The sequence below is a fragment of the Pseudophryne corroboree genome, chromosome 11 (genome assembly GCF_028390025.1).
Source record: "Pseudophryne corroboree isolate aPseCor3 chromosome 11, aPseCor3.hap2, whole genome shotgun sequence".
In the NCBI taxonomy this organism is placed as follows: Eukaryota; Metazoa; Chordata; class Amphibia; order Anura; family Myobatrachidae; genus Pseudophryne; species Pseudophryne corroboree.
Window position 1 is genome coordinate 346,354,154 of NC_086454.1, and position 72,089 is coordinate 346,426,242.

Genomic DNA, 72,089 nt, shown 5'->3' on the forward strand with positions numbered 1-72,089 from the left:
AGAGCATGCTGGGATGTGTAGTTCCACAACAGCTGGAGGGCCACAGGTTGAAGTCCCATGCACTAGGGGAGGGCTAGGTTTAGAGCTCAACAGTACTGACGTCAGGTCAGCCAGAAGTTGCTGTAAGCTGATCACTGCCAGGCTTGCCAAATCAGGAAAGTCCCCGCTAGACCATCATGAGCGTCGACGTTTCATTAGGGACTACATGATGAATGTTGACAAAAAATAGTGAACCCCTGTGACAGAATGGGAAACAAATCACACTGTATTAACATTTTGCTGCACTGCCGAGTACAAGACATTGCTTTCTGTTATCAGCCAATACAAGCGGTGGAGAAGTGGACACCAAGAAGCCCAACACCGCCGACACACAATCATACTTCTACCACAATACCTGCAGTTCCCATGAGCACCTGGAACTTCTACATACACACTTTCTGTATATCCGTTAATGTGACTGGTTCCTCTTTGATATAATGCAGCTTGTATGCCGAAGTGTTAATCCTTTTACTGTAAACATAACCACGGCAATATGGATGAAAGCTCCGCAGACACTACAAATACCCGGATATTACAAAGTATTACCAGTGTGGGATCTCTTATGCAGGACACCTGGGATAAAACCTTTGCTAGAATACTATAGTTGGGAACAAGCTACACAAAAGTAATCATCGTTCCCCACACTGCCCTACTCATTGGATTGTTCAGAAGAGCGCCTCACAGTGGCTGTGAGAAGAACAACGTACGTATATATAACCTCCTTTTTCCTCCTATCTGTACATTAGATTCTTAGAGAAGAAATTCTATACTTGTACGTATTCAGAACTGGCCTCTAGTTTTAGTTGATCTCTAAGTACCACCACACAGCAGGGTCATAGTCGTAACCCAATGTAAGAGAATTTCAACAGGGGATTTCTTTACCAAAATAGTTATTAAACAGTTGGTGCTAAACAAGGGACATCCCTGGCAGACGCAACATGGCCGACAATTCCACCGGCGCTTAAAGATGTTTCGCAGCACAAGATATGGAAAAGCGAAGAACGCAACTTGTGTCCACACACAAAGCTGAGACGGCGGGGTGTGCGTATACCACACGGCTGGCCCTCACGCACATCTGTTACCATCTACCCATGTAAAGGAGTGATTACACACCCTATATATAGATCTTACTGGCCTGTAAACACTAGACAACGATTGGGGCGTTACGTTTTTTTCCTTTTCTTTAAGAATTAATCGAAATAAATTTCGTAACTGCAAAAAAAAAAAATTAAAAAAAAAATAAGATTTTACTTACCGATAAATCTATTTCTCGGAGTCCGTAGTGGATGCTGGGGTTCCTGAAAGGACCATGGGGAATAGCGGCTCCGCAGGAGACAGGGCACAAAAAGTAAAGCTTTTCCAGATCAGGTGGTGTGCACTGGCTCCTCCCCCTATGACCCTCCTCCAGACTCCAGTTAGGTACTGTGCCCGGACGAGCGTACACAATAAGGGAGGATTTTGAATCCCGGGTAAGACTCATACCAGCCACACCAATCACACCGTACAACTTGTGATCTAAACCCAGTTAACAGTATGATAACAGCGGAGCCTCTGAAAGATGGCTTCCTTCAACAATAACCCGAATTAGTTAACAATAACTATGTACAATTATTGCAGATAATCCGCACTTGGGATGGGCGCCCAGCATCCACTACGGACTCCGAGAAATAGATTTATCGGTAAGTAAAATCTTATTTTCTCTATCGTCCTAGTGGATGCTGGGGTTCCTGAAAGGACCATGGGGATTATACCAAAGCTCCCAAACGGGCGGGAGAGTGCGGATGACTCTGCAGCACCGAATGAGAGAACTCCAGGTCCTCCTTAGCCAGAGTATCAAATTTGTAAAATTTTACAAACGTGTTCTCCCCTGACCACGTAGCTGCTCGGCAAAGTTGTAATGCCGAGACCCCTCGGGCAGCCGCCCAAGATGAGCCCACCTTCCTTGTGGAGTGGGCCTTTACAGATTTAGGCTGTGGCAGGCCTGCCACAGAATGTGCAAGTTGGATTGTGCTACAGATCCAACGAGCAATCGTCTGCTTAGACGCAGGAGCACCCATCTTGTTGGGTGCATACAATATAAACAACGAGTCAGATTTTCTGACTCCAGCTGTCCTTGCAATATATATTTTTAATGCTCTGACAACGTCCAGTAACTTGGAGTCCTCCAAGTCACTTGTAGCCGCAGGCACTACAATAGGCTGGTTCAGATGAAATGCTGACACCACCTTAGGGAGAAAATGCGGACGAGTCCGCAGTTCTGCCCTGTCCGAATGGAAAATCAGATATGGGCTTTTGTAAGATAAAGCTGCCAGTTCTGACACTCTCCTGGCCGAAGCCAGGGCTAGAAGCATGGTCACTTTCCATGTGAGATATTTCAAATCCACCTTTTTTAGTGGTTCAAACCAATGAGATTTTAGAAAGTCCAAAACCACATTGAGATCCCACGGTGCCACTGGAGGCACCACAGGAGGCTGTATATGTAGCACTCCCTTAACAAAGGTCTGGACTTCAGGGACTGAAGCCAATTCTTTTTGAAAGAAAATCGACAGGGCCGAAATTTGAACCTTAATAGATCCCAATTTGAGACCCATAGACAATCCTGATTGCAGGAAATGTAGGAATCGACCCAGTTGAAATTCCTCCGTCGGAGCACTCCGATCTTCGCACCACGCAACATATTTTCGCCAAATTCGGTGATAATGTTGCACGGTTACTTCCTTCCTTGCTTTAATCAAAGTAGGAATGACTTCTTCCGGCATGCCTTTTTCCTTTAGGATCCGGCGTTCAACCGCCATGCCGTCAAACGCAGCCGCGGTAAGTCTTGAAACAGACAGGGACCCTGCTGAAGCAAGTCCCTCCTTAGAGGTAGAGGCCACGGATCTTCCGTGATCATCTCTTGAAGTTCCGGGTACCAAGTCCTTCTTGGCCAATCCGGAACCACTAGTATCGTTCTTACGCCTCCTTGCCGTATAATTCTCAATACTTTTGGTATGAGAGGCAGAGGAGGAAACACATACACCGACTGGTACACCCAAGGCGTTACCAGCGCGTCCACAGCTATTGCCTGCGGATCTCTTGACCTGGCGCAATACCTGTCCAGTTTTTTGTTGAGGCGAGACGCCATCATGTCCACCATTGGTCTTTCCCAACGGGTTACCAGCATGTGGAAGACTTCTGGATGAAGTCCCCACTCTCCCGGGTGAAGATCGTGTCTGCTGAGGAAGTCTGCTTCCCAGTTGTCCACTCCCGGGATGAACACTGCTGACAGTGCTATCACATGATTCTCTGCCCAGCGAAGAATCCTTGCAGCTTCTGCCATTGCACTCCTGCTTCTTGTGCCGCCCTGTCTGTTCACATGGGCGACTGCCGTGATGTTGTCCGACTGGATCAACACCGGTTTTCCCTGAAGCAGAGGTTCTGCCTGGCTTAGAGCATTGTATATTGCTCTTAGTTCCAGAATGTTTATGTGAAGAGACGTTTCCAGGCTCGTCCATACTCCCTGGAAGTTTCTTCCTTGTGTGACTGCTCCCCAGCCTCTCAGGCTGGCGTCCGTGGTCACCAGGATCCAATCCTGTATGCCGAATCTGCGGCCCTCCAATAGATGAGCACTCTGCAACCACCACCACAGAAGAGACACCCTTGTCCTTGGAGACAGGGTTATCCGCAGGTGCATCTGAAGATGCGACCCTGACCATTTGTCCAACAGATCCCTTTGGAAAATTCTTGCGTGGAATCTGCCGAATGGAATTGCTTCGTAAGAAGCCACCATTTTTCCCAGGACTCTTGTGCATTGATGTACAGACACCTTTCCTGGTTTTAGGAGGTTCCTGACAAGCTCGGATAACTCCTTGGCTTTTTCCTCCGGGAGAAAAACCTTTTTCTGAACCGTGTCCAGAATCATCCCTAGGAACAGCAGACGAGTTGTCGGCATTAACTGTGATTTTGGAATATTCAGAATCCACCCGTGCTGTTTTAGCACTTCTTGAGACAGTGCTAATCCCATCTCTAGCTGTTCTCTGGACTTTGCCCTTATTAGGAGATCGTCCAAGTATGGGATAATTAATATGCCTTTTCTTCGAAGAAGAATCATCATCTCGGCCATTACCTTTGTAAAGACCCGAGGTGCCGTGGACAATCCGAACGGCAGCGTCTGAAACTGATAGTGACAGTTTTGTACAACGAACCTGAGGTACCCCTGGTGTGAGGGGTAAATTGGAACGTGGAGATACGCATCCTTGATGTCCAAGGATACCATAAAGTCCCCTTCTTCCAGGTTCGCTATCACTGCTCTGAGTGACTCCATCTTGAACTTGAACTTCTTTATGTACAGGTTCAAGGACTTCAGATTTAGAATAGGCCTTACCGAGCCATCCGGCTTCGGTACCACAAAGAGTGGAATAATACCCCTTCCCTTGTTGTAGAAGAGGTACCTTGACTATCACCTGCTGAGAGTACAGCTTGTGAATGGCTTCCAAAATCGTCTCCCTTTCGGAGGGGGACGTTGGTAAAGCAGACTTCAGGAAACGGCGAGGTGGATCTGTCTCTAATTCCAACCTGTACCCCTGAGATATTATCTGCAGGATCCAGGGATCTACCTGCGAGTGAGCCCACTGCGCGCTGTAATTTTTGAGACGACCGCCCACCGTCCCCGAGTCCGCTTGAGAAGCCCCAGCGTCATGCTGAGGCTTTTGTAGAAGCCGGGGAGGGCTTCTGTTCCTGGGAAGGAGCTGCCTGTTGCTGTCTCTTCCCTCGACCTCTGCGTCGTGGCAGATATGAATAGCCCTTTGCTCTCTTATTTTTAAAGGAACGAAAGGGCTGCGGTTGAAAAGTCGGTGTCTTTTTCTGTTGGGGAGTGACTTGAGGTAGAAAGGTGGATTTCCCGGCTGTAGCCGTGGCCACCAAATCTGATAGACCGACTCCAAATAACTCCTCCCCTTTATACGGCAAAACTTCCATATGCCGTTTTGAATCCGCATCGCCTGTCCACTGTCGCGTCCATAAAGCTCTTCTGGCCGAAATGGACATAGCACTTACCCGTGATGACAGTGTGCAGATATCCCTCTGTGCATCACGCATATAAAGAAATGCATCCTTCTAACGACAGTAAAATATTGTCCCTGTCCAGGGTATCAATATTTTCAATCAGGGACTCTGACCAAACTACCCCAGCACTGCACATCCAGGCAGTCGCTATAGCTGGTCGTAGTATAACACCTGCATGTGTGTATATACTTTTTTGGATATTTTCCATCCTCCTATCTGATGGATCTTTAAGTGCGGCCGTCTCAGGAGAGGGTAACGCCACTTGTTTAGATAAGCGTGTTAGCGCCTTGTCCACCCTAGGAGGTGTTTCCCAGCGCTCCCTAACCTCTGGCGGGAAAGGGTATAATGCCAATAATTTCTTTGAAATTATCAGCTTTTTATCAGGGGCAACCCACGCTTCATTACACACGTCATTTAGTTCTTCTGATTCAGGAAAAACTATAGGTAGTTTTTTCACACCCCACATAATACCCTGTTTAGTGGTACCTGTAGTATCAGCTAAATGTAACGCCTCCTTCATTGCCAAAATCATATAACGTGACCAACGTGATCATATAATAAAAAACCTAAGCTAAACTTTCTCTAAGCAGCTCTTTAGGAGAGCCACCTAGATTGCACCCTTCTCGGCCGGGCACAAAAATCTAACTGGAGTCTGGAGGAGGGTCATAGGGGGAGGAGCCAGTGCACACCACCTGATCGGAAAGCTTTACTTTTTGTGCCCTGTCTCCTGCGGAGCCGCTATTCCCCATGGTCCTTTCAGGAACCCCAGCATCCACAAGGACGATAGAGAAATACGGTTGATTCGTCACCGTCACCACTGGAGTCAGTGCCTGTGTCTGGGTCTGTGTCGACCGACTGAGGCAAAGGGCGTTTCACAGCCCCTGACGGTGTTTGAGTCGCCTGGACAGGCACTAATTGATTGTCCGGCCGTCTCATGTCGTCAAACGACTGCTTTAGCGTGTTGACACTATCCCGTAGTTCCATAAATAAAGGCATCCATTCTGGTGTCGACTCCCTAGGGGGTGACATCCTCATATTTGGCAATTGCTCCGCCTCCACACCAATATCGTCCTCATACATGTCGACACACACGTACCGACACACAGCAGACACACAGGGAATGCTCCTAACGAAGACAGGACCCACTAGCCCTTTGGGGAGACAGAGGGAGAGTTTGCCAGCACACACCAAAAGCGCTATATATAACAGGGATAGCCTTATAATAAGTGCTCCCTTATAGCTGCTTTATATATATCAAAATATCGCCATAAATTTGCCCCCCCTCTCTGTTTTACCCTGTTTCTGTAGTGCAGTGCAGGGGAGAGACCTGGGAGCCGTCCTGACCAGCGGAGCTGTGAGAGGACATGGCGCCGTGTGCTGAGGAGATAGGCCCCGCCCCCCGCTATTTAGTGAATCCAGGCAGGGGTTAAATATCTCCATATAGCCTCTGGGGGCTATATGTGAGGTATTTTTAGCCTTTATATAGGTTACATTTGCCTCCCAGGGCGCCCCCCCCCCCCAGCGCCCTGCACCCTCAGTGACTGCGTGTGAAGTGTGCTGAGAGGAAAATGGCGCACAGCTGCAGTGCTGTGCGCTACCTTTAGAAGACTGCAGGAGTCTTCAGCCGCCGATTCTGGACCTCTTCTGACTTCAGCATCTGCAAGGGGGCCGGCGGCGCGGCTCCGGTGACCATCCAGGCTGTACCTGTGATCGTCCCTCTGGAGCTGATGTCCAGTAGCCAAGAAGCCAATCCATCCTGCACGCAGGTGAGTTCACTTCTTCTCCCCTCAGTCCCTCGTTGCAGTGATCCTGTTGCCAACAGGACTCACTGTAAAATAAAAAACCTAAGCTAAACTTTTTCTAAGCAGCTCTTTAGGAGAGCCACCTAGATTGCACCCTTCTCGGCCGGGCACAAAAATCTAACTGGAGTCTGGAGGAGGGTCATAGGGGGAGGAGCCAGTGCACACCACCTGATCTGGAAAAGCTTTACTTTTTGTGCCCTGTCTCCTGCGGAGCCGCTATTCCCCATGGTCCTTTCAGGAACCCCAGCATCCACTAGGACGATAGAGAAATAAGATTTATATATAAATTATCTGAATAACGAAATTACGGTTGCTATAGAGCGGACCAGTAAAGACGGATTCCAAGAGGAAACACAAAGGTTGTGTTCGGTTTTGCGCATCCTAAGACAAATAAATGAAAAAGTAATGATATAAGGGGTAAAATACATAGTGGAACATTTCTGAATGCGATGAACACATAACCATACCAACAAGTGCTGTTACCCGTAGCAACCAGACAGTCAATTTCTCCAAGCCACTAGATCAATAGGAGCTAGTGACATCACAGCGGCACGAGGCACCATCGTCTGTCGCCTCTTTAGAAACTAGCGTCTCTCTCCACCACGCCTCGGCAACTGATGCACATCACCATCTTGCTGGTGCTTTACTTTGTAACGCACAAATCATTGACAGTACATCTTTTACAATACAATAAATGAAAAAGAATAAAAAAGAAAAAAACGTTGTTAAAATAAATTCCTTTGTTTTATAAAAAAAAAGTTCTCAGTCGTCGGCAACGTGACAGCCGCTCAGTCCTGCGGTTTTATGAAGGTTCTCTTTACTTTACTGCTCTTTACGTTGCTATTTTCAGCTTCTCCCTGTAAGACCTTGCGATCTCGCTTTTTAGCAAACTTCCTTTTGATGGTGCCCACTAATGACTCGTATCTGCAAAGAAGAAAAGAAGGAACTTCAGTCGCATTATATTCCACTCTACGGGGACAGGCGCAGCCAAAGTGTCCCCTGCAGGCTGGAAAAGGTACTACACCCTATAAAACACACTGCACACGGCAGGTCAAATGAAGGAGTTACTATCCAAGATGTTTGCACCATGCAGATTATAACCTTCTTTTCACTGAATGGGCTTCAGGGTGGCATAGTGGTTAGCATTGCTGCCTCACAGAGCTGGGCTCAATTCTGACCAGGGACCTACACGTGTGGAGTATGTAAATTGTCATGTGTACATTAGATTAATTTAGGTGATCAAAGCAGATTATCCTAATTAGCTACCATATGCGGTTCCCCTCCCTACGCACATACGGTACTAGTCTCCTGACAGTGCCCTGCTGCGTTTCATTGCCGTGTTAATGGATTCATCAGAGTACATTCTGAATATAATAATGACACGTAACAATTCGCTGATCACAGAGCAATACGATAAATCTCACCTGCGGACCATTTCCTCATCGGACACGTCTACGTCCATTCTCTCCTCCTCAACTTCCTCCTCTTCCTTTGACTTGGAGTTCATCTGGACCATCAACTTCTGAGAAAAAGGATTGAAGAAATAAATTGCAGCACCTTATTTCAGAATGATGACCCCCCTAGGCCATTAGTAATCCACCTGTCTAGCACTGGGGAGACTCCGCAGAGTCCATTCGGGCCAGAGCCGGCAAGATGGGGGATTATGAAAGAGGTCAGGTCTCAGGTGATTATGAAAGAGGCCAGGTCTCATGGAGACTCCGCAGAGTCCATTCGGCCACAGCCAGCAAGATGGGGGAATATGAAAGAGGCCGGGCCTCAGGTGTACAACCTCTGAGGGATGAAGACGTAACGCAGAAGCCTCAGCACGGATCAATACTTGCTCATGTTTGATACAAAAAAACTGCTAAAAGGATATCAAAACTTAAAGATTGCCCTCACCTATAGTAATATCACAAACCTATGAGCTAGTTCATTTACTTTTATCAGCAATACTAAATGATAAATGAATACATAAGTGCAGTACCGTAATCCAGTATAAACTAGTTTATTTAAGAATGCGTGGTCAGAGAAGGAGGAAGATATATGGTAGGTAGCCACTGTACCTAAACCTAACCTCTTCCCTGGCTCCTTCCCCAGGATCTTAGAAGATCCTACTGGCTACTAAAACTAACAGACTGGCACGTCCTATAAAAGGGTCCCATAAGGGGCGGAGAATTGGGCTGGCGTTCCTTTATTTTTGGGTTTCACATTGGTCACTGAAGAGCATCTCTACCAAAGGCACGCCATATCTATATACCAAACTAATTATTGTCCACCACGCTCAAACACAAACGCAGAGCTTCGTATTATAACTATACTGGTCCACATGGGTGATGTATTCGGAATCCCAGCGCACAACATTGATAAATTAACCTCAAGCATTGAACGGGTGACAAAGTACTGTACCAGAATATGCTAATATGCCTTCATCAGGGTTCTGGTCATGTTTTAATGATTTGGGGGCATGCTTTCCGTCCACAAATATAATCATTTCAGGATTTGCCCCCTTACAAAGGGATCCACGCTTAGTTCTGCAGGTTGTGAGATGTGCACAAAAAGGTTCAAGGCAGAATCAGTGGAAAACGAAAACGAGGAGTCAGATCACAGTGCAGCTTTGGTTCGTCTTTGTTACACGTGACACTTATGGGCCCCACACACTGGGCGATAATTCTCAAAGATATGAACGATCTTGTTCATTAATGAACGAGAGAACGTTCATATCTTTGCCTGTGGAGGCACCAGCGATGAACGATGCGCGGCCCCGAGCTCGTTCATCGCTGGTGCCCCGTCGGCTGTGCATGCAGGCCAATATGGACGATCTCGTCCATATTTGCCTGCACTTCTATGGAGCCGTATGACGGGGGGAGTGAAGAAACTTTAACTCTCCCCGTCACTGACCCCCCCGCCGCCGGGACGCCCGTCGGCCGTATCCGCCGTCGGGCAGCTCGGCGGCGGATCGTTAAATGTGTAGGGCCCTTTACTCTTAATTACAATGATTAAGCTGAAATGTATCGGGACAAGACCCCAGTTCTGGGACCTTGAAGGTGGTGAATAATTCAGAAAACATCTGTCAGCTCCTCTGCAATCTCAGTCTTATTTAAATAACACTGCTTGGCAAACTTAAAACAAGTGACGAAGTGAGAACTTGTCGGATACGCACACGGTATTCCGAACAGTGACACGGACCCCTCTAGAAGTCATTACCTCGACCTCCGGGTTAAAGCCTTTAAAGGACATTCTGCCATAGAGGAAATCTTCACACGGCAGAAAACTTCTTTCTTCAATAATAAAACTCCTGCAAATGCGGAGAGAAAAAAAAACACACATCAACATTTCACATAATAGGCTGGAGTGTTTTATTTACCTCCTATTAGGTCATATTCCGGGAAGAGCTTTTAGGGTAGGAGAAAATATTGCGACACGTCGCTCATCTGCACAGAAGCTGCTCAGACAGGGCTGTAAAGTCTTTTCAGACCTGGGTGAAGATTATTCATAGATGTTTTTTTCCTTCTCCTCTGAAGTAAAGTAATACATTTAGAATACTTATATTCATGAGGCTGTGTTATGAATGTTTACATATAATGGGCCACGAATGCAATCTTTAAAAAAGGAAAACTTTCTGGAATATTTTGCATTTGGCAAAGAATGAAGCCGCTCTAATAGCTCGCCAATCTCTAATAAATATGTATGTGCAGGTTACCTGGGAGCACATGATGCACATAATTAATTATTTATTATTAGCAATCTTCTGTTTGCAGAGGGGTAAGCCGCACTTTTATTTCTGGCGATTATTTCCTGTCCTGTAAAGGATGACGGCTACACTGGATGTCCTGTTAAACTCTATGCTAAGAGATTATGGGCCTAATACAGAGTTGATCGCAGCAGCAAATTTGTTAGCAGTTGGGCAAAACCATGATGGTCATTCTGAGTTGATCACTCGCTAGCAGTTTTTAGCAGCCGTGCACACGCTATGCCGCCACCCACTGGGAGTGTATTTTAGCTTAGCAGAAGTGCGAATGAAAGGATCGCAGAGCGGCAACGTTTTTTTGTGCAGTTTTAGAGTAGCTCAAGACCTACTCAGCGCTTGCGATCACTTCAGACTGTCCAGTTCCTGTTTTGACGTCACAAACACGCCCTGAGTTCACCCAGTCACGCCTGCGTTTTTCCGAGCACTCCCTGAAAACGGTCAGTTGACACCCAGAAACACCCACTTCCTGTCAATCACTCGGCGGTCAGCAGTGCGACTAAAAAGCTTCACTAGACCCTGTGCAAAACTACATCGTTCTTTGTGCCTGTACGACGCGCGTGCGTATTGCGCAGCACTGACGTTTCTTAGCCTGATCACTGAGCTGCGAACAAATGCAGCTAGCGATCAACTCAGAAATGACCCCCCATGTGCACTGCAGGTGGGGCAGATGTAACATGTGCAGAGAGAGTTAGATGTGGGTGGGGTGTGTTCAAACTGAAATCTAAATTGCAGTGTAAAAATAAAGCAGCCAGTATTTACCCTGCACAGAAACAATATAACCAACCCAAATCTAACTCTGCACATGTTACATCTGCCCCACCTGCACTGTTACATGGGGGGTCATTCAGAGTTGATCGCACGTAGCAACTTTTTGCTGATCGTGCGATCAACCAGACGCCGCCTATGGGGGAGTGTATTTCTTCATAGCAGGGCTGCGATCGCTTGTGCAGCCCTGCTATGCTAAAAAAGTTTCACGTAAAACAAGACCAGCCCTAGACCTACTTACCCTGTGCGACGGATCCAGCGATGCAGGTCCCGGATTTGACGTCAGACATCCGCCATCCAAACGCCTGGACACGCCTGCGTTCGCTGGACTACTCCCGGAAAACGCAGTGCAGATCCGACCTGATCGCATCGCTGCGAAGAAAAGCAGCGTGCGATCGGGTCGGAATGACCCCCATGGTTTTGCCCAACTGCTAACATATTTGCTGCTGCGATCAGATCTGAAATCCCCCCTATATACTTGTATAGCGCTGTGTGGTATATTTTGGTATAATCTAAGCCTAAATACAGTGTTGTCTCCCTCCCCCATTTAGGCACTTTGAGGGAGATTTATCAAACAGTGAACAAGAGGAAAAGCTGCAAAAGATCTGTTTAGTTGCCAATCATCTGGTACATGTTGTAAATAGGATAGCGAGAACTTGATTGGATGCTAAAATCATTAGGCTGGGTACTACATCTAATGGAAGTGTGACGCCCTACACACTTAGCGATGTTGGCGGGCGATATGAACGATCTCGTTCAGAAATGAACCATATAACGTTTAGTGTGGAGGCACAGACGATGAATGAAGCACGTCTTCGCGGTCGTTCATCGTTGGGTTTTGCATCGTTTTTTAAATGCAAGTCAATTTGGACGATAATGATCATCATTCAGATCGATCATCGTCCAAATTGCTGACATCACTAAAAGTACATCTGCCTGAAACGGTCTGTTAAGAACTCAGAAACACATTTACTGTCACGCAGGTTGTGGAGTACAAACCTTCTGTAACAATGGAAACACACTATGGGCTGTGGTTGCAAAGGTGGTTAAGGAGAGAGTTCTTTACAAGCTGTCAGCCAATCGGAAGAAACTGAATATATGAGTTTTCAGCAGCCAATTTCTTGCGGTAAGCATTTAAGTAGCAAAGCACAGACAAAAAACAAACAAAAACAAAGCTGGATTGTAGCAGAGTGTAGAAATTCAAGGACTTGACACAAAATAATAATCGTTAAGTATCAATGGATTACGGGTAACAAACCAAGTCTGCAGAAAGGGGCAGGAGCAAGATGTATACAACTCTGCAAACAGGTGAATAAATGCATTTGTTTATGTGCAGGTGAAAGCCTCTGCAGCTTAGCTGTGCAACTCCTCCAATCATTAAAGTGCTCGTAGCCGGTACACAATCTGATTGGCCCGACTCCCCTTTCGTTTATTACAGTGCTAGAGCGCAATACCTGGGGCTTACAGGTGTAAGATGAGAATCCTTTACCTGCTCTGCAGTGACTGGAACGGATTGAACTACCATGCAAGAGAGATTCAATAATATCTTTATCTCAGTGGCACTGCACCATTAAACGGGTGCAAGGGCAATCAGATTACAATGGATGGATGTATTTAATGAATTCCAAAACCTGTCAAGTGTTCCAGTGTCTAAAATAACAAGGCAGAAAGAAAAACCCTCACAGGCTGCAGCTCGCCAGGCAGACTGTAAATTAGATGTGGAAAAGCTTCTAGCAGTAGACAGGAGAGCGCAGAGATTATTACAGGTTGCAGCAGACTGCATTTAAAAACCCATTTCTAATACAAACCCAATAAACAGCCTAGCACATGTTCCAACTGTACCCCGACGCAGGCGGGGCGGCCTCACGGTGCGTACTGTAGCCGGGCGCAGGCGGGGCGCCCTCACAGTGCGTTCTGTACCCAGACGCGGGCGGGGTGGCCTCACGGTGCGTGCTGTACCCAGACGCAGGCGAGGCGGCCTCACGGTGCGTACTATAGCCAGGCGCAAGCGGGGCGGCCTCACGGTGCGTACTATAGCCGGGCGCAAGCGGGGCGGCCTCACAGGGTGTACTGTACCCAGACGCTGGCGGGGCGGCCTCACAGTGCGTACTGTACCCAGACGCAGTCGGAGCGGCCTCACAGTGCGTACTGTAGCCAGACGCAGGGGGGGGGGGGGAGGCTCACAGTGGGGGGGGGGGGTTTGGCTCACAGTGCGTCCTGTAGCCAGACGCAGGCGGGGCGGCCTCACGTATCAACGTATGCAGTATATAGTAAATGCAATAAAACAAAAGCTACCCAACGGGGAGATCTATCAAATATTGGAGAGATAAAGTATCAAGCAAGCAGTGTCGGTCATGTTACAGGCTGTGCTAGAAAAAGGATGGAAGCAGACTGAATAGTACTTCATCTCTCTCCAAGATATAATAAATCTCCCCCACAGTGTGTTAGACTATATTTATAAATTTTTCTTTAATTCCTTCTTTTATCCCCTCCCCGACACACTGCCGGTAACCATAGTAACGGCACGTGATTTATTTCTAAGATTAATGCGCGAGTAAGTATTCTGTAAGTGTGCTCCGGCTATATGCGGAACATCTATACCGTACCGAAGCTTAGTAACACAGCGCTCCATCCATAGATATATCTATATCTCTATCTATGTATCTCTATCACTATCTATATCCTTTTACAAAACACATGTGAAATGTGCCAAACACTGCACGCAGTATGCTCTCCAGCAGCGGCAGAGGAAGTGTAGCGCTATAAGCCGCCGCTCATCACCACGCAGGACGGCTGAGCCTTGCCTCGCTGCATAAGGCGCCATGCCCAGCCACAGCCCCCTTACTCTTTCTCCTTCAGCTCGGACAGCTCCAGACACCAATGCTCGTCGCTGATAATCTTCTTCTCCTCCTCTTCAAGCTGTTTCTTGGTCAGAGGGTCGAGGCTCCGGTGCATGAACTGCCAGAGGAGAGAGAGAGAGAGAGGTTTGTTTCAGCCATAGTCCACCCGAGATACACTGTACCCCGGCTTTCACGTATCGCACACCGGAGACATCATTACACTCTGGGGCCACTGAATGCGTTTGGGAGTGGAACAAAGCCCCTGCCATACATTGCTTACAAGAATCGGACAATACACAAAAATCGCTAAATTAAAAATAAAAACAGTGCAAAGTAAATATTTAGCAAAAGAGACTACAGTAAAATTTGCCTGGCGTTGCATATTTACATGTTAAAGAGCTACAGTATCAAGTGCGCCACGTAAAATTGCTACAAAACCATTCATAAACAGAGATGTAACATGCCAGGAGCTCGTCGGACATACTGCCATACGTAAAGTAACTCATTTTAGATACAACTGGAGAAAAAAAAAAAAACATCACCCCTCTGTGACAGGCCAATTACTCGCAGAAACTCCGGGATCGTGCCAAGATCACTATAAAAATCAATTGTTGAACAGAGTGGCTGGTGACCCGCTCTCCCGGCCGTCAATTCAAATAACACCCGTCACTGTCACAGGACAGACACAGCAGTGGCCAGGTTTACTGCACTAGATCTGTTTAACCCTTTCCCTGCCGAGGATCTTCTCACCCGAGCCGAGGCCATTTTTCAATGTTAGTCCATGTCATATTCCAACATCAATAATCGCTGATTTATTATTAGTATTATTTTTTTATGCAGAGCACACAAAAATAAACCTCTCTCCCCCCCCCCCCCCCCAGAAGACAACTTTCAGAAAATAAGATTTTACTCACCGGTAATTCTATTTCTCGTAGTCCGTAGTGGATGCTGGGGACTCCGTAAGGACCATGGGGAATAGACGGGCTCCGCAGGAGACTGGGCACTCTATAAGAAAGATTTGGTACTATCTGGTGTGCACTGGCTCCTCCCTCTATGCCCCTCCTCCAGACCTCAGTTAGGATACTGTGCCCGGAAGAGCTGACACAATAAGGAAGGATTTTGAATCCCGGGTAAGACTCATACCAGCCACACCAATCACACCGTATAACTCGTGATAATATACCCAGTTAACAGTATGAAATATAACTGAGCCTCTCAACAGATGGCTCAACAATAACCCTTTAGTTAGGCAATAACTATATACAAGTATTGCAGACAATCCGCACTTGGGATGGGCGCCCAGCATCCACTACGGACTACGAGAAATAGATTTACCGGTGAGTAAAATCTTATTTTCTCTGACGTCCTAGTGGATGCTGGGGACTCCGTAAGGACCATGGGGATTATACCAAAGCTCCCAAACGGGCGGGAGAGTGCGGATGACTCTGCAGCACCGAATGAGAGAACTCCAGGTCCTCCTCAGCCAGGGAATCCAATTTGTAGAATTTAGCAAACGTGTTTGCCCCTGACCAAGTAGCTGCTCGGCAAAGTTGTAAAGCCGAGACCCCTCGGGCAGCCGCCCAAGATGAGCCCACTTTCCTCGTGGAATGGGCTTTCACTGATTTAGGATGCGGCAATCCAGCCGCAGAATGCGCCAGCTGAATTGTGCTACAAATCCAGCGAGCAATAGTCTGCTTAGAAGCAGGAGCACCTATCTTGTTGGGTGCATACAGGACAAAAAGCGAGTCAGTCTTCCTGACTCCAGCCGTCCTGGAAACATAAAGTTTCAAGGCCCTGACTACATCCAGTAACTTGGAATCTTCCAAGTCCCTAGTAGCCGCAGGCACCACAATAGGTTGGTTCAAGTGAAAAGCAGATACCACCTTAGGGAGAAACTGGGGACGAGTCCTCAATTCTGCCCTATCCATATGAAAAATCAGATAAGGGCTTTTACAAGACAAAGCCGCCAATTCTGACACACGCCTGGCCGAAGCCAAGGCCAATAACATGACCACTTTCCACGTGAGATATTTCAGATCCACAGTTTTAAGTGGTTCAAACCAATGTGATTTTAGGAAACTCAACACCACATTGAGATCCCAAGGTGCCACGGGAGGCACAAAAGGGGGCTGAATATGAAGCACTCCCTTTACAAAAGTCTGAACTTCAGGCAGTGAAGCCAGTTCTTTCTGGAAGAAAATCGACAGGGCCGAAATCTGGACCTTAATGGAACCCAATTTTAGGCCCATAGTCACTCCCGACTGTAGGAAGTGCAGAAACCGACCCAGCTGAAATTCCTCTGTTGGGGCCTTCCTGGCCTCACACCACGCAACATATTTTCGCCAAATACGGTGATAATGGTTAGCGGTTACTTCTTTCCTGGCTTTTATCAGCGTAGGAATGACTTCCTCCGGAATGCCCTTTTCCTTTAGGATCCGGAATTCAACCGCCATGCCGTCAAACGCAGCCGCGGTAAGTCTTGGAACAGACAGGGCCCCTGCTGTAGCAGATCCTGTCTGAGCGGTAGAGGCCATGGGTCCTCTGATATCATTTCTTGAAGTTCTGGGTACCAAGCCCTTCTTGGCCAATCCGGAACCACGAGTATCGTTCTTACTCCTCGCCTTCTTATTATTCTCAGTACCTTTGGTATGAGAGGCAGAGGAGGGAACACATAAACCGACTGGTACACCCACGGTGTCACTAGAGCGTCCACAGCTATCGCCTGAGGGTCCCTTGACCTGGCGCAATATCTCTTTAGCTTTTTGTTGAGGCGGGACGCCATCATGTCCACCTGTGGCCTTTCCCAACGGTTTACCAACAGTAGGAAGACTTCTGGATGAAGTCCCCACTCTCCCGGGTGTAGGTCGTGTCTGCTGAGGAAGTCTGCTTCCCAGTTGTCCACTCCCGGAATGAACACTGCTGACAGTGCTAGTACGTGATTTTCCGCCCATCGGAGAATCCTTGTGGCTTCTGCCATCGCCATCCTGCTTCTTGTGCCGCCCTGTCGGTTCACATGGGCGACTGCCGTGATGTTGTCTGACTGGATCAGTACCGGCTGGTTTTGAAGCAGGGGTTTTGCCTGACTTAGGGCATTGTAAATGGCCCTCAGTTCCAGAATATTTATGTGTAGGGAAGTCTCCTGACTTGACCATAGTCCTTGGAAGTTTCTTCCCTGTGTGACTGCTCCCCAGCCTCGAAGGCTGGCATCCGTGGTCACCAGGACCCAGTCCTGTATGCCGAATCTGCGGCCCTCTAGAAGATGAGCACTCTGCAGCCACCACAGTAGAGACACCCTGGTCCTTGGAGACAGGGTTATCAGTTGATGCATCTGAAGATGCGATCCCGACCACTTGTCCAAGAGGTCCCACTGGAAGGTCCTCGCATGGAACCTGCTGAATGGAATTGCTTCGTATGAAGCCACCATTTTTCCCAGGACTCGTGTGCAGTGATGCACCGATACCCGTTTCGGTTTTAGGAGGTCTCTGACTAGAGATGACAGCTCCTTGGCTTTCTCCTGCGGGAGAAACACTTTTTTCAGTTCTGTGTCCAAAATCATCCCCAGGAACAGTAAGCGAGTGGAAGGAACCAGTTGTGACTTTGGAATGTTTAGAATCCAGCCATGCTGTTGTAGCACTTCCCGAGATAGTGCTACTCCGACCAGTAACTGCTCCCTGGACCTCGCCTTTATAAGGAGATCGTCCAAGTACGGGATAATTAAAACTCCCTTTTTTCGAAGGAGTATTATCATTTCTGCCATTACTTTGGTAAACACCCTCGGTGCCGTGGACAGTCCAAACGGTAGTGTTTGGAATTGGTAATGGCAATCCTGTACCACAAATCTGAGGTACTCCTGGTGAGGAAGGTAAATGGGGACATGCAGGTAAGCATCCTTGATGTCCAGGGATACCATGTAATCCCCCTCGTCCAGGCTTGCAATAACCGCCCTGAGCGATTCCATCTTGAACTTGAATTTTGTTATGCAAGTGTTCAAGGATTTCAAATTTAAAATGGGTCTCACCGAACCGTCTGGTTTCGGTACCACAAACAGTGTGGATTAGTAGCCCCGGCCTTGTTGAAGTAGGGGTACCTTGACTATCACCTGCTGGGAATACAGCTTGTGAATGGCCTCTAGCACAGCCTCCCTGCCCGAGGGAGTCGTCGGTAAGGCCGATTTGAGGAAACGGCGGGGGGGGGGGGCGCCTCGAATTCCAGCTTGTACCCCTGAGATACTACTTGAAGGATCCAGGGATCCACCCGTGAGCGAGCCCACTGATCGCTGAAATTCTTGAGGCGGCCCCCCACCGTACCTGGCTCCGCCTGTGGAGCCCCACCGTCATGCGGCGGATTTGGAAGAAGCGGAGGAGGACTTTTGGTCCTGGGAACCTGCTGTGTGTTGCAGCTTTTTCCCCCTTCCTCTGCCTCTAGACAGAAAGGACCCGCCTTTTCCCCGCCTGTTTTTCTGGGGTCGAAAGGACTGTACTTGGTAATACGGTGCTTTCTTAGGCTGTGAGGGGACATGGGGCAAAAATGCAGACTTCCCAGCTGTTCCTGTGGAAACAAGGTCTGAGAGACCGTCCCCGAATAACTCCTCACCCTTATAAGGCAACACTTCCATGTGCCTTTTGGAATCTGCATCTCCTGTCCACTGCCGAGTCCATAAGCCTCTCCTAGCAGAAATGGACAATGCACTTATTCTAGATGCCAGCCGGCAGATCTCCCTCTGTGCATCTCTCATGTATAAGACTGAGTCTTTTATATGCTCTATGGTTAGCAATATAGTGTCTCTGTCTAGGGTGTCAATATTTTCCGACAGGGAATCTGACCAAGCAGCAGCAGCACTGCACATCCAGGCTGAAGCAATAGCTGGTCTCAGTATAACACCAGTGTGTGTGTGTATATAGATTTTAGGATAGCCTCCTGCTTTCTATCAGCAGGTTCCTTTAGGGCGGCCGTATCCGGAGACGGTAGTGCCACCTTTTTAGACAAACGTGTGAGCGCTTTATCCACCCTAGGGGGAGTTTCCCAACGTGACCTATCCTCTGGCGAGAAAGGGAACGCCATTAGTAATTTTTTTGAAATCACCAATTTTTTATCGGGGAAAGCCCACGCTTCTTCACACACATCATTCAATTCCTCAGATGGGGGAAAAATAAGAATTTACTTACCGATAATTCTATTTCTCGTAGTCCGTAGTGGATGCTGGGAACTCCGTAAGGACCATGGGGAATAGCGGCTCCGCAGGAGACTGGGCACAAAAGTAAAAGCTTTAGGACTACCTGGTGTGCACTGGCTCCTCCCCCCATGACCCTCCTCCAAGCCTCAGTTAGGATACTGTGCCCGGACGAGCGTACACAATAAGGAAGGATTTTGAATCCCGGGTAAGACTCATACCAGCCACACCAATCACACCGTACAACCTGTGATCTGAACCCAGTTAACAGCATGATAACAGAGGAGCCTCTGAAAAGATGGCTCACAACAATAATAACCCGATTTTTGTAACAATAACTATGTACAAGTATTGCAGACAATCCGCACTTGGGATGGGCGCCCAGCATCCACTACGGACTACGAAAAATAGAATTATCGGTAAGTAAATTCTTATTTTCTCTGACGTCCTAGTGGATGCTGGGAACTCCGTAAGGACCATGGGGATTATACCAAAGCTCCCAAACGGGCGGGAGAGTGCGGATGACTCTGCAGCACCGAATGAGAGAACTCCAGGTCCTCCTCAGCCAGGGTATCAAATTTGTAGAATTTAGCAAAGGTGTTTGCCCCTGACCAAGTAGCTGCTCGGCAAAGTTGTAAAGCCGAGACCCCTCGGGCAACCGCCCAAGATGAGCCCACCTTCCTTGAGGAATGGGCTTTTACAGATTTTGGCTGTGGCAGGCCTGCCACAGAATGTGCAAGCTGAATTGTACTACGGATCCAACGAGCAATAGTCTGCTTAGAAGCAGGAGCACCCAGCTTGTTGGGTGGATACAGGATAAACAGCGAGTCAGATTTTCTGACTCCAGCCGTCCTGGAAACATATATTTTCAGGGCCCTGACTACGGCTAGCAACTTGGAGTCCTCCAAGTCCCTAGTAGCCGCAGGTACCATAATAGGCTGGTTCAAGTGAAACGCTGAAACCACCTTAGGGAGAAATTGAGGACGAGTCCTCAATTCCGCCCTGTCTGAATGGAAGATCAGATAAGGGCTTTTACAGGATAAAGCCCGCCAATTCTGACACGCGCCTGGCCGAGGCCAGGGCCAACAACATGACCACTTTCCATGTGAGATATTTTAACTCCACAGATTCAAGTGGTTCAAACCAATGTGACTTTTGGAACCCCAAAACTACATTGAGATCCCAAGGTGCCACTGGAGGCACAAAAGGAGGCTGTATATGCAGTACCCCTTTTACAAACGTCTGAACTTCAGGAACTGAAGCTAGTTCTTTCTGGAAGAAAATTGACAGGGCCGAAATTTGAATCTTAATGGACCCCAATTTTAGGCCCATAGACACTCCTGTTTACAGGAAATGCAGGAATCGACCTAGTTGAAAATTCCTCCATCGGGGCCTTACTGGCCTCGCACCCCGCAACATATTGTCGCCAAATGCGGTGATAATGCTTTGCGGTTACATCCTTCCTGGCTTGATCAGGGTAGGGATGACTTCATCCGGAATGCCTTTTTCCTTCAGGATCCGGCGTTCAACCGCCCTGCCGTCAAACGCAGCCGCGGTAATCTTGGAATAGACAGGGTCCTTGCTGGAGCAGGTCCCTTCTTAGAGGTAGAGGCCACGGGTCCTCCGTGAGCATCTCTTGAAGTTCCGGGTACCCAGTCCTTCTTGGCCAATCCGGAGCCATGAGTATAGTTCTTACTCCCCTCCGTCTTATAATTCTCAGTACTTTTGGTATGAGAGGAAGAGGAGGGAACACATACACTAACTGGTACACCCACGGTGTTACCAGAGCGTCCACAGCTATTGCCTGAGGGTCCCTTGACCTGGCGCAATACCTGTCCAATTTTTTGTTTAGGCGGGACGCCATCATGTCCACCTTTGGTTTTTCCCAATGGTTTACAATCATGTGGAAGACTTCTGGGTGAAGTCCCCACTCTCCCGGGTGGAGGTCGTGCCTGCTGAGGAAGTCTGCTTCCCAGTTGTCCACTCCCGGAATGAACACTGCTGACAGTGCTATCACATGATTTTCCGCCCAGCGAAAAATCCTTGCAGCTTCTGCCATTGCCCTCCTGCTTCTTGTGCCGCCCTGTCTGTTTACGTGGGCGACTGCCGTGATGTTGTCCGACTGGATCAGCACTGGCTGACCTTGAAGCAGAGGTCTTGCTTGGCTTAGGGCATTGTAAATGGCCCTTAGCTCCAAAATATTTATGTGAAGTGATGTCTCCAGGCTTGACCACAAGTCCTGGAAATTTCTTCCCTGTGTGACTGCTCTCCAGCCTCGCAGGCTGGCATCCGTGGTCACCAGGACACAGTCCTGAATGCCGAATCTGCGGCCCTCTAGAAGATGAGCACTCTGCAACCACCACAGGAGAGACACCCTTGTCTTTGGTGACAGGGTTATCCGCTGATGCATCTGAAGATGCGATCCGGACCATTCGTCCAGCAGGTCCCATTGGAAAGTTCTTGCGTGGAATCTGCCGAATGGAATTGCTTCGTAGGAAGCCACCATTTTTCCCAGGACCCTTGTGCACTGATACTTGGCCTGGTTTTAGGAGGTTTCTGACTAGTTCTGATAACTCCCTGGCTTTCTCCTCCGGGAGAAAACACCTTTTTCTGGACTGTGTCCAGGATCATCCCTAGGAATAGAAGGCGTGTCGTCAGGATCAGCTGCGATTTTGGAATATTGAGAATCCAACCGTGCTACCGCAGCACTATCTGAGATAGTGCTACCCCGACTTCCAACTGTTCCCTGGATCTTGCCCTTATCAGGAGATCGTCCAAGTAAGGGATAACTAAAAACTCCCTTCTTTCGAAGGAGTATCATCATTTCGGCCATTACCTTGGTAAAGACCCGTGGTGCCGTGGACAATCCAACGGCAGCGTCTGAAACTGATAGTGACAGTTCTGTACCACAAACCTGAGGTACCCTTGGAGAAGGGTAAATTGGGACATGTAGGTAAGCATCTTTGATGTCCAGAGAGACCATATAGTCCCCTTCTTCCAGGTTTGCAATCACTGCTCTGAGTGACTCCATCTTGAATTTGAACCTTTGTATGTAAGTGTTCAAGGATTTTAGATTTAAAATTGGTCTCACCGAGCCGTCCGGCTTCGGTACCACCAATAGTGTGGAATAGTACCCCTTTCCCTGTTGCAGGAGGGGTACCTTGATTATCACCTGCTGGGAATACAGCCTGTGAATGGCTTGCAATACTGTCTCCCTGTCTGAGGGAGACGTAGGTAAAGCAGACTTTATGAAACGGCGAGGGGAAGACGTCTCGAATTTCTTGAGACGGGCCCCCACCGTGCCTGAGACCGCTTGTAAGGCCCCAGCGTCATGCTGAGGACTTTGCGGAGGCGGGAGAGGGCTTTTGTGGGAATTGGCTGTTTGCTGCAGCCTTTTTCCTCACCCTCTGCCACGGGGCAGAAATGAGGCGCCTTTTGCCCGCTTTATGGGGCCGAAAGGACTGCGCCTGATAATACGGCGTCTTCTTAGGTTGAGAAGCTACCTGGGGTAAAAATGTGGATTTTCCAGCCGTTGCCGTGGCCACCAGGTCTGTTAGACCTACCCCAAATAACTCTTCCCTTTTATAAGGCGATACTTCCATATGCCTTTTGGGATCAGCATCACCTGACCACTGTCTTGTCCATAACCCTCTTCTGGCAGATATGGACAGCGCACTTACTCTTGATGCCAGTCGGCAAATATCCCTCTGTGCATCACGCATATATAGAAATGCATCTTTTAAATGCTCTATAGTTAGTAATATACTGTCCCTATCTAGGGTATCAATATTGTCAGTCAGGGAATCCAACCAAGCCACCCCAGCACTACACATCCAGGCTGAGGCGATTGCTGGTCGCAGTATCACACCCGTGTGAGTGTATATACATTTTAGGATATTTTACTGCTTTCTGTCAGTAGGTACCTTAAGGGCGGCCGTATCCGGGGACGGTAGTGCCACCTGTTTAGACAAGCGTGTGAGCGCTTTATTCACCCTAAGGGTGTTTCCCAACGTGCCCTATCCTCTGGCGGGAAGGGGTATGATGCCAATAACTTTTTTATCGGGGGAAACCCACGCATCATCACACACTTCATTTAATTCCTCAGATGCAGGAAAAACTACAGGCAGTTTTTTCTCACCCAACATAATACCCTTTTTAGTGGTACTGGTATTATCAGAAATGTGTAAAAACATTTTCCATAGCCTCAATCATGTAACGTGTGGCCCTACTGGAAGTCACATTCGTCTCTTAATCGTCGACACTGGAGTCAGTATCCGTGTCGGCGTCTGTATCTGCCATCTGCGGTAACGGGCGTTTTAGAGCCCCAGATGGCTTTTGAGACACCTGGACAGGCACAGACTGAGTCGCCGGCCGTCTCATGTCATCAATCTTTTGTAAAGAGCTGACACTGTCACATAATTCCTTCCATAAGCTCATCCACTCAGGTGTCGACTCCCTAGGGGGTGACATCTCTGTTACAGGCAATTGCTCCGCCTCCACCTCATTTTCCTCCTCATACATGTCGACACAACGTACCGACACACAGCACACACACAGGGAATGCTCTGATAGAGGACAGGACCCCACTAGCCCTTTGGGGAGACAGAGGGAGAGTATGCCAGCACACACCAGAGCGCTATATATATATATATATATATATATATATATATACAGGGATAACCTTATATAAGTGTTTTTCCTCTTATAGCTGCTGTATTGTTATACTGCGCCTAATTAGTGCCCCCCTCTCTTTTTTAACCCCTTTCTGTAGTGTAGTAACTGCAGGGGAGAGCCAGGGAGCTTCCCTCCAACGGAGCTGTGAGAGAAAATGGCGCCAGTGTGCTGAGATAGGCTCCGCCCCCTTCTCGGCTGCCTTTTCTCCCGTTTTTCTGTGGAATCTGGCAGGGGTTAAAATACACCCATATAGCCCTGGGGGTTATATGTGGTGTATTTATGCCAGCCAAGGTGTTTTACATTGCTGCTCAGGGCGCCCCCCCCTAGCGCCCTGCACCCTCAGTGACCGGAGTGTGAAGTGTGCCTGAGTAACAATGGCGCACAGCTGCAGTGCTGTGCGCTACCTTGTTGAAGACTGATGTCTTCTGCCGCCGATTTTACCGGACCTTTTCTTGCTTCTGGCTCTGTAAGGGGGCCGGCGGCGCGGCTCCGGGACCGAGCTCCGAGGCTGGGCCTGTGTTCGGTCCCTCTGGAGCTAATGGTGTCCAGTAGCCTAAGAAGCCCAATCCACTCTGCACGCAGGTGAGTTCGCTTCTTCTCCCCTTAGTCCCTCGATGCAGTGAGCCTGTTGCCAGCAGGTCTCACTGAAAATAAAAAACCTAGAACTAAACTTTTCACTAAGAAGCTCAGGAGAGCCCCTAGTGTGCACCCTTCTCGGCCGGGCACAAAAATCTAACTGAGGCTTGGAGGAGGGTCATGGGGGGGAGGAGCCAGTGCCCTCCAGGTAGTCCTAAAGCTTTTACTTTTGTGCCCAGTCTCCTGCGGAGCCGCTATTCCCCATGGTCCTTACGGAGTTCCCAGCATCCACTAGGACGTCAGAGAAACTATTGGTAGTTTTTTCTCCCCAAACATAATACCCTTTTTTGAGGTACCTGGGTTTATATCAGAAAGGTGTAATACCTCTTTCATTGCCTCAATCATGCCACAAATGGCCCTAGTGGACATTAAATTTGACTCGTCGTCGACACTTGCATCAGTATCCGTGTCGACATCTGTGTCTGCCATCTGAGGTAGTGGTCGTTTCAGGGCCCCTGACGGCCTTTGAATCGTCTGGGCAGGCACGAGCTGAGAAGCCGGCTGTCCCGCATTTGGCATGTCGTCAAATTTTTTATGTAAGGAGTCGACACTTGCACGTAATTCCTTCCATAAGTCCATCCACTCAGGTGTCTGCCCCGCAGGGGGTGACAACACATTTATAGGCATCTGCTCCGCCTCCACATAAGTCTCCTCATCAAACATGTCGACACAGCCGTACCGACACACCGCACACACACAGGGAATGCTCTTATAGGAGACAGGACCCCACAAAAGCCCTTTGGGGAGACAGAGAGAGAGTATGCCAGCACCACACCAGAGCGCTATAATAATACAGGGACTAACTGAATTATGACCCTTTATAGCTGCTTATTGTATTAAACTGCGCCCCAATTTTAGTGCCCCCCTCTCTTTTTTACCCTTTCTGTAGTGTAGACTGCAGGGGAGAGTCAGGGAGCTTCCTTCCAGCGGAACTGTGAGGGAATAATGGCGCCAGTGTGCTGAGGGAGATGGCTCCTCCCCTTTTTCGGCGGCCCTTTCTCCCGCTTTTTTCTGTATTCTGGCAGGGGTAATTACCACATATATAGCCTCTGGGGCTATATATTGTGGTTATTTTGCCAGCCAAGGGGATATTATTGCTGCTCAGGGCGCCCCCCCCCCCAGCGCCCTGCACCCTCAGTGACCGGAGTGTGAAGTGTGTATGAGGAGCAATGGCGCACAGCTGCAGTGCTGTGCGCTACCTTGGTGAAGACTGATGTCTTCTGCCGCCGATTTTCCGGACCATCTTCATGCTTCTGGCTCTGTAAGGGGGACGGCGGCGCGGCTCCGGGAACGAACACCAAGGACGGGTCCTGCGGTCGATCCCTCTGGAGCTAATGGTGTCCAGTAGCCTAAGAAGCCCAAGCTAGCTGCAAGCAGGTAGGTTCGCTTCTTCTCCCCTTAGTCCCTCGATGCAGTGAGCCTGTTGCCAGCAGGTCTCACTGTAAAATAAAAAACCTAATTTAAACTTTCTTTCTAGGAGCTCAGGAGAGCTCCTAGTGTGCAACCAGCTCGGGCCGGGCACATAAATCTAACTGAGGTCTGGAGGAGGGGCATAGAGGGAGGAGCCAGTGCACACCAGATAGTACCAAATCTTTCTTATAGAGTGCCCAGTCTCCTGCGGAGCCCGTCTATTCCCCATGGTCCTTACGGAGTCCCCAGCATCCACTAGGACGTCAGAGAAAATACCATTAGCCTATTTGCTTATTTTAACGCGTCAAATAAAACTGAACCAAAGTGGCCAAAGAAAGTGACTTTTTTTTTTTTTTAAATTGAAATAAAAAACAAAAACACAATTCTGTTTTGAGAAACACCTGAAACACTTGGCAATTCTTGCTTCGGCATTTTTCTAAATGAGCAAAATGCAGGAATCTACATATAGAGAAACAAAAAAGTGAACCCCCCTCCTCCTTTCTAAAATGGGTGCCCCTTAATTATCGGCAGCCATGCTTGGACTACATTATTTTTGGGTAGTGCAGGAGGTAATGTCTGGTGATCACCAGACATGAACTTTTATGGGTGCCCAGCGTCTGAAAAATTTAACTTACCTCCTTCAAATACAGGTACCCCCATGTTTCCAGCTGCTATGGTGGGGGAAATAGAGGGACGTAAAGTCTCTACCCTCACCATTCTCATTCGTTATTTTCCTTCCTTTGTAACAGTGTACTCCTGCAGGGCGCACACATGCACCGGTGTTACCTCTGGGACACCGGCGGATGCTGCAGGGAGCTCCTAGTGGCAGGATGGACCATTACACCTGCTGCTGTGGAGAACTAGCGGGACTTGTCCTCCACAGCCTGGACTGAGCCCCAGTCATCCTCTGCAGCGGAGGTGTCACTTTAATGTAGCACTGTCAAAGTAATTCAGTAATCAACCTGCAATTACTAATCAGAAAAAAAAAAAAAAACAACACCCAGAAAAGACTGAAGCAACTTTTTCCTGTTTAAACAATGTAAAAGAACCTCACTCAGCTACAGCCAAAGATAAATCACACAGGACTTTAAAGTCTTGTGTATGGGGCAATTCCAACCAAAAGTGGACATAGGTCATAAAAAAAAAAAAAAAAAGTTGGAATATTCAAAAAATTAATTTCCCAGTGCATCAGTCATAGTCTACAGTAGTTAAGAAATGGGTTGGTAACAGCGTGTCACATGACATGCTGCCATTTTGTTTTATTTCAGTAATGGCTACCAGTCATCAGGCAAGGCACCGATTGTGACCACAATTATCTATTGCCGTTTTCTGAAAACAGAAAGGTAAGAAACTTGGATTATTGTAGTTTATACAGTTTAAAAGTTGAGGACATGTACTGTCAAATTCTAAGCCGATAATCAGTGTTTCATGTGGTTTTATGTTAGTGAAAGAGTTAAAACAAAGATGGCGAGATATGGTACCCATCTGAAAACATGGGGGGTCATTCCGAATTGATCGCTCGCAACTTTTTGCAGCGCTGCGATCAGGTTAAATCTCGGCAAAATTGCGCATGCACCGCAATGCGCAGGCGCGTCGTACGGGTACAAAAAGAGGATCGGTGCTGGGCGATGGATTTAACGAAGAATACTTTCGCACAGCCGATCGCAAGGTGATTGACAGAAAGAGGGCCTTTGTGGGTGTCAACTGACCGTTTTCTGGGAGTGTTTGCAAAAACGCAGGCGTGTCCAGGCGTTTGCAGGGCGGGGTGTCTGACGTCAATTCCGTGACCAAAAAGACTGAAGTGATCGCAGTGGCTGAGTAAGTCCAGAGCTACTCAGGAACTGCAAAACACTTTTTTGTGCCGTCGGCTGCACAGGCGTTCGCACACTTGCAAAGCGAAAATACACTCCCACATAGGCGGCGACTATCTGATCGCAGCGCTACAAAAAGTTGCTAGCGAGCGATCAACTCGGAATGACCCCCATTGTTAGAGAGGTAAATGACTGTACCAGTTAATGCAAGGGGACTTTTTCCATTTCCTGATTAACGTATTTGATGGTTACGCCCGTTACACATACATTCCATTAAATATTGTCAAGGTAATTAGAATGACTTTCCTGAAAATTGTACTAAAAACAATCCGTGTGGTTTATGCTTTATTGTAAAAAAAAAAGAAAAAAAAAAAAAGTATGGAATAAATAAATATCTGTTGTAGTCTCAGAAAGCAGACGTATTTTATGTCAGAAATTACCATGTCCTCTCCCGGGTTACCTCTACAATGTATGTATTTACAGCAGACAACAATGGCGAGGCTTGTCCACACTTCAAAATTTTTATTCACCAGTGGTAGACACAATTGTGGTAACATTTGCTTCTTTATGTGCATTTTAAAATTTTAAGCAATCCTTATGTTTATCACAAACATTGTATCGGAGAGTGAAGGTGTGTACACGCGGTGAGATTCGGGCTAACCCCGATTCTCACTGTGCGATAGGGACTAGGTCGGCATCGCAAGCATATAATGACAGCGCTTGCGATACTGACTGTGTGTGATTTTGGCTAAGTGTCAATTTTGACTATCTTTTCTACGAGATCAAAATTGACTTGTCTGCACAGTCTATCTAGGCTTGCGATGCCGACCGCGCATCGGCATCGCAAGGTGACTTTCACCTTGCGATCTACACTAACTTTCCTTACGATTTTGACTATATAGTCAAAAAATCGTAAGAAAATATGTCACCCTGTGTACACACCATTACATCCGTTACTTTGGAATTGCCCATATATGTAAAAGTTTATACTTCACAAATATAGGGGGGGGTTTCAATTACTGCGGGCTAATTTATCCGGGGGAAAAGTGATCATTTAAATCTCTACCCAGTTCCCAAGTACACAACCATATACATCTAGGTTATTTTCACTCTACTGTAAAATATTTAGCAAAACAAAATGTGATCTCTATGTATTGACAGCCGCTGACACAACACTTGTAGGTTATAAGGGCATCTGCAGCCTACACCACACTTCTGCTCTGCTGGAACCTCCGGGAGACTCCGGAATTTCAGCGAGTTCTCCTGGAAGAGTCGGACCCCATCTCAGGTCCCGCCCACCACCCTAGCATAGTCAGAGGGGCCTCTATGGCTCATTTTGCCTGGAAGCCTGTCACCATGGCCCCGTCTACTGCTGTTCGACGACGCAACCCCCTTTAAAAAAAAAAAAAAAGTAATTTATGAACCATTAAAGTGCAAAACTGCGGCAGACGTGCATTTTAGCGCTAAAAGCGGACTAGACGTATAAACAAGCCAAGGTTTCATTTTCCATTGATGGATTTCAGATGGTTTAGAGATTGGTCTTGTCCTATACCTTTAACCCAGTGGTCAGGGAACAGGGGTAAATTACCCCAAATGGGGTAAAAATGAAATTCCTGGGAGTAATGGATGGTCGCGCTGCCGAGACACAGCCCCGTCCAGCACCGGCCGGCTCGTGATGTGACGTGCTTACATCACACCGCGCTCTGTCCTGCCCGCCCTGCGCTCCTGGCCGCCCTGTGCTGTGTTCCTGGCCGCGGTGTGACGTGCTGACGTCACACCGCGCTCCCTCATGCCCGCCCATCCTGCGCTGTCCTGTTCTCCCGCCCGCAGCCCACCAACCCACACAGAACAGTGGGAAATTCCCACTGACATTACTGAGGTGAGGATGTGACCATCTGTCTCCTAAAACTCTGTTTTTGGTGTCGTTTTCTTCGTAAAGTGACGGGGAACCCCAATAAGTGCACCGTGTCCGCTCGCCATGCTTCGGGCAAGGTGCCTCGCTCCTCTACCGCTGCGCTTGGCACAGGTTACCGTTCCCAATTGTAGTCCACGTGGATTGTAAAGTATGAAAAACTTCAAAAATGGAAAAAAAAAAAGTGAAAAACTCCCGTCGACCTGTTTCCATGTCAAGCTAATACACGTCGACCGATTAACCATGTCAGCATAATGCATGTCGACCTAATGACCGTATCCCGTCTGGCACATGCAACATTCCCAGTCTATACATATGTTACAGTGGGAATAAACTTCAGCACCACAGCGCCCCCAGTGGCCAAATAAGAACACACAAGGCCTTACTAGCCTGACCTCAATGCAGTATTTGAACAACTCTGTAAAACAAGGGTAACTACGCTGTTTGGTAGGTAATAAAAAAACCTGTATTAAAACAGATTTAAAAATAACTAGTTCTTAACACTAAATGCCCAGCACATTACAGGGGCATTTACAGACGCATTAGTATAAGCAATTGCCCCTAATAGGTGTTGTATAGTGATAAATGTATTAAAGCTGTAATGGCTACTGTAGAAGTCTCTGCACAATTTACATTTTCCATCCATTAGCATCTATCCAAGCCTGGGAACGCAGCACATCCGGAGAAGCCACGCTCCCTACAATTACACCGGCTCACAACGGGAGGCAGCAAAGTCATTTAACCAAATGGTCACATAAGTGTTACTCAATAGTGGTAATAAGTAAGGCTATTCATTCTGCAAGACTCCGGCATCCTTACCTCGCTGCACACGTTCTGGTGCGCGGTATGAAGCAGGGCCCTCCCTCCGGTTATTAGCGTTCCATTAGATGTACTTTGCAGGCCTTGCTTGCATTAGAAAAGAAAATGTTTTAGTGCATGACCAGAGATTGCAGCGTCTCGCCTGGTGGGGCTGTAATGTGGGTCAGCAGCTTCTAAGGCTCATTATTCTGTTTGTGTTCAGTATATCCAGTGAGTATTCCAGGCACTTAGCAGGTAATGGGGCTCCCCGCTGCTTTTAATGTGACGGTATAAAAGGGGGGCACTCCGCCTTCATCGCAAGCACCTGTTACTGCTGAATAATGCACACGGAGGTGCAATGCAATTCCCTTAGAGAAATAGCTATCCCTGCCAGCCGCAGCACAGAGCACGCCCTGTATCTAATCTACTGAGGGCACGAGGACCGATCTCACTGCAACGCTGCTCAGCCCGGTTACAGAGTGCAGCAATAGTGCTCGTGTCCCGGCATGTCACATGACTGCGGTTATATATGAATGCGGGAGGAAACTGGGCTGTAATAAGAGCTGGAAATGCACCGAGGTGACAGACCGTAATTGCCAGGACTAGAAGCTGCTGGTTTCCAGCCCGCCACTTGCCCCGAAAGACCAACGTCCGACTTTGAAACATGTGCCCTATGCGTGTCTACATCCCTGGAAAGAGGATCCGTGATAGCGTGGCATGAACCAGGTAGGTATTAATGCTGCCTGTAATGTACAAACCTACATAAGGACAGTGGTTTCTAAACTGGGTCCTCAAAGCTCCCCAACTGTCCAGGTTTTCTGGATATCCATGCTTGAGCGCAGCTAACTTAATCCGTTCCACTGTGCTCAAGCATGGATATCCTGAAAACCTGGACTGTTAGTGTGCCGTGAGGACAGAGTTTGGGAAGCACTGCATAAGTAGATTAATAAGAAAAGCCCGTCCTCGGTCATGGAATAGGCCTTCCTTTCCTGGTCCCCTTAAGAAGAACACGGTCCAGATTCACTCCATCACATCCACTATGCATCTGCGCTCCCCGCAAGACCGGCTACACTCCCATAACACCCACAAACCAGTGCATGTCCGAGCGTCTGTATCGCCACCATCCAGTCACCACCCACAAACGCCCAATACATTTGTTACCATGCGTCTCAGTAACAGCGGCGCCTCTGTGAGTGCACGCAGTGGAACGCATGAGCCACACGATCGTTTAGGGATATGCGCACATACACTGCAGCAAAAACAAAACAAAAGGCTCAGCTCCATGAACACTGGTATCAGAATCAGGGTAATAATGTCATTTACCACCACAAAGGAGAATGTCTTATACGCATCGTGGCCAGACGCTCCAAACAAACTTGGGACACAGGGAAACGCCATCATCAACAGCTGCATCCCTACAGTCCAGACCCGCACGGATCCCAGTAAGTACTTAAACCCTACCCCTAACCCATCCCTCCCAGCCTAGCCCTAAACACCCCCCTCCCCCCATGCCAAACCCCAGTACTTCCCGGCAGGATTCTGCTCATCCGGATCCTGACTGCATCACATCTGAGAGTAATAACCCAATGTAGGGGCTCACAATGCAAAGACTGGCCCCAAAGTTTCCCTTCCTAGAACACAGTACTACATACCCCGGACAGAGTCCCATATTCGTCTTTCATGCACCTACCTCACTCCTGTACCCCCATTCTCTAGCAGTTACACACCATTGTGTTTTCTGTTGCTTCATTACCATACTTGTCACTGGAGTACAAACACCAAGAGGACTACAGAGCCACTAAGGGAACCTGGTCCCCACATACTGTACAGAGGCCAATTACATCTATGTACATAGATACGGTCTTACACTATGACCCAAGTCTTTTCCACTAATATATATGTATAGAAATTGTATCATATTATATATATTATTATTATTATTATTATTTGCCAGCTATAATGCAGGAATTGCTGTTTGCAGAATGGGATGCAATAAAAATAGGATTTTAATTACCTACCAGGAAATCCTTTTCTCGTAGTCCGTAGGGGATACTGGGAATCCAGTTAGTACCGTGGAGTATAGACGGGTCCACTAGAAGCCTTGGGCACTTTAAGAATTTGATAGTGTGCGCTGGCTCCTCCCTCTATATCCCTCCTACCAGTCTCAGTCCCGAGGAGACAGACATACTTTGAGAGAAGGACAGATGAGAACAGTGGTGAGATTACGAACCAGCACACACAGAACAAGAGGAAAGCCATGTTAACCAAACTTGAAACAGCAACAGCTGAACCAAACAACAATACTTAACCAAGTAACAGTACAGGAAGAACGAAGCACCGGACGGGCGCCCAGTATCCCCTACGGACTACGAGAAAAGGATTTACCGGTAGGTAATTAAAATCCTATTTTCTCTTACGTCCTAGAGGATACTGGGAATCCATTTAGTACCATGGGGATGTACCAAAGCTCCCAAACCGGGTGGGAGAGTGCTGAGGTTCCTGCTGAACTGATTGGCCTCTGAGGACCTTCAGTTTGGTCAAAGTATCAAACTTCTAGAACTTTGCAAACGTGTTCGAACCAGAGCAAGTAGCTGCTCGGCAGAGCTGTAAAGCTGAGACCCCCCTGTACAGCCACCCAAGAAGAACTCACCAACCTAGTAGAGTGGGCCTGTACAGAATTCGGAACTGGCAATTCTGCCGTGGAATAAACATGCTGCATAGTGAGCCTGATCCAGCGCAGCAATAGACTGCTTTAAAGCAGGACACCCAATTTTCTTGGGATCATAGAGAACGAACAGCGAGTCGGATTTTCTGTGACGAGCTGTTCTCTTTACATACACCTTCAAAGCCCTCACAACATCCAAAGACTTTGAAGTAGCAGAAGAAGTGTCTGTCACAGCCGGAACCACAATCGGTTGGTTGATGTGAAAAGCGGACACCACCTTACGAAGAAATTGCAGACGAGTTCCGAGTTTAGCTTTGTCCTCATGGAAAATTAAGTAGGGACTCTTGTGAGACAATGCCCCCAGTTCCGACACACGTCTTGCTGAGGCCAAGGCCAATAGTGCGACGGTCTTCCACATAAGATATTTTACGTCAACCTCCTGTAACGGTTCAAACCAGTCCGATTGGAGGAACTGCAGCACCAAATTGAGATACAAGGTGCCGTGGGAGGCTGGATGTGCAGAACACCTTTCAAGAAAGTCTGGACCTCAGGGAGAGAAGCCAATTGTTTCTGAAAGAAAATAGACAAGTCCGAAATCTGGACTTTATGGGAACCTAGGCGTAGGCTCACATCCACTCCCGACTGAAAAGGCAAGAGACGTCCCAGATGAAATTCCACCGCAGAATATTGTCTGCTCTCACACCAAGAGACATACTTCTTCCATATACGGTGGTAATGTTTAGACGTTACCCCTTTCCTGCCTTGGATCATAGTCAGGATAACTTGTCAGGAATCCCTCTCCTGGCTAGAATCAGCCATTCAATCTCCATGCCGTTAAACGTAGCTGCGGTAAGTCTTGATAGATGAACGGGCCCTGTTGCAGAAGATCCTCGCGAAGAGGTAGAGGCCACGGATCTTCGAGGAGCATCTCCAGAAGGTCCGCGTACCAGGCCCTTCATGGCCAGTCCGGAGCAATGAGAATTGCTTGAACCTTTTCCCTTCTTATTCTTTTTAGAAATCTTGGGATCAGAGAAAGTGGAGGAAACACATACACCATCTGGTAGACCCATGAAGTCTTCAGAGCGTCTACCGCCACTGCCTGTGGGTCTCTCGACCTGGAACAATATCGCTTGAGCTTCTTGTTGAGACAAGAGGCCATCATGTTGATTTGTGGATATCCCCACCAACGTGTCAAGCACCTGAACACTTCCGGGTGAAGGCCCCACTCCCCCGGGTACAGGTCGTGTCCGCTGAGGAAGTCTGCTTCCCGGTTGTCTACTCCCGGAATGAAGACCGCCGACAATGCTAAGTCGTGTTTTTCCGCCCAGAGGAGAAGCTTGACACCTCTGACATTGCTGCTCTGCTTTTCGTTACGCCCTGTCGGTTTATGTACGTTACCGCCGTTACATTGTCCGACTGGACTTGAATGGCCTGATTCCGAAGTAGAGATGAGGCCTGGAGAATGGCGTTGTAGATTGCCCTGAGTTCCAAGATGTTTATTGGAAGGACAACCTCCTGACTTGACCATCTTCCTTGAAACTGCACCCCCTTGGTGACTGCTCACCAACCTCTGAGGCTTGCGTCTGTGGTTAGCAGAATCCAATTCTGAATCCCGAACCTCCGACCCTCGATGAGGCGAGAAGTCTGTAGCCACCACAGAAGGGAGATTCTGGCTTTTGGTGACAGACAGATCTATTTGTGCATGTGAAGATGCGATCCGGACCACTTGTCCAATAGATCCAGCTGGAATGGCCTCGCATGAAACCTTCCGTACTGAAGTGCCTCGTAAGAGGCCACCATTTTCCCCAGAAGGGAAGCCTCAGCGTCGGTTCCAGGTGAGATTTTTGCAAGTTCAGAATCCACCCGTGATCCAGGAGTAGTCTGGTTGATAGGCAAATGCTGTCCAACAACCGCTCCCTGGACGGCGCCTTTATCAGAAGATCGTCCAGGTATGGAATTATGTTCACTCCCTGTCTGAGGAGTAGAAACATCATCTCTGCCATCACCTTGGTGAACACTCTCGGTGCTGTGGAGAGACCAAATGGCAGGGCCTGGAACGGATAGTAGCAGTCCTGCAGTGCAAACTGTAGATAAGCCTGATGAGGCGGCAAGATCGGAATGTGAAGGTAAGCATCCTTGATATCCAGAGACACTAGGAATTCCCCCTCCTCCAGACCTGAGACTCCATCTTGAATTTGAACACTCATAAGTACGGTATCAACGATTTGAGGTTCAAAATCGGTCTTACCAAACCGTTCGGTTTCGGTACTACAAATAGGTTGGCATAATAGCCCTTGTTTTGCAGATGAGGTGGAACTGGAACAATGACCTGAGTCTGTACCAGTTTTTGAATGGCGTTCTGTAAGGTTATACTTGCTTCCTGTTAAACTGTCTTAGGTGGGAGCTCCTGAATCTCCAGTCTGTAGCCCTGGGAAATAAGATCTATGACCCAGGGATCCTGGCATGATGTTGTCCAGATGTGACTGAAAATTTTTAGTCGGGCTCCACCGTCATGATGAAGGTTTTGAGGAAGCAGAGCTTGAGCCCTGTTCCTGTGAACCGGCAGTTGCTGGTATGCGTAGTTTACCTCTAGCGGCTGTAGAAGAACTTCTGGTTTTGCCCTTAAATTTGGCAGTCCAAAAGGACTGTAGATTAGGTCCTGAGTAGGCTTTCCTGGCTGGGGGAGCTGCAGAAGGAAGATATGTGGACTTACCCAAAGTAGCTTTGGAGATCCATTTGTCTAGTTCATCTCCAAATAAGGCCTCTCCTGTGAAAGGTAGGCCTTCCACGCCTTTCCTGGAGTCCGTGTCAGCAGTCCACTGGCGTAGACATAAGCCTCTACGTGCTGACACTACCATAGCAGTGGTGCATGCATTAAGCAAGCCTATTTCTTTTATGGCCTCCACAATAAAATTTGCAGAGTCCTGTATATCAATATAGACAGGACATATAAATAGTGCGCAATAAACAAATAAAGCAGCCCGTAGTAATGTTAACAAAGGTCTCTCAAATGGTAACCTTCAAATACAATGTAAAAATAGAATTGTAACAAAATACAGTGGCGCTAAATCTGAACCTTAAAAAACAAAATAGATATTCACCCTTATAATAATCCTCAATGTGGGTCAATTCCTAAATAAGGGGTGATGATCCATATGATGTTCAATTTCTTCTTTTAGTAAAATCTAATAAAACAAGAAGAAACTGTGCCCACTCAGCGTCAAAACTCAGTTTGAGGCAAAGTGCATTTAACGGCACAGAAGACAAATGATCGTGCAATACCGCCAATATGAGAAGGATTATTTTATTAATAGACCATTACACTCACAATAACGAAGTGTATAAAAGCATATCATCAATCCATCCTCAGCTGATTTCCCAGATCCAGGTCATCAATTTAGGGATGTTTCCCTGGTTTTCACAAAAACCTAATAAGACAAAAACCTGTGTCCACTGCTTTAAAGCAATATGTAGTGCACAGGTTCTCAAACTCGGTCCTCAGGACCCCACACAGCGCATGTTTTGCAGGTCTCCTCACAGAATCACAAGTGAAATAATTTGCTCCAGCTGTGGGCCTTTTAAAATGTGTCAGTGAGTAATTAATACACCTGTGCACCTGCTGGGTTACCTGCAAAACATGCACTGTGTGGGGTCCTGAGGACCGAGTTTGAGAACCCCTGATGTAGTGGATGCACAGAGGAAGGATCCGAAACGCGTTAAGCACAGTGTGGTTCGTGAGTCCAGGACGGTTTTGCTGTGGAGATCTCCGGTGGCTGACACTTTTACCCGGGCTGTGTCAATTCCCTTTTTCCATCGTGGGAGCCCTGGAGATTCTCCCTTCAGACCAGATAGGACTCTGTGTGGAGTGATGCATTACATGCTTTTGTTCATTTTTTATATTGTAAGTGCGGTATTGTAAATAAAAAGATCCTTTTATATAAAAGGTATTGCACTATTACTTTTCCTCTGTGCATCCACTACATATTGCTTTAAAGCAGTGGACACAGGTTTTTGTCTTATTAGGTTTTTGTGAAAACCAGGGAAACATCCCTAAATTGATGATCTGGATCTGGGAAATCAGCTGAGGATGGATTGATGATATGCTTTTATACACTTCGTTATTGTGAGTGTAATGGTCTATTAATAAAATAATTGGCGGCATTGCACGATCATTTGTCTTCTGTGCCGTTAAATGCACTTTGCCACAAACGGAGTTTTGACGCCGAGTGGGCACAGTTTTCTTCTTGTTTTATTAGATTTTACTAAAAGAAGAAATTGAACATCGTATGGATCATCACCCCTTATTTAGGAATTGACCCACATTGAGGATTATTATAAGGGTGATTATCTATTTTGTTTTTTTATGGTTCAGATTTAGCGCCACTGTATTTTGTTACAAGAGTCCTGTATATGTTGCAGGAGTAAAATAATCTCCCCCTTAGACAAGGTACCTAACCCCTCAATTAGGTTACTGACTATTTTGCGATGGCCTTAGTAATCCGCCCACATGCTATAGTGGCTCTCTGGGCCACCCCAGAAGCTGTATACAAAGATTTGAGTGAATTCTTAATTTTACAATCAGCTGCGTCTTTTAGGGAGGCTGCACCAGGGACAGGCAATACAATTTTCCGTGACAGCCTAGATACTGATGCATCCACTATCGGTGGAATTTCCCATTTTTTCCTATCCTCAGGAGGAAGGGAAGAGAGGATATCAATCTTTTAGGGATTAGAAATTTCCTATCAGGATTAACCCACTGTTCTTCAAACAGGGCATGTAGTTCCACTGACACAGGAAAAGTGACTGAGGATTTCTTTTTTATATGAAAATAAGTTTCCTCAATCTCCTCTGGTACCTTATCAGGGATATGTAGAACCTCTCCGATAGCCTCTATTCCCTGTGACAGAGTATCCTCCACCACCTCCGAGTCCACCTCACCCTCCTCCATGTCTCACCCGTTAGACTGCAGGATATAGGCAAAGAAAGTTTTTGCGGACAAATAGTAGGGGACTGAGACGCTGGCTTGGGTACTGAGTCTCTGTTCATAAACTCAGTCATCGATTGTCTTAAGTATTGCGTCTCTTTCTTATTGCAGGATAATTTAGTAGAAATATTGGAAATAATTCCCCTAATGGAACCCAGCCAAGCTGACTCTGCCCCCTAGCCTGGGAGGGTGTACTGCACTGAGTACACTGTAGTGAACCCCCTGGAGAAGAGGAACACTGTGCCTTAATGAAACACTCTTTGTCTGACATACTGTGACAGTACACACACAGGAACAGGTTAAATGCACAATTAACCCACAAAGTGCTCTTCCAGGGAGACACAGATAGTCTGGAGCCAGCACACGGCGCCCTTATCGCTAATGCCAAGCTTAGCCGGGTCGCAGACTAAGTACCCAGATTAAGGACTTAGTACACTAGTAAACACTCTCCCCCCCCCCCCCCCCCCCCTACTATGACCCCCTGCTACCGCTGAGATAATCTGGAGTCTCACCGGAGGAGCTGCGCGTCCCTGTCAGTCAGCGTCTGTGTCCACTGCAGAGGGAATATGGCGCTGGCGAGCTGCTGGATCTGCCCATAGTGAAGCCCCACCCCTTCAATGGCGCACGGTCTTCCCGCTATTTTTATACTGGCTGAGGTGATTTATTGCTTAAAATGGAGTCAGAAGCTTTTTAAGTCTGTAATGCCAGTCTGGGTACTGTGTACACCCGTAGTGTACTAAAGGCCCATACACACTTGCCGATAAAATGAGTGACGTCGCTCATTTTTCCCCTCCCTGAGCGACGTCACTCATTTTATCGGCAAGTGTGTATGCCGCCATCGACGACCGATGCGCGCCCCGCGGGTCGGCAACGATCGTCGCTGTCGGCAGTGCATGCATGCAGGATCTGGACTGTCGTCCAGGACCTGCATGCAGGGCTGGCGGAGGGGTGACGTCACTTAGCGATATGAGCAGTCACATCGCTCAGTGTACACAGTCGGCCGCCGACTGGCCGGCCCGGGAGGGCAAACATTAGACGTCGCTCACAGAGCGACGTCGTCTAATGTGTACGGACCTTTAGACTCGGTTCGCTCCACCAGAAGCGGTGCGTCCGCACTGTGTACCGAGTCTGGAGACTCAGCCGCCCCACGTAGAAGCCGCGCGTCTCCGTACCCACATGCCGCCATAACAGCCGGCGCCCCGCTAACCGGGACGCAGGAGGCTTAGTACTCACCACTCTTCTGGCTCTGTTAGGGGTGGCGGCGTGCTGCGGGAATGTACGCTCGCCATGGTGGGGTTTGCGAATAGTTCCCTCAGGAGCTCAGTGTCCTGTCAGCGGGGAACGGGACCATTAACCCTTCAAGAGGTTGGGCCATTCCCCCCCCTTAGTCCCACGAAGCAGGCAGGCTGCTGCCATCCAGTCCTGCCTGAAAATAACAAACATATAAAATAAATGCAGAAAACTCTTCAGGAGCTTCCAGTGACGTGACCGGCTCCTCCGGGCACATTTTCTAAACTGAGTCTGGTAGGAGGGGCATAGAGGGAGGAGCCAGCCCACACTGTCAAATGCTTAAAGTGCCCATGGCTCCTAGTGGACCCATCTATACCCCACGGTACTAAACGGAATCCCAGTATCCTCTAGAACGTAAGAGAAAATAAATCTGTAAACAATCCTTTTGGAAGTCATTAATACAGTAACATGTGCTGCCACATTGTAATCTAGAGGTCTATCAGGGGTAAGTTGCATTTACACTGTAATAATTAGATGTATTTTGTAGTTTCCAGGCTGGAGAGGGGAGTGGGGGGTGGCGGGAGGCAATATATGTCAGAGAGATTATAACTATTTCCAACAGAGAAGTGGTTCTGTGCTGTAATAAGTGCTGCAGCCGCTGCAGTGTTTTATCTGCCCACTTCCACGGGTCAAGAAACTTGAGGACAGGACGCCGTTTGGAGACTTGATTGCTCTGTAACCTTCCACAGCCGCGAGCATTTCACTTCCAGCATTTGATCACGTCTGTAAACAGAAGTTCAGACAGTCAATTGCTCCAGGAAGAAGCAGAATCACAATGCGCCTACTTAGCCCAATCACACATGTAACGCAGCTGGAGGAGGATTATACAGAGACTCGTCAGGGCCTCAGCAATTAGAATTTGGCGAAGTCTGACACCGGAGAATTCACCAAAGCCAATAACTTAAGCTAAAGTGCAAGCTCTGGGGGCCCTATTAACCTCGGTGACGGACATGAATATGAAACGCTTCACAGGAAGTATTCTTGGGCTTGATCGTCACCTGAATGGGCGATAATCAATGGCGCCTTTTGTGCTTACTAGGCCAGGCTCTGTGGGGAGACCCTTTCAGTCTGATCCCCTAATCATCAAGTGTACGGGAATAATTATATATATATATATATATATATATATATATATATATATATATATATATATATATATATATATATATTAGCATATAAAAGACACACAGACGGAGATATACAGAGATAGATATCAGCTGTCAGCGAGCCACACGTCTGCACAGTCTCAGCGCACACACAGATATACAGGAGGACAAGTCCCTGGAGTGTAACGCTGGGAACACACTGATGCGATGTCGGGCCGATATGTCGGTGACATATCAGTGTGTATTGGCAATTTGTGGGTGCCCACGGTCACTATCCTGCACCTCTGCAGTACGCAGTGACACACTCCAGTGCTAAAACACCCTGCACCTCTGCAATACGCAGTGACACACTCCAGTGCTAAAACACCCTGCACTTCTGCAACACGCAGTGACACACTCCAGTGCTAAGACACCCTGCACCTCTGCAATACGCAGTGACATACTCCAGTGCTAAGACACCCTGCACTTCTGCAACACGCAGTGACACACTCCAGTGCTAAGACACCCTGCACCTCTGCAATACGCAGTGACATACTCCAGTGCTAAGACACCCTGCACCTATGCAGTACGCAGTGACACACTCCAGTGCTAAGACACCCTGCACCTCTGCAATACGCAGTGACATACTCCAGTGCTAAGACACCCTGCACTTCTGCAACACGCAGTGACACACTCCAGTGCTAAGACACCCTGCACTTCTGCAACACGCAGTGACACACTCCAGTGCTAAGACACCCTGCACCTCTGCAATACACAGCGACACACTCCAGTGCTAAGACACCCTGCACCTATGCAGTACGCAGTGACACACTCCAGTGCTAAGACACCCTGCACGTCTGCAATACGCAGTGACACACTCCAGTGCTAAGACACCCTGCACCTCTGCAATACACAGCGACACACTCCAGTGCTAAGACACCCTGCACCTATGCAGTACGCAGTGACACACTCCAATGCTAAGACACCCTGCACGTCTGCAATACACAGCGACACACTCCAGTGCTAAGACCTCCTGCACCTCTGCAATACGCAGTGACACACTCCAGTGCTAAGACACCCTGCACGTCTGCAATACGCAGTGACACACTCCAGTGCTAAGACCTCCTGCACCTCTGCAATACGCAGTGACACACTCCAGTGCTAAGACACCCTGCACCTCCGCAATACGCAGTGACATACTCCAGGGCTAAGACACCCTGCACCTCTGCAATACGCAGCGACACACTCCAGTGCTAAGACACCCTGCACCTATGCAGTACGCAGTGACACACTCCAATGCTAAGACCTCCTGCACCTCTGCAATACGCAGTGACGCTCCAGTGCTAAGACACCCTGCACTTCTGCAACACGCAGTGACACACTCCAGTGCTAAGACACCCTGCACCTCTGCAATACGCAGTGACACACTCTAGTGCTAAGACACCCTGCACCTCCGCAATACGCAGTGACACACTCCAGTGCTAAGACACCCTGCACCTCTGCAATACACAGCGACACACTACAGTGCGAGCACAACCTGCACCTCTGCAATACGCAGTGACACACTCCAGTGCTAAGACACCCTGCACCTCTGCAATACACAGCGACACACTCCAGTGCTAAGACACCCTGCACCTCTGCAATTCGCAGCGACACACTCCAGTGCTAAGACACCCTGCACCTCTGCAATACGCAGTGACACACAACAGTGCGAGCACAACCTGCACCTCTGCAATACGCAGTGACACACTCCAGTGCTAAGACACCCTGCACCTCTGCAATACACAGCGACACACTCCAGTGCTAAGACACCCTGCACCTCTGCAGTACGCAGTGACACACTCCAGTGCTAAGACACCCTGCACCTCTGCAATTTGCAGTGACACACTCCAGTGCTAAGACACCCTGCACCTCTGCAATTTGCAGTGACACACTCCAGTGCTAAGACACCCTGCACCTCTGCAATACACAGCGACACACTCCAGTGCTAAGACACCCTGCACCTCTGCAGTACGCAGTGACACACTCCAGTGCTAAGACACCCTGCACCTCTGCAGTACGCAGTGACACACTCCAGTGCTAAGACACCCTGGACCTCTGCAATTTGCAGTGACACACTCCAGTGCTAAGACACCCTGCACCTCTGCAATACGCAGTGACACACTCCAGTGCGAGCACAACCTGCACCTCTGCAATACGCAGTGACACACTCCAGTGCTAAGACACCCTGCACCTCTGCAATATACAGCGACACACTCCAGTGCTAAGACACCCTGCACCTCTGCAATACACAGCGACACACTCCAGTGCTAAGACACCCTGCACGTCTGCAATACGCAGTGACACACTCCAGTGATAATACACCCTGCACCTCTGCAATACGCAGTGACACACTCCAGTGCTAAGACACCCTGCACCTCTGCAATACGCAGTGACACACTCCAGTGCGAGCACAACCTGCACCTCTGCAATACGCAGTGACACACTCCAGTGCTAAGACACCCTGCACCTCTGCAATACACAGCGACACACTCCAGTGCTAAGACACCCCGCACCTCTGCAATACGCAGTGACACACTCCAGTGCTAATACACCCTGCACCTCTGCAATACGCAGTGACACACTCCATTGCTAAGACACCCTGCACGTCTGCAATACGCAGTGACACACTCCAGTGCTAAGACACCCTGCACGTCTGCAATACGCAGTGACACACTCCAGTGCTAAGACACCCTGCACCTCTGCAATACGCAGTGACACACTCCAGTGCTAAGACACCCTGGACCTCTGCAATACGCAGTGACACACTCCAGTGCAAACAAATCCTGCACCTCTGCAATACGCAGTGACACTCTCCAGTGCTAACACACCCTGCACCTTTGCAATACGCAGTGACACACTCCAGTGCTAAGACACCCTGCACCTCTGCAATACGCAGTGACACTCCAGTGCTAAGACACCCTGCACGTCTGCAATACGCAGTGACACACTCCAGTGCGAGCACAACCTGCACCTCTGCAATACGCAGTGACACACTCCAGTGCTAAGACACCCTGCACCTCTGCAATACACAGCGACACACTCCAGTGCTAAGACACCCTGCACGTCTGCAATACGCAGTGACACACTCCAGTGCTAAGACACCCTGCACGTCTGCAATACGCAGTGACACACTCCAGTACTAAGACATCCTGCACCTCTGCAATACGCAGTGACACACTCCAGTGCTAAGACACCCTGCACGTCTGCAATACGCAGTGACACACTCCAGTGCTAAGACACCCTGCACGTCTGCAATACGCAGTGACACACTCCAGTGCTAAGACACCCTGGACCTCTGCAATACGCAGTGACACACTCCAGTGCAAACAAATCCTGCACCTCTGCAATACGCAGTGACACTCTCCAGTGCTAACACACCCTGCACCTCTGCAATACGCAGTGACACACTCCAGTGCTAAGACACCCTGCACCTCTGCAATACGCAGTGACACTCCAGTGCTAAGACACCCTGCACGTCTGCAATACGCAGTGACACACTCCAGTGCGAGCACAACCTGCACCTCTGCAATACGCAGTGACACACTCCAGTGCTAAGACACCCTGCACCTCTGCAATACACAGCGACACACTCCAGTGCTAAGACACCCTGCACGTCTGCAATACGCAGTGACACACTCCAGTACTAAGACACCCTGCACCTCTGCAATACGCAGTGACACACTCCAGTGCTAAGACACCCTGCACGTCTGCAATACGCAGTGACACACTCCAGTGCTAAGACACCCTGCACGTCTGCAATACGCAGTGACACACTCCAGTGCTAAGACACCCTGCACCTCCGCAATACGCAGTGACACACTCCAGTGCTAAGACACCCTGCACCTCCGCAATACGCAGTGACACAGTCCAGTGCTAAGACACCCTGCACCTCTGCAATACGCAGTGACACACTCCAGTGCTAAGACATCCTGCACCTCTGCAATACGCAGCGACACACTCCAGTGCTAGCACATCCTGCACCTCTGCAATACACAGCGACACACTCCAGTGCTAAGACCTCCTGCAGCTCTGCAATACACAGCGACACACTCCAGTGTTAACACCTCCTGCACCTCTGCAATACGCAGTGACACACTCCAGTGCTAAGACATCCTGCACCTCTGCAATACGCAGTGACACACTCCAGTGCTAGCACATCCTGCACCTCTGCAATACGCAGTGACACACTCCAGTGCTAAGACATCCTGCACCTCTGCAATACGCAGTGACACACTCCAGTGCTAACACCTCCTGCACCTCTGCAATACGCAGTGACACACTCCAGTGCTAAGACCTCCTGCACCTCTGCAATACACAGCGACACACTCCAGTGCTAACACCTCCTGCACCTCTGCAATACGCAGTGACACACTCCAGTGCTAAGACCTCCTGCACCTCTGCAATACACAGCGACACACTCCAGTGCTAACACCTCCTGCACCTCTGCAATACGCAGTGACACACTCCAGTGCAAACAAATCCTGCACCTTTGCAATACGCAGTGACACTCTCCAGTGCTAACACACCCTGCACCTCTGCAATACACAGTGACACACTCCAGTGCTAAGACATCCTGCACCTCTGCAATACGCAGTGACACACTCCAGTGCTAAGACATCCTGCACCTCTGCAATACACAGCGACACACTCCAGTGCAAACAAATCCTGCACCTTTGCAATACGCAGTGAGACTCCAGTACTCATAAATCCTGCACCTCTGAAAGGGCGGCAGTATTTCGGACACAGCGCAGTCTGTGGCCTGTTCGCGTGCTGCTGCGGTGAAGGTGTATCGTGACTGGACAAATGGCATCACTGCGAATAACCAACGTGAAAACTGCAGAGCACCACGTGCCATTGATGTCGGCTATGAAGGTGCGTGAGGGCAACCGACGCGCTGCAGTGGAACGGCTCGCCGTCATAATGAACCTGGAGGCTACCAGACGTGTCCCAAAAAAACAGTGCAGCGAACATCTAGCGTTCACGCTAGGCTGTTTTAGCAGGGCGCTGCGCCCTGCCTGATTTTTTAAGGGCAAAATCCACCCTGCCCTTTCTGCGGCGCCCTGCTAAAACAGCCGCCCACTTCCTGCCCTCCCAGCATTCACGCTGTGGCAGAGAGCTTGGGGGAAGCCGGGCATCTCCGTAGGTGCTGGCCACGCCCCAACAGTGATGCCGCCGGCCACCCACGCCCCCTGTAATGAAGTCTGCGGGCCGCCCTGCCCACTTAAAAATAAGAATTTACTTACCGATAATTCTATTTCTCATAGTCCGTAGTGGATGCTGGGGACTCCGAAAGGACCATGGGGAATAGCGGCTCCGCAGGAGACTGGGCACAAAAGTAAAAGCTTTAGGACTACCTGGTGTGCACTGGCTCCTCCCCCTATGACCCTCCTCCAAGCCTCAGTTAGGATACTGTGCCCGGACGAGCGTACACAATAAGGAAGGATTTTGAATCCCGGGTAAGACTCATACCAGCCACACCAATCACACCGTACAACTTGTGATCTGAACCCAGTTAACAGCATGATAACAGAGGAGCCTCTGAAAAGATGGCTCACAACAATAATAACCCGATTTTTGTAACAATAACTATGTACAAGTATTGCAGACAATCCGCACTTGGGATGGGCGCCCAGCATCCACTACGGACTATGAGAAATAGAATTATCGGTAAGTAAATTCTTATTTTCTCTGACGTCCTAGTGGATGCTGGGGACTCCGAAAGGACCATGGGGATTATACCAAAGCTCCCAAACGGGCGGGAGAGTGCGGATGACTCTGCAGCACCGAATGAGAGAACTCCAGGTCCTCCTCAGCCAGGGTATCAAATTTGTAGAATTTAGCAAACGTGTTTGCCCCTGACCAAGTAGCTGTTCGGCAAAGTTGTAAAGCCGAGACCCCTCGGGCAGCCGCCCAAGATGAGCCCACTTTCCGTGTGGAATGGGCTTTTACAGATTTTGGCTGTGGCAGGCCTGCCACAGAATGTGCAAGCTGAATTGTACTACAAATCCAACGAGCAATAGTCTGCTTAGAAGCAGGAGCACCCAGCTTGTTGGGTGCATACAGGATAAACAGCGAGTCAGATTTTCTGACTCCAGCCGTCCTGGAAACATATATTTTCAGGGCCCTGACTACGTCCAGCAACTTGGAATCCTCCAAGTCCCTAGTAGCCGCAGGTACCACAATAGGCTGGTTTAAGTGAAACGCTGAAACCACCTTAGGGAGAAATTGAGGACGAGTCCTCAATTCTGCCCTGTCCGTATGAAAAATTAGGTAAGGGCTTTTATAGGATAAAGCCGACAATTCTGAGACACGCCTGGCTGAAGCCAGGGCTAACAGCATTACCACTTTCCATGTGAGATATTTTAAGTCCACAGTGGTGAGTGGTTCAAACCAATGTGATTTTAGGAACCCCAAAACTACATTGAGATCCCAAGGTGCCACTGGAGGCACAAAAAGAGGCTGTATATGCAGTACCCCCTTGACAAACGTCTGAACTTCAGGAACTGAAGCTAGTTCTTTTTGGAAGAATATCGACAGGGCCGAAATTTGAACCTTAATGGACCCTAATTTTAGGCCCATAGACAGTCCTGTTTGCAGGAAATGCAGGAAACGACCAAGTTGAAATTCCTCTGTAGGGGCCTTCCTGGCCTCACACCACGCAACATATTTACGCCAAATACGGTGATAATGTTGCACAGTTACATCCTTCCTGGCTTTGATCAGGGTAGGGATGACTTCATCCGGAATGCCTTTTTCCTTCAGGATCCGGCGTTCAACCGCCATGCCGTCAAACGTAGCCGCGGTAAGTCTTGGAACAGACAGGGTCCCTGCTGGAGCAGGTCCTTTCTTAGAGGTAGAGGCCATGGGTCTTCCGTGAGCATCTCTTGAAGTTCCGGGTACCAAGTCCTTCTTGGCCAATCCGGAACCACGAGTATAGTCCTTACTCCTCTCCTTCTTATGATTCTCAGTACCTTGGGTATGAGAGGCAGAGGAGGGAACACATACACTGACTGGTACACCCACGGTGTTACCAGAGCGTCCACAGCTATTGCCTGAGGGTCCCTTGACCTGGCGCAATATCGGTCCAGTTTTTTGTTGAGGCGGGACGCCATCATGTCCACCTTTGGTTTTTCCCAACGGTTCACAATCATGTGGAAGACTTCTGGGTGAAGTCCCCACTCCCCCGGGTGGAGGTCGTGTCTGCTGAGGAAGTCTGCTTCCCAGTTGTCCACTCCCGGAATGAACACTGCTGACAGTGCTATCACATGATTTTCCGCCCAGCGAAGAATCCTTGCAACTTCCGTCATTGCCCTCCTGCTTCTTGTGCCGCCCTGTCTGTTTACGTGGGCGACTGCCGTGATGTTGTCCGACTGGATCAACACCGGCTGACCCTGAAGCAGAGGCCTTGCCTGACTTAGGGCATTGTAAATGGCCCTTAGTTCCAGGATATTTATGTGAAGTGACGTTTCCATGCTTGACCACAAGCCCTGGAAATTTTTTCCCTGTGTGACTGCTCCCCAACCTCTCAGGCTGGCATCCGTGGTCACCAGGACCCAGTCCTGAATGCCGAATCTGCGGCCCTCTAGAAGATGAGCACTCTGTAACCACCACAGGAGAGACACCCTTGTCCTTGGAGACAGGGTTATCCGCTGATGCATTTGAAGATGCGATCCGGACCATTTGTCCAGCAGATCCCACTGAAAAGTTCTTGCGTGGAATCTGCCGAATGGAATCGCTTCGTAAGAAGCCACCATTTTTCCCAGGACCCTTGTGCATTGATGCACTGACACTTGGCCTGGTTTTAGGAGGTTCCTGACTAGGTCGGATAACTCCCTGGCTCTCTCCTCCGGGAGAAACACCTTTTTCTGGACTGTGTCCAGAATCATCCCTAGGAACAGCAGACGTGTCGTCGGAATCAGCTGCGATTTTGGAATATTTAGAATCCACCCGTGCTGTCGTAGTACTACTTGAGATAGTGCTACTCCAGCCTCTAACTGTTCTCTGGACCTTGCCCTTATCAGGAGATCGTCCAAGTAAGGGATAATTCAGACGCCTTTTCTTCGAAGAAGAATCATCATTTCGGCCATTACCTTGGTAAAGACCCGGGGTGCCGTGGACAATCCAAACGGCAGCGTCTGAAACCGATAGTGACAGTTCTGTACCACAAACCTGAGGTACCCTTGGTGAGAAGGGCAAATTGGGACATGGAGGTAAGCATCCTTGATGTCCAGAGACACCATATAGTCCCCTTCTTCCAGGTTCGCTATCACTGCTCTGAGTGACTCCATCTTGAATTTGAACCTTTGTATGTAAGTGTTCAAGGATTTCAGATTTAAAATAGGTCTCACCGAGCCGTCCGGCTTCGGTACCACAAACAGCGTGGAATAATACCCCTTTCCCTGTTGTAGGAGGGGTACCTTGATTATCACCTGCTGGGAATACAGCTTGTGAATGGCTTCCAATACCGCCTCCCTGTCGGAGGGAGACGTTGGTAAAGCAGACTTCAGGAACCGGCGAGGGGGAGACGTCTCTAATTCCAATTTGTACCCCTGAGATACTACCTGCAGGATCCAGGGGTCCACTTGCGAGTGAGCCCACTGCGTGCTGAAAATCTTGAGACTGGCCCCCACCGTGCCTGAGTCCGCTTGTAAGGCCCCAGCGTCATGCTGAGGACTTGGCAGAAGCGGGGGAGGGCTTCTGTTCCTGGGAAGAGGCTGCCTGCTGCAGTCTTTTTCCCCTTCCTCTGCCCCGGGGCAGATATGAGTGGCCTTTTGCCCGCTTGCCCTTATGGGGACGATAGGACTGAGCCTGAAAAGACGGTGTCTTTTTCTGCTGAGGTGACCTGGGGTAAAAAGGTGGATTTCCCAGCCGTTGCCGTGGCCACCAGGTCCGATAGACCGACCCCAAATAACTCCTCCCCTTTATACGGCAATACTTCCATATGCCGTTTGGAATCCGCATCACCTGACCACTGTCGCGTCCATAACCCTCTTCTGGCCGAAATGGACAGCGCACTTACTCTTGATGCCAGAGTGCAAATATCCCTCTGTGCATCTCGCATATATAGAAATGCATCCTTTAAATGCTCTATAGTCAATAATATACTGTCCCTGTCCAGGGTATCAATATTTTCAGTCAGGGAATCCGACCAAGCCACCCCAGCACTGCACATCCAGGCTGAGGCGATTGCTGGTCGCAGTATAATACCAGTACGTGTGTATATACTTTTTAGGATATTTTCCAGCTTCCTATCAGCTGGTTCCTTGAGGGCGGCCGTATCAGGAGACGGTAACGCCACTTGTTTTGATAAGCGTGTGAGCGCCTTATCTACCCTAGGGGGTGTTTCCCAACGCGCCCTAACCTCTGGCGGGAAAGGGTATAATGCCAATAATTTTTTAGAAATTAGCAGTTTTTTTATCGGGGGAAACCCACGCTTCCTCACACACCTCATTTAATTCATCTGATTCAGGAAAAACTACGGGTAGTTTTTTCACACCCCACATAATACCCTTTTTTGTGGTACTTGTAGTATCAGAAATGTTCAAAACCTCCTTCATTGCCGTGATCATGTAACGTGTGGCCCTACTGGAAAATACGTTTGTTTCCTCACCGTCGACACTGGAGTCAGTGTCCGTGTCTGGGTCGACCATCTGAGGTAACGGGCGCTTTAGAGCCCCTGACGGTGTTTGAGACGCCTGTACAGGTATTAACTGATTTGCCGGCTGTCTCATGTCGTCAACAGTCTTTTGTAAAGTGCTGACACTATCACGTAATTCCTTCCATAAGACCATCCAGTCAGGTGTCGACTCCCTAGGGGGTGACATCACTATTACAGGCAATTGCTCCGCCTCCATACCATTTTCCTCCTCATACATGTCGACACAACGTACCGACACACAGCACACACACAGGGAATGCTCTGATAGAGGACAGGACCCCAATAGCCCTTTGGGGAGACAGAGGGAGAGTTTGCCAGCACACACCAGAGCGCTATATATATACAGGGATAACCTTATATAAGTGTTTTTCCCTTATATAGCTGCTGTATAGATTTATCTGCCAAATTAGTGCCCCCCCTCTCTTGTTTTACCCTGTTTCTGTAGTGCAGGACTGCAGGGGAGAGTCAGGGAGCTTCCCTCCAACGGAGCTGTGAGGAAAAATGGCGCCAGTGTGCTGAGGAGATAGGCTCCGCCCCCTTCTCGGCGGCCTTTCTCCCGCTTTTTTAAGGAAAAATAGGCAGGGGTTAAATGCATCCATATAGCCCAGGAGCTATATGTGATGTATTTTTTGCCATATAAGGTGTTTTTATTGCGTCTCAGGGCGCCCCCCCCAGCGCCCTGCACCCTCAGTGACCGGAGTGTGAAGTGTGCTGAGAGCAATGGCGCACAGCTGCGGTGCTGTGCGCTACCTTATTGAAGACAGGACGTCTTCTGCCGCCGATTTTCTGGACCTCTTCAGTCTTCTGGCTCTGTAAGGGGGCCGGCGGCGCGGCTCTGGGACCCATCCATGGCTGGGCCTGTGATCGTCCCTCTGGAGCTAATGTCCAGTAGCCTAAGAAGCCCAATCCACTCTGCACGCAGGTGAGTTCGCTTCTTCTCCCCTTAGTCCCTCGGTGCAGTGAACCTGTTGCCAGCAGGATTCACTGAAAATAAAAAACCTATACTTAAACTTTTTACTAAGCAGCTCAGGAGAGCCACCTAGTGAGCACCCTTCTCGTTCGGGCACAAAAATCTAACTGAGGCTTGGAGGAGGGTCATAGGGGGAGGAGCCAGTGTACACCAGGTAGTCCTAAAGCTTTTACTTTTGTGCCCAGTCTCCTGCGGAGCCGCTATTCCCCATGGTCCTTTCTGAGTCCCCAGCATCCACTAGGACGTCAGAGAAATGTCATTTCATGGCCACACCCCCTGATCTGCATGGACACACCCCTTTTTTTGGATGCACGCACTGTCCGGCGTCCTGCCCTCTACATTTTCTAGCGGGAACACTAAACATCTATCTGCTGTCCGTGCTGCACTTGGCGGTTACTCTCGCTATTAGCTGGTGCTCATGGTAATGTGACCTTGTGTGTGTACCAGGTATGTATATAGCGCACACATATTCTGCAGCGCTTTACAGAGAATTGGCCATTCACATTAGTCCCTGCCCCAGCAGAGCTTACACTCTATATTCCCTATCACATGTATACACACACATTCACATTAGGGTTCATTTTGATCTGAGCCAATTAACCTACCAGTATATTTTTGGATTGTGGGAGGAGACCGGAGTACCTGGAGGAAACCCACGCAAGCACTGGGAGAATATACAAACTCCACACAGTTAAGGTCCTTGGTGGGAATCATGATCTTAGAGCTGTGAGGCCGCAATGCTAACCATGTATGTGTTCCAAACCTGTTCTTTGGGGGGGTGCAATCAAGAATTAAAAAAAAGCATTGGGAGGAAGATGCACATTACTGCGTCACATCTAAACAGCTTACATTCGTTTTCTAAGCAGTAACGGAGTTCAGAGAGTTTGTTTTTCCACTCTCAGAAAAAGCAGCGCGGATAATAGGTCAGATTTCATTATAATAAAAATGCATTTATTGGGATTCTTCTATCCGCCCGCTAAATGACTAACATTTTACTTTGTACAGCGCTAGAAGGGAAGTAGCAGCACTTACGAAATGGATCCTTTATGGCAATGTAATTGCATACGCTGTAAATGGCTATGTCCGTTCTCTGTGTAACGGAAGCGGCTCGTTATGTAGAATAGGCGCTTCTAGCAATCATTCATGTGTCATTATTGCAAGCGAATCTACGTTTGGTGCCTATTTCAGCTGCGGTTTATTTTGTACGTAGTTATTAACATGTGAAAAGCGTGGGTCAAAATTTCAAGTAAAAGGTTTAATTACAAGTTGCTGCCAATTACAATTGTAACTACAAATAATTTTTATACAGAGCTGTTTAATAGGTACCCAACGGAGCTATTCAATTGTTCTTTAATTACTGCACTGCTGGTCACGCCCAATTAGACCGGCTTTAGTCACATATAGCAACTCTCTGTAGTGTCACTCTCCAAATTCCACCCCGGCGGCACTCGCACCCAAACGGAACAATTAAATTGCTCCATCGAGCTTAAAACAGTGGAAGTCATGGGGGGAAACAATTGAATCCCCCCCTTAGTGTTTACAATATTGTTAAAATGTTACAAAATTATGGATTAACATTTTAAAACTCTCAAAGATAAGGGCGTAAGACCGTTTTTATACATGGGGCTTTTCAAGTTCTATTTATACTGTAAGTCAGATTGTCGGTGCATCCTTCTCTCTCAGCCTCCTGGTGCCTTAGGAAACAAGATATGAGCGCCCATCGGAGCTATTCAATTGTTGCTTTTGGAGTTACAAGAAAAATAAATAAAAAATGTGTGAAGAGTCCGTAGTCTAGGCTTTTCATGTAGCCTCCTTGCAAGTTAAACAATCGTTTTAGTCACGCCATGCATTTGGAAATTTGCAAGCTACTGTTTAGTAAGTACACCACACGGAGCGGAGATCAGAGAGACAATACACCCAAATCCAAGTGAAGACTTGAGTGGTAATACGGTCTATGTACCCCGTAATAACTTCTATGTACCCCATCTGTTTCACCCCTGTCTGTCTACCCCTCCCCTTTAGAATGTAAGCTCTCACGAGCAGGGCCCTCTTCCTTCATGTGCTAATCCTTTCTTACTTTAATAATCTTCAACTGCATCAACTCCAGCAGTCTTCTGCCATCTGATACTTATTCCAGTGTCATCTGCTGATGTAGCTATGTTTATTTACCCTGTACTTGTCCTATACTGTCATCAACTGTAAGTTGCTGTTCTCCTGTTTGATTATTTCTGTACTCTGTAATTGGGCGCTGCGCAACCCTTGTGGCGCCATATAAATAAAGAATAATAATAATAATAATAATAATAATACTACAGAGAATGGCTACTAAAGCCCGATCAGCTGACGTGTCCTACTAGTGTTTAAAAAAAAAAAAACCAAAACATTGTTTTAGAATATTGGAACACAGGGCCTAATTCAGACCTAATCGCTCGCTAGGGTTTTTTTTTGCACTGCTGCGAGCAGATAGTCGCCGCCCATAGGGGAGTGTATGTTTGCTGTGCAAGTGTGCGATCGCATGTGCAGCCAGGCGGTACTAAAAATATTTGTGCAGTTTCTGAGTTGCCCAGAACTTACTCAGCCGCTGCGATCACTGCAGCCTGTCTGGGCCCGTTATTGACGTCAGACACCCGCCCTGCAAACGCTTGGACACGCCTGCGTTTTTCCAACCACTCCCAGAAAATGGTCAGTTGACACCCACAAACGTCCTCTTCCTGTCAATCTCCTTACGATCAGCTGTGCGAATGGATTCTTCGTAAAATCCATCGTACAGCAACGATCCGCTTTGTACCGGTGCGGCGCGCCTGCGCATTGCAGTGCAGTGCATACGCAGTTCTGACCTGATCGCAGCGCTGCAAAAAACGCTAGCGTGCGATCAGGTCTGAATGACTCCCACAGTGCGGCCGATTCAATTGTTTGGGGCGTGTAACTTTCCTGTCTAAACAGGAATGTTTAGAAGCCCAAACTATTTTCACAATACAATTATTATTTGGGCACCCATGCATGTCAAACAGGCAAGGTTTAGCTGTATAAGACAGTTAAACCCGTCTAAAGCTCAGCTTTGGGCGACCAAACGCCCAAAGTGCCAACTTAGCGCCAATTTCTTCTCATACCTTAGTAGGCTGCGAGAAGAAATGTCTTCCCCGCGTCTCCTGGGCATCTAAACGAAGCAACAATTGAATTGCTGTTTTGCGCTCCCTAGTGGTAACCACAGGGGGAAAAACAATTAAATCGGCCCCAGTGTGTTTAACAAATGGATACAGGTCCCACCAACACGATAGTTGGCCAGGACATTAAAGTTGCTCATAGATAACATCAAAGACCGCAGAGGACACACTGGAATTACCTAGAACACATGGGGCCTTATTCAGTGATGGACGGAAAACACAATTTGCGGCTTTTTGTATTCGCACGGCTTGTCTTTTCCCAGTTACACACGGTGTAGGACCAGGGGTTCGGAGAGGGGCTGGCATTTAGACATGGGCAGTGAGGGTACTAAAACCCTGGTGAAGGCTGGATACTGATGACGACAGACGCATCCTGCTCCTCTCCCTGCACGAGCAGGTCTCAAGCACGCCCATCTATTCAATTACATTACAGCAGCTACAACGCTGTATAAAAGGTGAAAGTACAAAGCAGCGACCACTCGTCTTACACAAATAAAGTATCCTGTACATTATATTGGGGAAGAGGAGGTCCCACGCATGTCTATACTGAAGCCCCGGCTCCGATCCTGGATACTAAGCACAGGATGGAGCCGGGTCTTCAGCTATACTGACCCCTTTCACACCGCCGGATGGTCCCCGGGTCGTTGTCTCCGCTCACACAGGACGCTTGTCAATGACGTCATCGCCAATCGTTCCTGAGCCTGCCAATCAGCAGCCTTTCAGGCATGACCCGATCTGCCATTCACGCTGCAGCCGACGCAGGTTGACCCTTTCACAACAAGACAGGACCGGCGTTGCGCCAACTTACCCTGGCAATTACCTGGGATCGTAGCTCAGTGTGAAAGGGGACTAGAGATGTCATAAATGAAGATACAATTTCATCTATGCACCTGGTCCGCACAGCAATTCAGATGCCCCAAGCCACTTGCTTGTCCCCGCACTATGCGCCCATTCCATGAAGTGTGCATGCATTGTGTAGTGTTAGCTACCCACAGTGAGACCACACTTCCAGGCGTGCGCCAGCCGCATATGGCCCAGGTTCCTGAAGGGTAGGGAGGAGCACAGGCACAGGAATGGTAGGGGGGGGGGGGGCACAGGAAAGGTACGGGGGGGAGGGGGCAAGGAAAGGTGGGGGGGACAAGGAAAGGTACGGGGGGGTACAGGAAGGGTACGGGGGGGGTACAGGAAGGGTACTGGGGAGGGGTACAGGAAGGGTACTGGGGAGGGGTACAGGAAGGGTACTGGGGGAAGGGTACAGGAAGGGTAGGGAGGAGCACAGGCACAGGAATGGTAGGGGGGGGCACAGGAAAGGTACGGGGGGGGGCAAGGAAAGGTACGGGGGGGTACAGGAAGGGTACGGGGGGGATACAGGAAGGGTACGGGGGAGGGGTTCAGGAAGGGTACGGGGGGAGGGGTTCAGGAAGGGTACGGGGGGAGGGGTTCAGGAAGGGTACGGGGGGAGGGGTTCAGGAAGGGTACAGGGGGGGTACAGGGGGAGGGGTTCAGGAAGGGCACGGGGGGAGGGGTTCAGGAAGGGTACGGGTGGAGGGGTTCAGGAAGGGTACGGGGGGGCACAAGAAGGGTACGGGGGGGGGGCACAAGAAGGGTACGGGGGGGCACAAGAAGGGTACGGGGGGGCACAAGAAGGGTACGGGGGGGCACAAGAAGGGTACGGGGGGGCACAAGAAGGGTACGGGGGGGCACAAGAAGGGTACGGGGGGGCACAAGAAGGGTACGGGGGGGGGGGGCACAGGAAGGGTACGGGGGGGGGCACAGGAAGGGTACGGGGGGGCACAGGAAGGGTACGGGGGGAGGTACAGGAAGGGTACGGGGGGAGGTACAGGAAGGGTACGGGGGGGGGCACGGGAAGGGCCCAGGTGCAGGTAGGGTACGGTGTGGGGGGGGGGTACAGGAAGGGTATGGGGGGGGCACAGGGTGCACAGGTACCTGAACAGTGGGGGCGGGGCACTCTGAATAAGGCCCGCAATGAGCTCTGGCGTTACATGGGTACCAGGTGCTGCTTCTGTGTGCCATAAGAGGCGGCACGGCTTAGCGGGACCCTCCTATACCCTCCTGTGTACCATTAGCGGGACCCTCCTGTCCCAGCGCTACCTGCATGGGCACACAACACCTGCCCCCTGGTGCACACCACTAAAGGAGGGTAAATAAGTTAGCAAAGCCTGGCTGCAAGAGACGGCCATGCTGGGACTTGTAGTGCAACACGAGAGACACGGATAACAAGCCACTAATTGAGAGATATTCCTTTTTAGTCTCTGATGAGACTGTACAAGAGAGCCACCTGCGGGAGAACTACAAGTCCCAGCATGCCCTGAGGTAGAGCTTCCGCAGCAGCTGAGGAGAGGCTGCCTGTGCCCGCTATAGGGTGGGGGGTGACGACTGGGCACAGGCAGGAGCCCCCAGACTCTGCTCCCTGGCTGCAGCACATCCCTGAGCCACGTGTGTCCCTCACCAAACATGGCGGCCCGGGGCTCACCTCCCCCGCCACCCCGGCTCACCTTCATCCGCAGGAGGTTCTTGGACAGCTTGCCCACTTCGCTGGCCATGTTCGCGCGTAGGGCAGACACCTTCACACCGAGGGAACCGCAAACAACCGAAACCGCGGCCTACTGCTGCTGCTGTGTACACCGACAGGCTGAGCTAATCACCCACCGGTCATCGAGCCGGACAGGAATAGCAATCGACGCTCGGCGCGTCGCTCGGGCACAGCAGCACGTGACCTGTTATAGTGCAGACTGTCAGTGACAATGATAACATACGGACAGTGTGACTGCTCCTATAACTGTCTGTGTGTGACAGTCATGCCTGCTGCACCAGCTTCACTGATATCTTACATACAGTGCTTATATATATCAGTACAGTATATAATGCAGTTATATGTCAGTAATGTATAAAGCAGTCAGTTATATGTCAGTAATGTATAAAGCAGTCAGTTATATGTCAGTAAAGTATAAAGCAGTCAGTTATATGTCACTAAGGCATAAAGCAGTTCTATGTCACTAAGGCATAAAGCAGTTCTATGTCACTAAGGTATAAAGCAGTTATATGTCAGTAATGTATAAGACAGTTATATGTCAGTAATGTATAAAGCAGTCAGTTATATGTCAGTAAGGTATAAAGCAGTGATATGTCAATAAGGCATAAAGCAGTCAGTTATATGTCAGTAAGGTATAAAGCAGTAAGTTATATGTCAGTACGGTATAAAGCAGTCAGTTATATGTCAGTAAGGTATAAAGCAGATATATGTCAGTAAGGTATAAAGCAGTCAGTTATATGTCACTAAGGCATAAAGCAGTTCTATGTCACTAAGGCATAAAGCAGTTCTATGTCACTAAGGTATAAAGCAGTTATATGTCAGTAATGTATAAAACAGTTATATGTCAGTAATGTATAAAGCAGTTATATGTCAGTAATGTATAAAACAGTTATATGTCAGTAATGTATAAAGCAGTCAGTTATATGTCAGTAAGGTATAAAGCAGTTATATGTCAATAAGGCATAAAGCAGTCAGTTATATGTCAGTAAGGTATAAAGCAGTAAGTTATATGTCAGTACGGTATAAAGCAGTCAGTTATATGTCAGTAAGGTATAAAGCAGATATATGTCAGTAAGGTATAAAGCAGTCAGTTATATGTCACTAAGGCATAAAGCAGTTCTATGTCACTAAGGCATAAAGCAGTTCTATGTCACTAAGGTATAAAGCAGTTATATGTCAGTAATGTATAAAACAGTTATATGTCCGTAATGTATAAAGCAGTCAGTTATATGTCAGTAAGGTATAAAGCAGTTATATGTCAATAAGGTATAAAGCAGTCAGTTATATGTCAGTAAGGTATAAAGCAGTAAGTTATATGTCAGTACGGTATAAAGCAGTCAGTTATATGTCAGTAAGGTATAAAGCAGTTATATGTCAATAAGGTATAAAGCAGTCAGTTATATGTCAGTAAGGTATAAAGCAGTCAGTTATATGTCAGTACGGTATAAAGCAGTCAGTTATATGTCAGTAGGGTATAAAGCAGTTATATGTCAGTAATGTATAAAACAGTTATATGTCAGTAATGTATAAAGCAGTCAGTTATATGTTAGTAAAAGGTATAAAGCAGATATATGTCAGTAATGTATAAAGCAGTCAGTTATATGTCAATAATGTATAAAGCAGTCAGTTATATGTCAGTAATGTATAAAGCAGTCAGTTATATGTTAGTAAGGTATAAAGCAGATATATCATAATGTCAGTAATGTATAAAGCAGTCAGTTATATGTCAGTAAGGTAAAAAGCAGTTATATGTCAGTAAGGTATAAAGCAGTTATATATCAGCAATGTATAAAGCAGTCAGTTATATGTCAGTAAGATATAAAGCAGTTATATGTCAGTAATGTATAACGCAGTTATATGTCAGTAAGGTATAAATCCGTTATATGTCAGCATTGAATAAAGCAGTTATATGTCAGTAATGTATAATGCAGTTATATGTCAGTAAGGTATAAAGCAGTCAGTTATATGTTAGTAAGGTATAAAGCAGTTATATGTCAGTAAGGTATAAAGCAGTCAGTTATATGTCGGTAAGGTATAAAGCAGTTATATGTCAGTAAGGTATAAAGCAGTTATGTGTCAGTAAGGTATAAAGCAGTTATATGGCAGTAATGTATAAAGCAGTTATATGGCAGTAATGTATAAAGCAGTCAGTTATATGTCAGTACGGTATAAAGCAGTCAGTAATATGTCAGTAAGGTAAAAAGCAGTTATATGTCAGTAAGGTATAAAGCAGTTATATGTCAGCAATGTATAAAGCAGTCAGTTATATGTCAGTAAGATATAAAGCAGTTATATGTCAGTAATGTATAAAGCAGTTATATGTCAGTAAGGTATAAAGCAGTTATATGTCAGCATTGTATAAAGCAGTTATATGTCAGTAATGTATAAAGCAGATATATGTCAGTTATGTATAAAGCAGTCAGTTATATGTCAATAAGGTATAAAGCAGTTATATGTCAGTAAGTTATAACACAGTTATATGTCAGCAATGTATAAAGCAGTCAGTTATATGTCAGTAATGTATAAAGCAGTTATATGTCAGTAAGGTATATAGCAGTTATATGTCAGTAATGTATAATGCAGTTATATGTCAATAAGGTATAAAGCAGTCAGTTATATGTCAGTACGGTATAAAGCAGTTATATGTCAGAAAGGTATAAAGCAGTCAGTTATATGTCAGTAAGGTATAAAGCAGTTATATGTCAGTAAGGTATAAAGCAGTTATATGGCAGTAATGTATAAAGCAGTTATATGTCAGTAAGGTATAAAGCAGTTATATGGCAGTAAGGTATAAAGCAGTCAGTTATATGTCAGTAAGGTATAAAGCAGTTATAGGTCAGTAAGGTATAAAGCAGTTATATGTCAGTAAGGTATAAAGCAGTTATATGTCAGTAAGGTATAATGCAGTTGTATGTCAGTAAGGTATAAAGCAGTCAGTTATATGTTAGTAAGGTATAAAGCAGTTATATGTCAGTAAGGTATAAAGCAGTCAATTATATGTCAGTAAGGAATAAAGCAGTTATATGTCAGTAAGGTATGAAGCAGTTATATGGCAGTAATGTATAAAGCAGTTATATGTCAGTAAGTCTACAGCCGCTATTTATGTCAGTAAGGCTACGGCCACACAAGCTCCTTGGCCGGAAGGAGACTGCACATGGGTGCCTATGCAGGCGCCCACACATGTGTGGTATTCCCACCCCTGCCGGGTCCGACTGCAGCATGCTGCGGTTGGGCCGGATGACAGGACGGCGGGATTTCAATGAGAATACATACATTTCAATGTATGCATACCTCCCAACATTGAAGAACTTGAAAGAGGGACTTCTCGTGGGCACCCATAAAGGGGCGTGGCTTCGTGGGAGGGCTCACGATCGCGAGCCACGCCCCTTTTCCGTCAGTGAGGGGGCATAGCCAGTGCTCTATGACCTGCTGGCATGCCCTCTCTCCCACTGTTTGCACTGAATAGACGCCGTGCGCATGCGCACAGCGTCTATTCACCGCTGCTCTGCTAAGTAGGGCAGCGAGAGACGGAGCCTCCCAACTGCCCCCCCCACACACACACACCACGGGACACTGCGGCCCGCGGGTGGGACAGCGGGACAGTCCTCAAAAAACGGGACTGTCCTGCGAAAATCGGGACAGTTGGCAGGTATGATGTATGTGTTCACACGATGCGGCTGTGCCGCACTGTGTCACATTGAAATCCTGTGTGTCACTGGTTGGATCCCGTTCTGTGGCATCCCGTAGAACAGGATCCGTGTGAACACAGAACCCCCTGCTTGGCCGCTATGTGTGGCCCTACACTTATATAAAGCAGTCAGATTCCCGGGTGACACAACCCAGGTTGTCCCCTTCACACCAAGCCAGGAGCCAGTCTCCTACTCCATGACACTCTGGGCCTGATTCAGAGAAAGAAGGTAATGCCGCCATGCTCGCAACACCCCTAATAATAACAGTTGCAGAGACAGGCAAATGCTAATCTCATCCTCTCTGTGCTTGTGATCTGGAAGTGCCACAGTTTTGCAGGGTGCTGAGGTAAACTGTTCTTGTTCCACAAGGGGATATGGGGGTCATTTCGAGTTGATCGCATGTAGCAACTTTTTGCTGCTCGTGCGATCAACCTGACGCCGCCTATGGGGGAGTGTATTTTAGCATAGCAGGGCTGCGATCGCTTGTGCAGCCCTGCCATGCTAAAAAAAGTTTCCTGCAAAACAAGACCAGGGTCAGACCTACTTACCCTGTGCGACGGATCCAGCGATGAAGGTCCCGGTCCTGACGTCAGACATCCGCCCTCCGCCTGGACACGCCTGCGTTCTTCTTACCACTCCCCCCGAAAACGGCTGGAAACGGTGAGTATCCGCCCCGGAACGCCTCCCGCCTGTCCATCTTCTTGCGATCGCCGCTGCGATCACATATGTTGCTGGCGGCTGCATTGCCTGGCGACGATCGTCACCAGGCAACGACGCGCGTGCGCAATGCGCCTGCCGTGCACGCGCAATTCCGACCCGTTCGCACCGCAGCGAAGAACCGCTGCATGCGAACGGGTCGGAATGACCCCCACAGATCCTACAATGTCTCCATATAGCAATGAGGTGGTACCGGCACTGCTGTAGATAATATTACTCCTTGGCTCTATTAGTAATATGTCACTGTGCTTTGGGGTATTGCAAAAAGGATGACGATAGTGAAGGTATCATGGTCACTCTAATAATATAACTTTCATTGTGGTTATTATTCCTGGAACAAATGCCTCAGTCTTTTCTCCTTGTCTCTCTTACGTGTCTTGCACAAATAATGCTTCTGTAATGGATGCACAGCGTCTAGCCACAAGTGACAGAGGGAGAGGGGGCATGCCGGTAGCTCACAGATCCCCCTCAGTTACGGTAAACGGGGGTGTGGCTCGCGATCGCGGCACTGCCATATGGCTACGCCCACTTTCAGATAGGCCATGCCCCCTTTCGGACGCGCACGCGAGGGAGTCCCGCTTCTCACATTGAAAATGTTGGGAGGTATGCTCAAACATGGGATCACTCTGTGGTTTTTTTTTTTATCAAGGGCCTGATCAGTGGGTGATAAATGGACAATTTGGCTTAGTACATTCCCGCTTGTAGTCCGCACCACAAAACTTGCTTTTCACCTTTCAGGCTATTCCGCACTCTGCCTGGACCTGTCTCAGCGGTAGTCATCTTTTCAAGATTGTGGCGGCGTCTGCACACCTCTGCATAGGCCAGGCGGTGTCCGGTCCTCGACTGCAATGTCTCACACCTGCTCTCCTGGTTCGCTACACTCCTGGAAGCACCCCGCTGCTCCAACTCTGCAGCGCTCAGCGTAACACCCGGTCTGCGCCAATTCGGCTTCTCCCACTCCACTCCTTCAATGGCTTCTCTCCAACTCCTCTTTCTTCTTCCCACAAGGCTCCTCTGGCTCTCTGACACTCTGTCCAATCAGTGCTCAGCAGCTCAGGACATGTGACCGGACTCAGGTTCATGCAATGTTTCAGGGTGCCACACACACAACGCTGCTGATCCCCGGGGTACCCAGCCAGTACATATATTACATGCGGCATAACATGTATGTCAGCCCCTTGTACTGTGTGGTCGACGCTGCAGTCGCTATTGGTCGCCTCACAGTCTCCACCCTGAAATTTCCGGGGATCCCAAACCCCATAGCAAGTGTTAGCGATCCCATATGCACTTACAAATGATATAGGACACTCGCGCATGCACGTTAGTAATAAAATATCGCTCAGCTACGGAGAAATCGACACTGCGTCATCTCTGAATCACGCACATTACACAATATACCGGCCAATCCTGCAATCCGCGATGGCTCACAATAATCGTATAATGTGTACCCCCAAATCCACCCAATGTATTGTTTGATAAATTGTACGGTCACACCTTCCCATTTTATATGCTGCTCATCAGATGGAACGATGCATGGTACAATATATTGTGTTGTTGTGCAGCGCATTGTGTAGATGCAGTATATTGTTGCATTCCATCACCGCATCTCTGGGTCGGCACATCGCTGATGTTTGGCCAGGAAAAGGTTAAACATACCATAATAAATAAATACACAAACACAATAGAACCAGTACCGCACTTTCTAAGCACACATTCTCCCACCTCATGGTAAGGCTCCCGTCTCTTCTTCCTGCTAGCTACTCTCTGGTTCAGTGCACTGATTGAGGCCTCAGATTCACACACACAGCAAACTTGGTAGAATAAGCTGCCATCACTCACTGGGCATGTGCAGCAGCTCTGCTCTATCCCTTACACTGCATGATGTGGCAGCAGCCCTAGTAATCGTATTATATACTATTGCTATTGTTGTCATAATTTGACCATTTGCAAAAAGTAGGGGGATTTCCTGGCAACCAGAGCCCCCCCCGCGTTTGCCTATGATCCTTGCCAACCGGTAGTTATGGGCCTCAGTGACATCACTGCACAGCATTCAAACAACCCAGCGATAGAGCATCTGAGTACTTTCACCTGGACAATTCCCGGAGTGGGGGTCCAAAGTACAAATGCCAAGGGTGAGCCAACGCAGATCACGTCAATGCTGTCCTGCTCTCCCGCTGCACATCACAGACTACAAGATCCTGCCAGCACTGCCGGTCACTTTGTAATTAAAAGAGATGCCGCCCCCCCCCCCCCCCCCCCCCACCCCCCCGCAACACCGTAACTCCGCCACCGCCTGTCAGTCACACTGTGGAAGGATGCCGCCGCAATGTGAAATGACCGCAACCGCGCGGCTGCGTCGGGGTCTGAATGAGACCCTGCATGCATTGATTAGGTTGATGCAAGTATTGCAGTGTCCTGCTACAGTATGTAGATTTCTGATCATGTACAGAAAAGCCTTTACATGGTAAGATAACTGTGCGGAGCAGCCGGTTAGCACATCCGGTGACGGTTTGCACTTTGCCGGATTAAGGGGGTAATTCAGAGTTGATCGTAGCAGCAAATTTGTTAGCAGTTGGGCAAAACCATGCTGCTCTGCAGGTGGGGCAGATGTAACATGTGCAGAGAGAGTTAGATTTGGGTGGGTTATTTTGTTTCTGTGCAGGGTAAATACTGGCTGCTTTATTTTTACACTGTAATTTAGATTTCAGGTTGAACACACCCCACCCAAATCTAACTCTCTCTGCACATGTTACATCTGCCCCCACCTTCAGTGCACATGGTTTTGCCCACCTGCTAACAAATTTTCTGTTGCGATCAACTCTGAATTAAGCCCTAAGGGGGACATTTACTAAGCAGTGATAAGAGCGGAGAAGTGAGCCAGTGGAGAAGTTGCCCATGGCAACCAATCAGCACTGAAGTAACATCTATAATTTGCATACTATAAAATGATACAGAGCTGCTGATTGGTTGATGGGGAAATTTCTCCACTGGCTCACTTCTCCGCTCTTATCACTGCTTAGTAAATGTCTCCCTAAATCTGCTGCTCTGACTGCACAGTGCTGTAGCTCAGACCTTATAAGTTCCATTTTTGCTATATGAAAAATGAATCTGTCAGTGGGAAACAAGAAAACATAATACACAGAAGGAGATTGAATTCAACTCAACACGAACAGATACAGCGAGATGAATGTTTAATTGAGTTAAGCCAGGTAACACCATTTAAATCACAATACACACTTCAGACGCTGCGCCTGGTACTACCCGCGTGTGTTCTCTATTGCTTGTATAAATGACTGTGTAATATAACTCTGTCTTTCAGTTTGTTATACTGGTTGAGGTTTCCATCAATATAGCTGCTGGCTGGCAGTGATACCCCGGCAGACATGAAGTGTGCACATAATTCACATCTCTGTGTTATACGCATAATTCACTGTAGCGCACAGCGGCCCGGAATCCCATTACCGATCCACTTATCGCAGCACGTATTTTATTTCATATCCCCATGCAAAGTTGCTTTGCGTCTAGGGAACCCTTCTCAGGGGTAATTTGCTGTGTGCTCACATCACTGCAGCATAGAGGAGTGAATATAATTAGCAATAGGTGCAGAACATTTCAAGTGGGTGCAAATGTAGGCATTGCAGACACTAGTCTCCGGGGGCAGCCTAGCATCTCCACAGATGCTGGGCCTGCCCCCACAGTCAATGTTATAGGGGCTTCCCACATGGCCACGTCCGTAATGACTTCAACAGAGACTTCCCGTGAGGCCACGTCCTTTTGAGAGAGGCCCCTTTTCGGTCGAGCGTGCCAAAGGCGCAAAGGAGGTTACCTTTAGCCACGCTGGGTGTAACCAACCCCAGTGCCGGCACTGCATATTGGTCACTAGAATGGGCCCTATATTGTTGCCAGGATGCTCTCTGTACTGAATATGAATCACCAGAATGCGCTCTGTATTGTAACTTTGTCACTAGAATGCTCTCTGTATTGTATATTGATCACTAGAATCCTCTATGTATTGTATTTTGATCACTACAATCCTCTCTGTATTGTATATTGATCACTAGAATCCTCTCTGTATTGTATATTGATCACTAGAATCCTCTCTGTATTATATATTGATTACTAGAATCCTCTCTGTATTGTATTTTGATCACTTGAAGCCTCTCTGTATTGTATATTGATCACTAGAATCCTCTCTGTATTATATATTAATCACTAGAATCCTCTATGTATTGTATATTGATCATTAGAATCCTCTCTGTATTGTATATTGATCACTAGAATCCTCTCTATATTATATATTGATCACTAGAATCCTCTCTGTATTGTATTTTGATCACTTGAAGCCTCTCTGTATTGTATATTGAGCACTAGAATGCTGCCTTTATTGTATATTAGTCACCAGTATGCTACCTACATTGTAATCACTAGAATGTTCTCTGTATTGTATACTGATCACTAGAATCCTCTCTTTATTGTATATTGGTCACTAGAATGCTCTCTGTATTGTAGATCAGTCACAAGAATGCTATCTTCTTTGCATTTAAATTTTCGACAATCCTCTGTTTTGTATATTGAGCACTAGAATGCTTCCTTTATTGTATATCAGTCACTAGAATACCTCCTACATTGTGATCACTAGAATGCTCTCTGTATTGTACACTGATCACTAGAATACTCCCTTTATTGTATATCGGTCACTAGAATACCTCCTACATTGTGTTCACTAGAATGCTCTCTGTATTGTACACTGAACACAAGAATACTCCCTTTATTGTATATCAGGCACTAGAATGCCTCCTATATTGTGATCACTAGAATGCTCTCTGTATTGTACACTGATCACTAGTATGCTCCCCTTATTGTATATCAGTCACTAGCATGCCTCCTATATTGTGATCACTAGAATGCTCTCTGTATTGTACACTGATCACTAGAATGCCCCCCTTATTGTATATCAGTCACTAGAATGCCTCCTATATTGTGATCACTAGAATGCGCTCTGTATTGTACAGTGATTACTAGAATGCTCCCCTTATTGTATATCAGTCACTAGAATGCCTTCTACATTGTGATCACTAGAATGCTGTCTGTATTGTACACTGATCACTAGAATACTCCCCTTATTGTATATCAGTCACTAGAATGTCTCCTATATTGTGATCACTAGAATACTCCCCTTATTGTATATCAGTCACTAGCATGCCTCCTATATTGTGATCACTAGAATGCTCTCTGTATTGTACACTGATCACTAGAATGCCCCCCTTATTGTATATCAGTCACTAGAATGCCTCCTATATTGTGATCACTAGAATGCGCTCTGTATTGTACAGTGATTACTAGAATGCTCCCCTTATTGTATATCAGTCACTAGAATGCCTCCTATATTGTGATCACTAGAATGCTCTCTGTATTGTACACAGATTACTAGAATACTCCCCTTATTGTATATCAGTCACTAGATTGCTCTCTGTATTGTACACTGATCACTAGAATACTCCCCTTATTGTATATCAGTCACTAGAATGCTCTCTGTATTGTACACTGATCACTAGAATGCTCCCCTTATTGTATATCAGTCACTAGAATGCCTCCTATATTGTGATCACTAGAATACTCTGTGTATTGTACACTGATCACTAGAATGCTCTGCTTATTGTATATCAGTCACTAGAATGACTCCTATATTGTGATCACTAGAATGCTCTCTGTATTGTACACTGATCACTAGAATACTCCCTTTATTGTATATCGGTCACTAGAATACCTCCTATATTGTGTTCACTAGAATGCTCTCTGTATTGTACACTGATCACTAGAATACTCCCTTTATTGTATATCAGTCACTAGAATACCTCCTATATTGTGTTCACTAGAATGCTCTCTGTATTGTACACTGATCACTAGAATGCTCCCCTTATTGTATATCAGTCACTAGAATACCTTCTACATTGTGATCACTAGAATGCTCTCTGTATTGTACACTGATTACTAGAATGCTCCCTTTATTGTATATCAGGCACTAGAATGCCTCCTATATTGTGATCACTAGAATGATCTCTGTATTGTACACTGATCACTAGAATGCTCCGCTTATTGTATATCAGTCACTAGAATGCTCTCTGTATTGTACACTGATCACTAGAATGCTTCCTTTATTGTTTATCAGTCACTAGAATACCTCCTATATTGTGTTCACTAGAATGCTCTCTGTATTGTACACTGATCACTAGAATACTCCCCTTATTGTATATCAGTCACTAGAATGCTCTCTGTATTGTACACTGATCACTAGAATGCTCCGCTTATTGTATATCAGTCACTAGAATGCTCTCTGTATTGTACACTGATCACTAGAATGCTCCGCTTATTGTATATCGGTCACTAGAATGCCTCCTATATTGTGATCACTAGAATGCGCTCTGTATTGTACAGTGATTACTAGAATGCTCCCCTTATTGTATATCAGTCACTAGAATGCCTCCTATATTGTGATCACTAGAATGATCTCTCTATATTATCTATCAGTCACAAGAATATTCTCTGTACTGTGTATAAGGGGTCTATGTACTAACCCTTGGAGAGTGATAAAGTGGATGGAGATAAAGTCCCAGCCAACCAGCTCCTGTCACTTTTCAAACACAGCCTGTAACATGGCAGCTAGGAGCTGATTGGCTGGAACTTTATCTCTCTCCACGTTACCTTTTTCCATGGCTTAGTACATAGACCCCTAAGTCACCAGAATGCTATCTGTATTGTAGGTCGGTTATTAGAATAGTCTCTGCATTGAATTGTAGTCAGATGGGGCTGGTAGTTTGATTATAACTCTTTGATATAACATTTGTTTCTCTAACGTCCTAGTGGATGCTGGGGACTCCGTCAGGACCATGGGGATTAGCGGCTCCGCAGGAGACAGGGCACAAAAATAAAGCTTTAGGATCAGGTGGTGTGTACTGGCTCCTCCCCCTATGACCCTCCTCCAAGCCTCAGTTAGGTTTTTGTGCCCGTCCGAGCAGGGTGCAATCTAGGTGGCTCTCCTAAAGAGCTGCTTAGAAAAAGTTTTTAGGTTTCTTATTTTCAGTGAGTCCTGCTGGCAACAGGCTCACTGCATCGAGGGACTTAGGGGAGAGAAGTTCAACTCACCTGCGTGCAGGATGGATTGGATTCTTAGGCTACTGGACACCATTAGCTCCAGAGGGAGTCGGAACACAGGTCTCACCCTGGGGTTCGTCCCGGAGCCGCGCCGCCGACCCCCCTTACAGATGCTGAAGATTGAAGGTCCGGAAACAGGCGGCAGAAGGCTCTTCAGTCTTCATGAAGGTAGCGCACAGCACTGCAGCTGTGCGCCATTGTTGTCACACACTTCACACCAAGCGGTCACGGAGGGTGCAGGGCGCTGCTGGGGGCGCCCTGGGCAGCAATATTTAATACCTTTATGGCAAAAGAATACATCACATATAGCCATTGAGGCTATATGTATGTATTTAACCCATGCCAGTTATCTAAAACTACGGGAGAAAAGCCCGCCGAAATAGGGGGCGGAGCTTATTCTCCTCAGCACACAGCGCCATTTTCCTGCTCAGCTCCGCTGCGAGGAAGGCTCCCAGGACTCTCCCCTGCACTGCACTACAGAAACAGGGTAAAAAAGAGAGGGGGGGCACTTTTTTTTTGGCGTTTTTGATATATATATTAAGCTGCTATAAGGGAGACAACACTTCTATAGGGTTGTTCCTATATATTTATAGCGCTTGGGTGTGTGCTGGCAAACTCTCCCTCTGTCTCCCCAAAGGGCTAGTGGGGTCCTGTCTTCGATAAGAGCATTCCCTGTGTGTCTGCTGTGTGTCGGTACGTGTGTGTCGACATGTATGAGGACGATGTTGGTGTGGAGGCGGAGCAATTGCCGGTAATGGTGATGTCACCCCCTAGGGAGTCGACACCGGAATGGATGGCTTTATTTATGGAATTACGTGATAATGTCAGCACATTACAAATATCAGTTGACGACATGAGACGGCCGGAAAACCAGTTAGTACCTGTACAGGCGTCTCAGACACCGTCAGGGGCTGTAAAACGCCCTTTACCTCAGTCGGTCGACACAGACCCAGACACCGAATCTAGTGTCGACGGTGAAGAAACAAACGTATTTTCCAGTAGGGCCACACGTTATATGATCACGGCAATGAAGGAGGCTTTACATATCTCTGATACTGCATGTACCACAAAAAGGGGTATTATGTGGGGTCTGAAAAAACTACCTGTAGTTTTTCCTGAATCAGACGAATTGAATGAAGTGTGTGATGAAGCGTGGGTTAACCCCGATAGAAAACTGCTAATTTCAAAGAAGTTATTGGCATTATATCCTTTCCCGCCAGAGGTTAGGGCGCGCTGGGAAACACCCCCTAGGGTGGATAAGGCGCTCACACGCTTATCAAAACAAGTGGCGTTACCGTCTCCTGAAACGGCCGCCCTCAAGGATCCAGCAGATAGGAGGCTGGAAACTACCCTGAAAAGTATATACACTCATACTGGTGTTATACTGCGACCAGCCATCGCCTCTGCATGGATGTGCAGTGCTGGGGTGGTTTGGTCGGATTCCCTGACTGAAAATATTGATACCCTGGATAGGGACAGTATTTTACTGACTATAGAGCATTTAAAGGATGCATTTCTATATATGCGAGATGCACAGAGGGATATTTGCACTCTGGCATCGAGAGTAAGTGCGATGTCCATATCTGCCAGAAGAAGTTTATGGACGCGACAATGGTCAGGTGATGCGGATTCCAAACGGCATATGGAAGTATTGCCGTATAAGGGGGAGGAATTATTTGGGGTCGGTCTATCGGATTTGGTGGCCACGGCAACAGCCGGGAAATCCACCTTTTTACCTCAGGTCCCCTGCCAACAGAAAAAGACACCGTCTTTTCAGCCGCAGTCCTTTCGTTCCTATAGGAACAAGCGGGCGAAAGGACAGTCATATTTGCCCCGAGGCAAAGGAAAGGGTAAGAGAGTGCACCAAGCAACTTCTTCCCAGGAGCAGAAGCCCCCCCCGGCTTCTGCAAAGCCCTCAGCATGACGTTGGGGCTTTACAAGCGGACTCAGGGGCGGTGGGGGGTCGACTCAAGAATTTCAGCGCACAGTGGGCTCACTCACAGGTGGACCCCTGGATCCTGCAGATAATATCTCAGGGTTACAGGTTGGAATTCGAGAAGTCTCCCCCTCGCCGGTTCCTAAAGTCTGCTCTGCCAACGTCTCCCTCAGACAGGGCGACGGCATTGGAAGCCATTCACAAGCTGTATTCTCAGCAGGTGATAGTCAAGGTACCCCTCCTACAACAGGGAAAGGGGTATTATTCCACACTATTTGTGGTACCGAAGCCGGACGGCTCGGTAAGACCTATTCTAAATCTGAAATCTTTGAACCTGTACATACAAAAATTCAAGTTCAAGATGGAGTCACTCAGAGCAGTGATAGCGAATCTGGAAGAAGGGGACTTTATGGTGTCCCTGGACATCAAGGATGCTTACCTGCATGTCCCAATTTGCCCTTCACATCAAGGGTACCTCAGGTTCGTGGTGCAAAACTGTCATTATCAGTTTCAGACGCTGCCGTTTGGATTGTCCACGGCACCTCGGGTCTTTACCAAGGTAATGGCCGAAATGATGTTTCTTCTACGAAGAAAAGGCGTATTAATTATCCCTTACTTGGACGATCTCCTGATAAGGGCAAGGTCCAGGGAACAGCTGGGGGACGTAGTAGCACTAACCCAAATAGTGCTGCAACAGCACGGGTGGATTCTGAATTTTCCAAAATCTCAATTGACCCCGACGACACGTCTGCTGTTCCTGGGAATGATTCTGGACACGGTTCAGAAAAAGGTGTTTCTTCCGGAGGAGAAAGCCAAGGAGTTATCCGAACTTGTCAGGAACCTCCTAAAACCAGGGAAAGTGTCTGTGCATCAATGCACAAGAGTCCTGGGAAAGATGGTGGCTTCTTACGAAGCGATTCCATTCGGCAGATTCCACGCACGAACTTTTCAGTGGGATCTGCTGGACAAATGGTCCGGATCGCATCTGCAGATGCATCAGCGGATAACCTTGTCGCCACGGACAAGGGTGTCTCTTCTGTGGTGGTTGCAGAGTGCTCATCTGTTAGAGGGCCGCAGATTCGGCATACAGGACTGGGTCCTGGTGACCACGGATGCCAGTCTGAGAGGCTGGGGAGCGGTCACACAGGGAAGAAACTTCCAGGGAGTATGGTCAAACCTGGAGATGTCTCTTCACATAAATATACTGGAGCTAAGAGCGATTTACAATGCTCTAAGCCTGGCAAAACCCCTGCTTCAGGGTCAGCCGGTGTTGATCCAGTCGGACAACATCACGGCAGTCGCCCACGTAAACAGACAGGGCGGCACAAGAAGCAGGAGAGCAATGGCAGAAGCTGCAAGGATTCTTCGCTGGGCGGAAGATCATGTGATAGCACTGTCAGCAGTGTTCATTCCGGGAGTGGACAACTGGGAAGCAGACTTCCTCAGCAGACACGATCTACACCCGGGAGAGTGGGGACTTCATCCAGAAGTCTTCCACATGATTGTGAACCGTTGGGAAAAACCAAAGGTGGACA

At 48.0% G+C, this 72,089-nt stretch overlaps 1 protein-coding gene across 1 annotated transcript; it reads right to left on the reverse strand.

Annotated features, from left to right (window-relative positions):
* Positions 1–7,606: 7,606 nt before the first annotated feature.
* On the reverse strand, positions 7,607–57,234 carry MPHOSPH6 (M-phase phosphoprotein 6). The gene is made up of 5 exons (XM_063945964.1): positions 57,023–57,234; positions 14,243–14,355; positions 10,089–10,179; positions 8,309–8,406; positions 7,607–7,808 (listed from the first exon to the last, which is right to left on the reverse strand). Exons 1-5 carry the CDS (start codon positions 57,068–57,070, stop codon positions 7,673–7,675), a joined length of 486 nt encoding a protein of 161 aa, XP_063802034.1. The 5' UTR covers positions 57,071–57,234; the 3' UTR covers positions 7,607–7,672.
* Between the last annotated feature and the right edge of the window lie 14,855 nt (positions 57,235–72,089).

What these genes read in the sequence shown, in the direction of transcription:
- MPHOSPH6 (XM_063945964.1), bottom strand. Translation starts at nt 57,070, where the DNA reads ATGGCCAGCGAAGTGGGCAAGCTGTCCAAGAACCTCCTGCGGATGAAG. An exon ending in AGAACCTCCTGCGGATGAAG is followed by an intron (nt 14,356 to 57,022) that starts GTGAGCCGGGGT and finishes CTCCTCTGGCAG; the next exon opens with TTCATGCACCGGAGCCTCGA. An exon ending in GCTTTAACCCGGAGGTCGAG is followed by an intron (nt 8,407 to 10,088) that starts GTAATGACTTCT and finishes CCTTTTTCTCAG; the next exon opens with AAGTTGATGGTCCAGATGAA.